This window comes from Marmota flaviventris, chromosome 4, assembly GCF_047511675.1.
Source record: "Marmota flaviventris isolate mMarFla1 chromosome 4, mMarFla1.hap1, whole genome shotgun sequence".
Lineage (NCBI taxonomy): Eukaryota > Metazoa > Chordata > Mammalia > Rodentia > Sciuridae > Marmota > Marmota flaviventris.
In genome coordinates, this window is record NC_092501.1 from 45,011,340 (window position 1) to 45,083,093 (window position 71,754).

At 47.6% G+C, this 71,754-nt stretch overlaps 2 protein-coding genes across 3 annotated transcripts in view; one reads left to right on the forward strand and one right to left on the reverse strand.

Annotated features, from left to right (window-relative positions):
* Plac9 (placenta associated 9) overlaps window positions 1-847 on the forward strand; it is a 12,527-nt gene extending 11,680 nt beyond the window's left edge. The window contains exon 4 of one of the 2 annotated variants that reach the window (XM_071611130.1): window positions 1-847. This exon is cut by the window's left edge and continues 398 nt beyond it. The gene's annotated coding sequence lies outside the window, so the exon portion shown is untranslated. The other variant, XM_027931445.2, reaches the window with a different exon arrangement.
* Window positions 848-6,067: 5,220 nt separating this feature from the next.
* On the reverse strand, window positions 6,068-50,700 carry Anxa11 (annexin A11). Its single transcript, XM_027931176.2, has 15 exons — window positions 50,570-50,700; window positions 23,342-23,404; window positions 21,747-21,859; window positions 19,891-20,277; window positions 18,277-18,364; window positions 17,926-18,020; window positions 17,100-17,213; window positions 15,155-15,245; window positions 14,708-14,787; window positions 14,532-14,588; window positions 12,789-12,882; window positions 9,554-9,649; window positions 8,263-8,321; window positions 7,936-8,058; window positions 6,068-6,869 (listed from the first exon to the last, which is right to left on the reverse strand). Exons 2-15 carry the CDS (start codon window positions 23,394-23,396, stop codon window positions 6,810-6,812), a joined length of 1,512 nt encoding a protein of 503 aa, XP_027786977.2. The 5' UTR covers window positions 23,397-23,404; window positions 50,570-50,700; the 3' UTR covers window positions 6,068-6,809.
* Window positions 50,701-71,754: the final 21,054 nt, after the last annotated feature.

Here is a 71,754-nt window from a genome sequence, read left to right on the forward strand (position 1 = left end):
AAAACAGCAACAGCACCACCCCAGAGCTCCTCAGAAATGCAGGATTTTAGCAGAGTTCAGTGGCACACACCTGCGCTCCCAGATGCGCAGGAAGCTGTTGCAAGAAGATCACAAGTTTGAGGCCGTCCTAAGCAACTTAGTGGGACCCTGACTCAATATAAAAATTTTTAAAAAGGGCTGGGGGTGGTACAGTGCTTGCCTAGTGTGTGGCCAGGCCGGGTTCCCATCTCCAGTACACACACACACACACACACACACACACACACACACACACGAAATGCAGGCTCTAGGACCCATCCAGATCTCCTGAATTAGAATCTGCATCTTAATGAGATTCCCCAGGGGATTTCTGTGTTCACTGAAGACACCCCACTCCCACCACGTTGGTGCTGGGGATGAAACTCACCACCACCACCAAGGCTCTACCACTGAGCCTTACCTCCAGCCCTTTTAAAATGTTTTTTCCTATTAAAATAAAATTTACATAAAATTCACCATTTTAACCAGTTTAAACTACAAATTCAGCGGCTTTCAGTATATACACAATGTTATACAATCAATTCCATCTAATTCCAGAACATTTTCATCATATCCTGCAATTACTAGGCAGTTACTTCCCATTCCCTCTCCCACCAGTCCCCTAAAGATCTCTAACCTTTCTCTCTATGGACTTGTCTCTCTGAATATTTTATATAAATGAATCATACAATAAGTGGCCCTTTGTATCTGGCTTCTTTCACTGAGCATGTTTTTAGGTTGTACACCTATCAGAACATTCCTTTTCATGGTTGAATGATGTTCCATTGAATGGATGTACCTCATTTTATTCATCCAAGCATTAATAAATGGACATTTGGGGTTGTTTGCACTTACGGGCAAATATGAATAATGCTATAATTTATTCACTTATTTATTTACGAGTTTTTGTGTAGATATGTTCTCATTTTCTTGAGTATGTGCCTAGAAATGAAACTGCTGAACCATGTGGTAACTGTTCAACTTTTTGAAGAACTGCCAGTTTTGCACAACAGCTGTGCTATTTTCCAATCCCACCAGCAACATTAGCTGTGGACATTTCGTGGACGCCTTCTATCAGATTGAGACATTTTCCTTCTGTTTCTTGAGTGCTTTTTTTTTTTTTTTTTTTAAATCACAAAGGGGGTGTTGTTTTTTTTTTCAAATGCTTTTTCTGCATCAAATGAGAGGATCAAGTGGGGTGTTCTCCTTTCATTTTATTAATAACACATTACATTGATTAATCTTTGTATACTGAGTGAGCCTTGCATTCCATTTTAAATCCCACTTTGGCAAGGTGTACAGTCCTTAAATATGCTAGTGGATTTTCTTGAAGACTTTTGTACCTGTAAGAGAGATTAGTCTGGTTTTCTTGTGATGTCTTTGTGTGGCTTTGGTACTAAGGTCATACTAGTCTCATAGGATGGATTAAGAAGGGTTTCCTTTTTTTTTTTTTTTTTGAAAAAGAGTTGATTTTTCTTTAAACCTTTGATGGAATTCACCAGTGAAGTCATCTGACCATGGGCTTTTTTTTTTTTTTTTTCCCCACTGTAATTCTTTGATCACTGATTTAATCCCTTTGGTATAGGTCTATCTACATTTTCTATTTCTTCTTGAATCGGTTTGATAATCTGTGTTTCTATGAATTTATCCATCTCCTCTAGAATGTTCAACTTGTGGTCATAGAGTTGGTCACAGTGTCTTCTTATCCTTTTATTTCTGTAAGGTTGAGTAGTGTTACTCTCATTCCTCATGAGCATTCCCTCCTTCTCTAAAGATTTATCAATTTTGCTCATATCTTCATAGAACTTTACAAAATTTAGATTGCTTTGTGGTCTCTTATCAGCTGAGTGGAGTATTTTACATAGCTCTAGTTGGTTTACAAGATTGTTCAAGTTTTGTTTCCTTGTTTACCTAATTGCTCTATCCAATAGAGAAAGTGGAATGTTGAAATCTCCATATGTTTATTTATTTTCTGCAGTGCTGGGGAACAACACCGGGGTGTTGCACATGCTAGGCAAGAGTTCTACCACTGGCTACATTCCAGCCCTTCCAACTATTAAACTGCCTATTTCTCCCATCAATTTCAGTCAATTTTTATTCAAACTTTCTAGGGCTTTACTGTTTGGTACATGAGTATTTATAATTGTCATAGGTTGACTCTTATCAGGATAAAATGTCCTGTGTCTCTTGTAATAGTATTAAAATCTGTACTACAATTCCCTCCTTTTAAATGCAGAATTTATTCCATTTACATTTAAAGTGATTAGTAATAATTCTTATTACTAAAGAAATGAGTCAATTCATCCATTATGCTATATTTTATGTTACAGATCAAAAACATATCATTTTTATTCCTTTTTCACTTTTACTGTTTTAGTTATTTTCTTAGTGGTTTCACTGGAATTACAATTAACATCTGCTTCATACCAATTTGGTTTGAATGAACATCATTTTTTAATAGTATACAAGAATTTGTTTCTACACAACTTCATCATCCATCCATATGTTGTTACTGTCACAAATTATCTTTATACATTTTGTGTCCATCAATATTAGTTATTGTTTGGTATGGTTGTCTTTGAAATCATGCAAGGAATAGGTAGGTATGGTGACACACACCTGTAATCCAAGTGACGTGGGAGAGTGAGGCAGGAGGATCACAAGTTTGAGGCCAGCCTCTGCTACTTGGCAAGGCTATAAGCAACTTAGCCAGACCCTATCTCAAAAGGGAGGGGGGAAGATGGGGATGTAGTGACTCAGTGGTTAAGTACCTCTGGCTTTAATGCCTGGTACCAAAAGCAATCAATCAATCATGTGAGGAAAATGAAAAAGCAGTTATACATCCAAAAAATACATTAATATTTTTATATTTACCTTTGCAATTACCGTTATTGGTGTTCTTTAATTCTTCATGTGAATTTTAGTTACTGTCCAGTAGTCTTTATTTTGGCTGGAAAGGCTTGGCAATCCATGTGTGATATCTACTAGCAACAATTTTGTTTTTGTTTATCCCAAATGTTTTACTCTCTTTTTGAGTTTATTTTGCCAGATATAGGATCTTTTTTTTTTTTTTTTTTTTTGGTACTAGGGATTAAACCCAGGGGCACATAACCACTGAGCCACATCCCCAACCTTTTTTTTACATCTTATTTAGAGACAGGGCCTTGCTAAGTTGCTGAGGCTGGCTTTGAACTCGTGATCCTCCTGTCTCAGCCTCCTGAGCCACTGGGATCACAGGCCTGCGCCACTGCGCCCAGCCAGATAAAGGATTCCTGGCTGACATTTCTTGGAGCATATTAAACATATCACCCCACTGGCTTCCGATCCCCATGACTTCTGATGAGCCACTGGCTGCTGGTCTTATTGATGATAACCTCGACATGACAAATTGCTTCTCTTGCTGTTTTCAGGATCCCTGTCTCTCTCTCTCTGGGTTTGGTCTCAATGCGTCTCTTTTATCCTGCTTAAAATGCACTGAGTTCCTTGGATGCACAATGCCTTCCACCAAATGTGTAAGTTCTCACTCTTTTTTCAAGTATTTTTGCCATTTCTCTCCTCTCCTGTGATTTCCCATGTGTACGCTGGTATACCTGCTAAGGTCCAGCAATTTTCTTAGGCTGTTAGTACTGCATTCTTTTTTTCTTTCTGCTCCTCAGACTGGATACCCCCAGGTGGCCTATCTTTAAGTTTGGTGACTCTTCTGGCTTCTCAAATCTTCTCTTGAACCCTTCTAGTGAATTTCTCATTTATTTTTATGCTTTTTAATTCTAGAATTTCAATTTCATTCTTTTTATCATTTCCCTTTATTGAAATTTTCTATTTGGTTCTATTGGATTCTTTCAGTTCTTTGTTCATGGTTTCCTTAGCTCTTTGAGCTTTGGGGGTTTTGTTTTGTTTTTCTCCAGTGGATTTAAAGTCTTTGGTAAGTACATCCGAGCTTTCTTGTTTCTATTAGTAAGTCTTTCATGTGTGAGCCATACATTTTTGTGTGCCTCATATTTTTGCTGAAAACTGAACATTTTGAACAGTATAATATGGTCACTTAGAAAATCAAATCTCCTTTTTACCAGCTTGTTATTACTATATGTTGTAGTTTATTCAGGAACTTTCTTGAGCTAATGCTTTAAAGTTGTACTCTTTGTCCAAGGGTGATCTCAGTCTTTGGCTAGCTTAGTAGCCCGTCAGTCACCAGATTTCCCTAAACATCTGGAACAAAAAAAGTCCCCCCAGTCTTTGTGGGTGTTTTCTATGCATGAGCCATACCTGTCACTCAGGCAGCTTCTAACTCTGCCTTAGCTTTCTCTTCCTGCTTGTGAGCCACAGGTGGGAGCTCAGGACTTTCTCAAGTCTTTCTCATGCACCCAGGACTGGACATGTGTGTGATCCTCTAAATTCCCAGGACATGTGCAAGCTCTTCAAACATGTCATTTCCTAAAGCACCTCACTCCCTAGCCTTTCCTCTCTAAAGTTTCTAATCTGTCTCCTGTTTGCCCAACTATTATCCCTCTCCCTAGGCATCAGTGGCTAAAAGATTGCCTTTGAAATGACCCTCCCGTCCCCAGTTGCCACCGTCACCCTGGGAAAGTTCCAAATTAGGCCAAACAAAAGTAAGTTATTTGAGTTAGTCTTTTAGGGCATAACCTGACATAATTATTCCTGAGGATATCTATTCTCTTCCCTCCAGTGTTACAAAGATTTACAGGGAATGAGGAATATTGCTTTTGATGCTACTGTCAAGCTGGGGAGTGGGGAATGGCACATTGGTAAGTTAATACACAACAGAATTCATACTGAATTCACCTTTTTCTTCCTTAAGCATTCACTTGGTCGCTGTGAACTCTGTTTCCAGATTTTCAATAAAGTTGACTCTGAGAGTTTCTGCCAGCTTATTTGTTTTGTGAATAGACTTTGGGATTTCCCTATCTCACCATTGTTGCTGACAATTAAATTTTAGAAAGCTCTACTTTAGTTTACTGCTCATTTACAAAGGCCCCAAGATGGATGTGACTTCTCCAGGGTCACAAGGCAAATCAGTGTCTGAGCCAACATCAGAATAGGGATGTTCGACTTGCAGCCCAGAGTGTTTTCTGATTCATGATATAGGCTCTAACTACAAAAGGAAACGGGCTCAGTGTGAATACCAGTGTTGGACCAAGGAGCAGCTTTCCAAGGAGCAGGAGCTGTGGATTATGGTCTCCATTAGAGCTGGGAGACTTGAATGACTGACTCCTTTACTGAGAAGAGGTTTGCATGGGGTCTGATGGGGGACGAAGTAATGATGTGCCTGTCTCTTATTGGGAACACAGGCACAGAGAGCTTTCAGGTTTGATAGGTAAAAATAAGAAAAGTGCCCCACTTGCCCTACAGATACTGAAAACTCACTAAGAGCTGAATTCACCTTGTGTTTCATCTTTCTGTTGTTGTTTGGTGATGCTGAGGGCTGAACCGAGGGCCAGGCACATTCAAGGCAAGCCCTGAGCTACATCCTCAACCCTTTTAGTTTTACTGTGAAACAGGGTCTTCCGAAGTTGCCCAGGTTGGCTCAAAATTTGCAATACTCCTGCCTCAGTCTCTCAAGTAGCTGGGATTACAGGCATGTGTCACCATGCCCAGCTTGTGCTTCATATTCTAGTTGCCCTTTCAGAAGTGAGATTACACGTTGGACTGGCCTTGACTACTGTCTCCAGAAAGCAGCCATAGCCCAGGGCACCCTGTCTTCAGAAAGATACCTGTAAGGCTGCATTTCTTCCCATCTCTTTTGTCCTGAGCATAACTGACAGTGTTGACCCACATCTCCCAGTAACTCTGCAAGGAAGTAAGTATCTTTGCCCCTGGAGAGATATCAATGAGATCACACAGTCCTTTAGCCCACAGGTACCTTGAGTTGGGTCCATTTCTTCCTCATCATAGTCTTACAACCCAGTCCCTATAAATTAGCTTATGCCCCCAAATTTCTACTTCAAGTTGTGCAAATTTTCACTGGCTAATAAGATGGGAACCCCTGAGCCACGAAGCAGGAAAAAAAAAAAAACAGGCTGGCCCCAGGAAGTCATTTCCAGAACATTCCAGAGCTTGCTGACTTTAATTTTAAAACAGTTTTTGGCTACAGACATTCAGGTTTAAGGCACATTCCAAACTACAAGGAGCCCTGTCACTGGCAGGGAACTAGCCTTGTTCTCGTGGTTGTACATGGATGATGGAACAAATGACTTTCTGGCCTTTTTATTTTTCTAAAAAGGAGTGAGTTTGGCAAAAACAAAGCCTATGACACATTCTCACCAGATGCAAACATTACTCTTGATAGGTCCTCCCTTTTGTCCTTGGTGAGGGCAGGGTGCTCTCTACCCACCCTATCGCTCTCACCAGAAATGTGTGTATAGTAAACAGACTCATATGCATCTGTCTGGCAATGACAGTTAAAAAAAAGAAAGAAAATATGCCTTCAAATAGACATACAAAATCACTTGACTAAAATGAAGCTAAGAGTCTTCGTCACAAGCAATGAGGAATGACTGCATGAATCAGGAAATACAATGTCTACCTTAAGAGCAAGAGGCGAAGGGACGGAGGCACCTTGAGAGAGCTCTAGCCCCACCCAGGCCCTTCAGCACGACATAATATGTGGAGTGGGAAGGGCAGGAAGGTCAGGGCCAAGGCTCTAGGGACAGACAGTGCACCTTTGGGCTATTCTGTGGATTTGTGAGAAAAGGGTGCTCCTTTGGCCTTTTCCGGGCATCACCATTGCCTGCAGGGGGCAGAAGTGAGCCACATCACTGCTCAGTGGTCACTCCTCAGTCGTTGCCACCGCAGATCTTTAGCAGAATCTTCCGGTAGTCCCCTGAAGTGTCTCCCTGGTCACAGAAACAAAGGCATCCGTTAAGGGAGGCAAGGCACTTCCAGCCTCCTGGTTCCAAGCCCCCTTGAGGAGAAGCAGGGCCCTCCTGGGAAACATCCCACCCTGCTGGTCCTACAACAGGCAGCGAGCGCAGTCCTTAGACAGTGCAGTTCAGTCTTCCCGGGTCCCCATTAAAAAAAAAAAAAAAAGAGCTACACTCACCCCAGTTATCAAAGTCAACTACAACAAAATTAAAATCAGCCTAAAACCAATATGCAGGGCTAACCAAGATTGTTCTTTTCCCAGTGCGCTGACCTAGTACCAAACTGAGGTTCTGCTATAATGTACCATGTCCTGCCCAGGGAGTGTGATGTCCATGACCACACAATGTCAGATGCTGCTACTACACAGGCCTCCCAGCTCCCAGGCTCTCTCCTCTGTCTGACTCCTCTGCACCACCTGCTCCAGGAGTGCTGGCCAGGCCCTGCTAATTTCTAATCATTTCCTGCCACTGGCTGTTCTTTGAGAGTAAGGCCCATGGCTTCTTCCAGATGCCAGTCTGCTGGCGCACAGGAGATGCTGTCAGGAATTGCTAGTTCCCTGCTTTCACAGCCTTATCTTTACAGCATGGAAATGGAGATGAGTTTCTCTCAAGGAACAACATCAAATGCTAGGGAGTCTAACTCAGGACCTGGTCCTGGCGATTTCAATTTTAAAGTTCACATGAGTTTGGAATTTCACTGTCAGGTCACCCAGACAAGAATAAATGTCGTCAGCCTGGCTCTGGGGCACAGTGACACAACAGTTGCCATTGGGTGATCACTTCCACGCACTGACTGACTGAGCAGGTGCACTGGAGCTGAGGATGCAGGGTCCAGACACGCCTGGACCTCAGAAGCTTACAAGTTGTTCAGGGGCAACTGGATGAACCAGTGGAAGTTGAAGTCTGAGGTCCAGCCACAAGATTACACGTGTGGTCTAGAGCCCAAGCACCTGGCTGTTCCAGAGAGGGCAAGGTGAAAACAGGGGCACAGGTGAGTGGGATGCCAAGAGCCAGCCCAGTCAGCCCCGGGGCCTCGTACCGTGATGTCGTGGTAGAGCGACTTGCCATACAGCCGCTTATATTCTGCTCTGATGTCCAGAAGGTCGATCTCGCTGCGAGACACCATGATGCGAATCAGGGTCCTGTCCTTCGTTCCTGCTCCCTAAAGAGAGTCCACCCAAAGCATGAGCAACGGGCATTCTACCCTCTCACTCCCCAACCCTCTGCCCCTCCCCCGCCCCAGGGTGCTCAGACCTCCGGGCTAAGGTCTCTCTCTCCATGACTTCTATGCTTAGCCCCTGGTCCCAGGCACAGGCAGGGCTAATGCAGGGATGATCTGGGCCTTTTGCACATGGGAGTTACATACCCTCATGGCCCTGTTGAGCCTTTCAGCAAAGAAAGCTGGAGTATTCTTGAGACATTTCACTAGAAGAAAAAACACAGCATAACCAGATCAGCAGAAAACTCAGCCTGAGAAAGGCACAGACTACCCAGGTGTCCTCCTTGGAGGCCCCAAAGATCAAACCCGTCACTGCCTCCATCTTCCTCTCCTCTAGGCCCAATTACACCTCATGATCCTGACTCCAGCTCTTTGGAATAGGAACACAGAGTCTGGCACCAACCCAGCCTCTCTCCTGGTAACTCCCCAGATAAAAGGGGTGAGAACATGAAGTACGGTGGTGCACGCGGGTAATCCCAGCCACTCAGGAGGCTGAGGCAGAAGGATCCCAAGTCCAAGGCCAGCCACAGCAATTTAGTGAGACTCTTGTCTCAACATAAAAAATAAAAAGGGCTGGGGATAGCTCAGTGGAGCCCCCTGGGTTCAACCCAAGTACTGTAAAAAAAGAAAAAGAAAAAAAGAGGAATGAGAACCAGTGGCCCCTGAGCAATGCAGGGAGCTGTGTAGGGAGGGGAGGGAGAGGCACATCAGAGCCCTATGAACCTCACAAAGAAAGACGACTGAGCAGAATTAGTATCCTTCTAGAAATTTCAAGCAAGAAACACACATGGGGACATGTAAGGAAATGAGGACTTGTTGTCTGTTCCACTCAGAAAGCTCCAAGGAAAGCACAGTGGGCTGGGGGGGGAGGGAGGGATGGGGAGGGCAAACTGCTTTTCCCAGTGAGTATAAAGAGCAGCTGTGAGAGCCGCAGGGGGAGGACCCAACTATGCATGATAGGCGGGGCCTGCTTCAGAGGCCACAAGCCCTGCAAGAAGCAGCCACCATCCTGGGAGCCCCGCCAGCTTCCTCTGGCATAGGCCTGTTTTGCTGTTGCAAGTAAAATCTTTCCACGTGTTTCCATCACAAACATCTGACAACTGCCTGCAGGGATGTATTTTTAGAGGAAACTTGGCAGGATATGAGTCACCTTCCTCCAGGACAGCAGCTGGATGCTCTCCCACTAATGCCCACACTGCAGCTCCCTGTCCAGAGTGGCTCTGGAAATATAAACAAGACACCCCTGACCGGGCTAGCGGGGCTCACTCTGCCATGATCCGGGAAGCGGGACTTCCCACCACTGGATCTGGATTTAGAAACCCTGGACACTGTGGTTCTTGCACTCCGCCACCCTTCAGCAGGAGGACGGCGAGCACCCTGACCACTGCTGTGCATGCCAGCCCCTGCCTGGGGAGAGGGGCAGGTCTGAGACACCTACCCACGGCCAGCATGCCCTGCTCCAGGTCCCCGGACATCTCCCGGCAGATGCTCTTCTCAATGTCTCGACCTGTCATCCTCTGGTACTCGTTGAAAACTAGCGGGAAGACAGAAAGGACATGTCATGGACTGAACTGTTTCCCCCCAAATTCAGATGGTGAAATCTTAACCCCAGCACCTCAGAACAGAACTGTATTTGAAGATAGGATCTTTAAAGAGGTACCTCTATTAAAACAAGGCTGTCCGGTGGCCCTAAGCCAACCTGACCAGTATGTCTATAAGAAGAGGAGTTCATGACAAAGGAAGATGAGAGAAGTGCATGTACAGAGAGTCCTCAACTTATGATGATTTAACTTACAATATTTTTGTGCTTACAAAGGTCCCCATACAATAGTACAGTATTCGCTGAATTACAAGAGACATTCGGGCTCTGTGTCAGATGACTTTGCCCCACTGTAGGCTAACATGAGCATCCTGAGCATACCTAAGACAGGCTAGGCTAAGTGTGACTTTCAGTAAGTTAAGTGGTAAATAATGCTTCTTTTTTTTTTTTTTTTGAGACATGGACTTTCAATATTGTCCAGGCTGGTCTCAAATTCCTGTGCTCAACTAATCCTCCTGTCTCAGCCTCCTGAGTCCCGGGGACTGCAGGTGCATGCCGCTGCACCAGGATTTAAATGCGTTTTGACTTACAATATTTTCAACTTACGATGAGCTTACTAGGACATAAGCCCATTGTAAGTAAGTCAAGGAGCACCTGAACAGAAGAGAGGCCACATGAGGCCACAGTGACAAGGAGGCTGTCTACAGCCAAGAAGAGAAGCCCTAGAAGGGGCCCTGCGGCAGCTTGTCTTTGAACTTCTAGCCTCTGGAACTACAAGAAAATAAATTCCTGTCATTTGAGTCACCCAGTCTATAGTCTTTGTCAGAGCAAACTAAGGACGCGCAAGAGGAGGCCTCTGGCCCTCAGGAGCTGCCTCTCCTGCTCTGCTCCAGGTGCCCTGGGCAGCCCCACTGACTGTGCCTGCCAGCTCTCAAGGCAGCCACACTGTCCCACGTCATGGGCACTGCCCAGTATTCCTTGCTCATGGAGTCCTCCTACCAGGACAGTCCTCGCCAATCTGCTTACCCAATCGCAACCAACCCACCCTGGCACACCCAGGGTCCCCTCCCACCAACTCTTCTGCACCCCCAGCCCACGCATTCCTCCTCAGTCAGTTCTGTCTGCTCAGCCTAACAGTGAGCTGAGGCCCGGCCAGCAAGGCCAGCATCGCCCCATGCTCTCCCCACAGCCCTGCTTCCCCAGGACCAGCAGAGCCGGGGCGGGATGGAGGCCTGGAGCCGGGCTCTGCACTGCATGCTGCTCTCTCTCGCTCTGCCTGCTCCCCAGTATCAGCTCCAAACTGGTGCCATCTACAGAGCAAAGCTGTGACTTCGGCTGCACTCGTGCCCAGCGCAATTCAGATTTTCTTCAAGGTGCTGCTATTTCCCCCCAAGCCACGTTTGTGGAATCCTGGGTTTGCTATAGCTACTCTGGTATGATATCTCGCTATTAAAATGATACCGAAGGGGAAAGTACCTTAACTCCCACTCCACGCAGCACAGTGAGGAAGCTTAGAAGTGTGTCCTGGGGCCAGAGGCCTGGGTTTAAATCCAAGCGTGGCCAGACTCACTTGCCCAACAGCCTGTTCCCTCCTCTTGAAGCCAGGAGGACACATGCTCCTGGCGCCTGTGTTCTAAACTCAGTGTGTGCTGGGCCTTCACCTCCAGCCAGCCCTGCATCTCTGGCCAGTGCCCTTCCATGCTGCCCATGCTTAGGGTTCCCAGTCCCTTCTCAGTCCTTCCAACACAACTGGCCCCCAAGACTGCCCTTTTCCATGAGTCCTCCCCCAGGGCCCTGACCTCAAACCACCATTCTCTCTCTGTCCCCTCCCAAGGGGACATCTTACAGTCCAGAGGCCAAAGCACTGTTGACCCTTTGCAGCTAGCTACCAAACTCCCACCTCTGGCCCACAGTTCTCCTGAGCACCAGGCTCATAAGCTGGCTTCCTGGCTTCTCTGTCCCAAGGCTCCTAGTGTCCTTCCCTCCTGATGAGGCCTGTTCTGTCCAGAGCTTCCCAATCTCTGGGGAGGGTCACGCCATTCTTCCACTTGCTTAGCCAAAACCAAACTCTATCATCCTCGGCTCCTCTCCTTCTCCGACTCTGCATGACCCCCAGTCATCAGCAAGGAGGGCCGGAACCTGACCTCCTTTCACCCCATCCCTCCTCCAGGCCACCCTCATTTGTCCCTGGGGCCACTGCAACAGCTTCCCAACAGGTTCGCTGCTCTGCCACAAACCCTGCACTCTCAACACAAGCTAGGTCTAGGTCCCCCAGGAAAGCTGGGCAAGTCTGGCCTGGCATGCCCCGAGGGTAAGGAGTACACTCAATCCTCCAATGAACTTGCAAGTTGCCTCCTCAGGACTCTTCAGGGCCTCCAGGCCACTCAGGATAAATACCTAACCCCAAGCACCATCAGCCAGGCCTCCTCTGACCTCATTCATTCCAACTGCTCTGGTCACACAGCCCGTTTCCCTGAGTCTTAGCCACTGCACGGGACCTTTCCCTCTATGTCTTCTTCAGGGTTTCAGTAAAATGGCACTCTGTCAGAGCAGACTGGCCCCACAGCCTCCCCCTGGGTTCTGCTCCATTACTCCCTAACCCCATGTCCGGCTTTATTATGTTCTCTACAGGATTTATCGCCTGACACAGGTTCTATTCAGTACTTACTTACAGTCTGTATCCTGAACAAGGCGAAGCCCATGAGAACAGAGACTCTGCTGGCCTCTGTTCCTTCCAGGCCCCGCATCTACTCCACCACCCAAGAGGAACACAGCCAGAGTTCCAACCGGATGTGTTGACCAAGTAAACAAAGTTGCCCAGAGTCATTGCTATAACTGTGTCTTATGCCACCCTGGAAAACCCCGATGAGGAGCCCCAGAGGGCACTCCCAACTCCAATCCATACTCCAGCACAGCCAACCAGAGCCCATTTCCTCATGTCTCCCTTTGCTTCCTGCAGAACCAGTGCTTTGACTCAGCAAACACTCAAGAGCATCTTTTAATTCACCACCAGGGGGCGCTTTTAAGAAAGCAAAGGCCCCAGGCAGAGATGAGCCGCCCAGTGGTCCTGCAAGCTTGGTTTCCCACAATGCCCTCATCTAACTGGTCCCAGGGAGGCCCAGCACTGCCTTACCTGCCACCAGGTGGGCCCGGCTCCGGGAACACAGTATTGCATTGAACTTGGACTCGTCTGTTCCCAGGCGGTTCTCCCCAGCCGCATACAGCTCCTGGAGAGGAAGGCACATGTTCAACACAGGGCTCACTCCAGACCCCTGGCTCAGGTCACCTAGAAAACAGGGCAGTGTCTGCCCTGTGACCCCAGAGGAGAAGAAAATGGGGCAGTTGAAGCAAAGGTTTGCTGATCCCCTGCTGTGCTCCACCCCTTGGGGTGGCACAGAGACTACTGGTGCTGGGAGACACTCAGATCAGGATAACCGAGGCCAACGTTGGGCAAAGAGCATCCTTAACTGGCCCAAGGGAGCAGCAATGCAGAGAAGAAATGGAAGGAATGGAAGAAGAGGGCTGGGCTCGAGGCAGGCCTCTCCAAGTCTGTTTCTCATCTCTAAAATGCCAAGGGTGAGTTTGATTTGAGGTTGCAAAGTCAAGAGCCCCAGAGGGCCAGCTGGGTGACAACTGACGAAAGTAGGTCAGCTTTAAAGCCCAGAGTGGGGCCCCATGGCTAGCCATCCTGAGGGACAGTGCTTCTCAGCAGCAGCTGAGTCCTGTGACAGAGAGACACGGTCTGAGGCTGCCAGATCCATTCCTCAGAAGCCTGAAATCCAGATTTCTACAGGTAATTTCCCAGCCTTGAAAAGCAATTTCCGTATCTATAAGAAGGAATGCGTGTGAGCTGGGGTTGTGGCTCCGGGGTAGAGCCCTTGCCTAACACATGTGAGGCCCTGGGGTCAATCCTCAGCACCACATAAAAATAAATAAAATAAAGGTATTAAAAAAAAAAAGAAGAAGGAACATGTGAGACAATCAATATTACAACAGCAGATAGATGGCAATCATGAGTAAGGGATTTCATAATTTGTTCTTCCTCTGTTTATTATGTATACCATTATGTTTGCAAAGAGGCAGAATTTGCATTCACCTGTTGAGCTTTTGAAGGTTTGAGTCCTAAATACTTGACAATTTGCAACCCTGCCCCAGATGGCCTCTAAGGTGCCTGCAAGTCCTAAGCAGCAGCTCTTAGACCTGTGGGCACTGATACCCAAGGGAATCAGCAGGTCAAGGTGAGGCTGAAGGAGGTCAGGCATGGAGGAGGGAGAGCATGATACCTCTGCCTTCAACAGAGGTCTGCTGGGAGGTATGGCCGCTCCCTCCCACCAGACGGGGCTCCCTGAAGCCAGCACACCAGGGTCTGAATGCAATAGTGGGACACACAGACTTTTCCAGAGAAGCATGGACACCTGAGCTTCCTTCCCCTTTTGCTTTGCAAATCACAAGAGGAACAAAGATGGAATTCTAAGGAAGCACAACTGGGGTGACAGCTGGTTTCTAGGCTCAAAGCCTCAAAAGCTTAACAGGCAAGCGCTAATTCTTTCCCTTTGCAAATATAATGGTGCACACACCTCAACACCGGAAAGGTCCCAATCCAAGTGAAATCCCACATCCATAACTCATCAATCAATCATTGCATCATTTATTTTCTTGCATGTTCCCCCCTTATAGGTGGGGAAACTAAGGCCCAGAAGACTAGGTGGTTTCTCAAGGTCACACAGTTGATAAAGGGCAGAGCACAGCTGAAACCTGAAGCATCTACAGCCCTCTCTGTATCCATTGCTCTTCTCTTCCCAGAGCATCTCTTTGTGAAGGAAGGAAGTGGGGGACACCCCTGGTTTAGGAAGCCTCACCTGGTCATCACGCTCACCTGCACATCTCTCTGGACGAGGGACATGTCCACATTGGTGCTTTCATCCCGGTTTCCCTGAAAGGAAGCAGGTGGTATGATGAAGCCCACCCCATCAAGGCACGGAGCTCCTCACTGCTCCCCTTCCCTCACTGCTCCAACCCCTCTGCTCTGATTGCCTGTCGTGGGGAAGGTACCTGAGAGAGAGAGATGAGGAGCCGCTGGAAGTGCCCCGACGTGTCACTTCGGATGGCCTCCTCCAGGGTCTTTTTGAATTCTGAAAGGGAGACACAAGGAAATCAACTCCCAGCTGCAGCTTCCCACTGCAGGGTGGGTCAACAGTGGACAATGGGTCAAGACAGAGGCCCAGATGGCCCTTCGAGACATGCAACCCTGTGACCCCCAGGCTGCCCTGGCCTCTGACAGGCGTGGCTCTACCACAAGCCCTCCCTTACCTTAGTCACCTGCTCTATGTATGAAGAACAGGCAGGGTTGGGCCTGGGTCAAAGCCCAGTATGCTAGGAGTGGCGGGAAATGGGGTGATAAGGAGGCCAGGAAGGAATAAGAGGCCCTGGGAGAGGGTGTGGCCCATACCTGGCATGCAGAGCCGCCTGCAGAGGGCAGAGGCCCTGGGCCAGGCTCACCTGTTTTGTAGGCTCTGCTCAGTTCCTGGATGTGCTCATTGCTGCGGGAAGCGAGGATCTCAATCAGGCAGGCTTCGTCAGTGCCAGCCCCCTGCAGTGGCACAGAATACAGCAGACCACAGAGTTACCCTCACCAGCACCCTCGAAAGACAGCAGGTGCTACAATGTTAACAGCAGCCCCAGAGGCACACCTGTGGCACTGCTCCTGGGCCTGGGAGCCAGTCCCCTCACCCCACTTCCCCAGGCCCAGGTAAGCACTAGATAACAATGTCAATAGAGATGAATACAGATCACATAAAGGGTCACCACCACTGACAAGAAATAATCAGAGAGGTACAGTGACTGTCCAGGGCCACACAGTACTTAGTAAGGGTGAGATGTGGACCAAGGTCTATTTTATTCCAAGGTCAGCCCATGAGTGAGATGACAAATAACTGAGAAAATGGGCTAAAAATAAAAGAGATCAGAGTGGGTGTGTGGGAGTCCCAAGAAGAATGTGGAGTGTCTGGGGACATCTTAGAATAGGCTGCAATGAGGATTAAAAAAAATGACTATATCAGGGACAGTAGGAAGGCAGAAGACAGGGTCAGCAGCCTTGCTTTTATGTCACTTTGAATCTTGGCCATGTGGTTCACCAGCTATGCAACCTTGATGAGTTACTCAGGTGGCTGGGTTAATGTAGGTAGAGTTAAAGACAGTGCTGCTCAGGCAGGATGGCCTCCTCCAGGGTCTTTGTGACCCTTAATTGTAAAAAAAAGTAACTTATGTGAGCCACTTTTACCATTACTGATACCCCCTTGCAATTATCAGATTACCTGGAGTTTATGATGGGCTTCTGTGTTAGGCACTTACCCAGTGCCCACTGCACATCCTGACAGCATCTACTGTCCCCACTTCCTTTATGCTCAAGGACACACAGCTGGGCAGCAACAGCTGCAGCCACGCCTGTGTTGCTCCCAGCACCCCATCACCACCACCTTATCAAGCTGCTGAAGGCGGGTGCGGGGCAGAAGCCTAGGGACCATTCCCCTCCCCAGTCACCTCCTGCGTCCTCCCTGGACCAACACAGGCAGTGTGTGTTCCAACAGAGTCCTCTCCCCCTTCCAGGCACCACACTGAATCTCTACTTCTCCTGGGGGAGACATTGGACCGCAGTAAGCAGTTCCTTCCAGGATGCATGCTCCACCCACAAGGAACCCCCTTCTGAGGGGTTGTCCCTTCTCAGCCCCAGGACACACACAGGTGCAGGACTGTATGGATGGATGGGACCTGCCCCTCAGCCGGAACCATCTAGACCTGCGGGGGACAGTGACCCCAAGCCAAGTCCATCAGAATCTGCCCCATTAGGAATTTGGACAAGGGACAGCTGGTCTCTTCTATAGCTGGATCTGATAGGTGGCGGAGATGGTGGTGGGGTACAGGGTGTCATCATTTGGAAGCAGATACCCCAGAAGTGGACCCAGAAATCACATCTGGGTCCTGCCCTTTACATGCCCTGGCCCTGGCCCTGGCCCTCCTTCTCTATGCCAAGCTGTCTTCATCCCCACGACCAGTTCTCTGCCTCTATTTTGGTTCAGCTCAAGCAGGTGGCTGCCATTTGCTAGTGGCAGAGACCCACAGGATGAGAGCTCCCCAACCACGGCCTCGACCCCCTCTCTCACTCCAATACCACCTTCCTCTATTCCCCCAGCTCCTGACACTTAAGATGGAAAGAGGCTTAGACACTCCCTCTGACAAATGGCATGTCATGTGTCTCTTGGGGAAATTACAGGAAGATGTGCTTTCTACAGCATGTTGACTCCAACCCAGGAGGGCCCAGGAGCTGCACTGAGCAACAGCTAGGAAGGGGACAGCCACATTTCACACCATCCAGCTCTTTTCTGGGCTGTGTGTTCACACCCACACTCCACTCCACACCTCTCCCCACAGCCCTACATGTACATACCTTGATGGCTTCTTTCATCTCATACACATCAAACAGGACTGGAGTCTTCATCAGAGCCAAGATAGTCTTCTCAAAGTTTCCTGACAGCTCAGACTTCAAGTCTTTGATCAAATCCTGATTGCATTTTCAAACAAACAAGACAAGGACATTTTGAGAATCCACAGAAGGTGACTCACAGGAATAGAATCCCAAATGGGACAGCCACATCATGGACATCATAGGGAAGAAAAGCCTGCTTTCAGGGACGGGCCTGAGCTGCAGAGCCTGTGCAATTACACAGGATGCCCGCCACTGGGGGCACACCAAGGGGAGCGCTGGGCCGGGCACTCACCCATCCAATATGTACATGATTATTTTTTTAAGATTCAAAGTTCTAGAAGTTGAAAATATACCCCTTTTGCATTTGTTCAGTTCACAAAGCCTTTTCTTCCAAAACTCCTTTGTCAGCTAAACCTCCCAGGGTGTCATGAAGAGGGAGGGGAAGGGACCCTGAGGCTGGGTAGGGCTGGGGGAGAAATGAACTATGCCTGGTGTCAGTGAGTGGTGGCAGAGCCAAGGCTGCAACCCAGATGTCCACATGCCTCTCACCAAGCCTCACTACACTATGGACTCTGGGGGTGCTTCCTCCAGGCATCCTTCACCTCTAAAAGATGTCACCATCTGGGGACGACCGGCTGGGGAAGATCAGGAAATGTCCTAATGCAGATCACTGTCCATTAGATGTCCACGTCCACTTGGCCCCAAGGAAAAGTGGGTCTGCAGGCCATGCTTGCTTCTATAGGGACCAGGCCCCACTGTCCTCGCCCACCCCCACCCCATAACTCACCTTGCCATAAGCTGTCTTGAAGGACAGGAGGATCTGTTGCCGCTGCTTGTTGGAGCGGCTCCCCAAGCAGTCGATGATGGCCTGCTCATCAGTCCCTGGGGATGAGGAGGTGGGAGTGGGTCACCGGATGCTTTGCAGGTGATAGGGACGCTCTGTGATTACTGACTCCTGGCCTGGGGCCGCTATTTCTCCTGGACATCCCTACACTCGCAAGCCCACCTTTCCTTCCAACACCACTGGGGTCAGGTTCGCCTCCCGCCAGCCACCTCAGCCCACGGAACCATCGTGAAACTGCTCAGGGATTTGGGGCACGGGGTGGGGTGTGGACTGGAGCCTCCCCAGGTCTCTCACCAAAGCCCTTCATGGCCTTCCGTAAGACCTCGGCATCTCGCAAGGGGTCAAAGCCAGAAGCATCTGTGATGGTGCCTCGGTTTCCAAACTACTTGGACAAAGAGTTGCAGGTAAGATGACTCACTCTGGCTGTCCAGGGTCAAGGCTGTCCCACCCCAGACTCTGGCACCACTTCTCTCTAAACCTGGGGGAGCTCAAGGAGCCCGAAATAAACAGTGCAGAGGGCTCCACATTGAGTCTCCCTCAAGTGGCTGTTACCTGTCCTTGTGTTCTGGATTTCTTCCCGGCTTCTGTGGCTAGGAGCCCTTACAGCTGGGTCCTGACGCTGAAAACCTGCCCTCCGCCCAGGTCCTCCAGGGCTGGGCCCAGGTCCTGAAAAAGGGCCCCTGGCCTCTCCTCCATGCCTAATCACATCACGCATGGAACACACATCAGGACAGTCCTGATGGGCAGCCACTCCATGTGACCCTGGAGATGCCGGCACCCAGCCCTCACAACGGTGGGTGGCCTCCTAACTGCTTCTTGGGACTAGCGTTCATTCCCTGTCCCTGTCCCTAGAGGCCATGCTGCCTGACTACTGCACTGCCTGCACAGCCAGAAGCTGTACAACCCCAGTGAAATTGAACTTCCCAGTTGCTATTTGACTTTTAAATGCCTCCCAGAGACTCTTTGCGTCAAAAGGACTTTGCAGAAAGCCTGCGGCACTAGTGGGAAGTGGCAGCACCGTGAGGAGCCGGGGCCTGGTGGGAGGAAGTTAGGTCAGTGAAGGTGTGCCCCGCCCCTTCCTCTCTGCTCCCAGGCTACTATGAGGTGACAGCTCCACTCCAAGCACTCTGCCTTGATACAGGCCCAAACAACAGGCCAAGTGACCATGGACTAAAACCGGGGGTCCAAATACATCTGGCCTCCTTTAAGCTGTTCGTCACAGGTATTTGCCAAAATGACAGAGAGCTACTGCACAGGCTCAACTGTCTCCTGGTGGGCTGTCCTCCCAGGCGGGCTAGACAGACGGCTATGACACAGTGAGGAGATGTGCTCAGAGAAGAGATGGGAAGGAGGCGGGGAGGCAGGCTGGAGGGTGGCATGGAGGCGGACAGAGAGCAGAGGGGACCCTCTGTCTAAAAATAGTCACCCAGCACATAACACCAGCCCTGTGCTTGGCTGCTTTGCCACGTAACCATGACAATGAATTCTAGGCTCTGCAAACATGAACCGTTCTCCAAAATGAGCCAAGATCAACCCTGGAGGAACTGCCAACAATTTTCCCAGCCCAAAGGGGATTTTAAGAATCCTCCAAAACCTGTCTGGGAGGGCCCATCGAGAAGACCATGGGGCATGAGCCTGGAGACCAGTGGCCTGGGTAGTTCTGAAAAATTCACACAGCCTAGGCAGTAAATCACAGGAGGAATGAACAGCACCCAACTTGCACTTGAAGCCAACTGGGAGAAGCTCCCACAGGCCGAAGGCATGGCCCCAGGGGAGCCTGTGACAAAGTGATACTCTGTCCAAATAAGCAGCAGCAAAGGCCCAAGCCCTCCAGCACCTCCTGGCCTTGCTGCCAGAGGCCACAGGGAGGTCTCCAGTTTTGGGGTTCAGGTCCCAATCAGCACTCACCTGAGCTGGGGGGACAGCAGGAGTGACAGTCCCAGAGCTTGAGTATCCTGGGTAGCTTGGTTGAGGCTGCTGCCCTGGCGGTGGCATTGGTGACTGCCCAGGGTAGGTCATTGGTGGCTGCCCAGGGTAAGTCCCTGGGGGCTGCTGCCCAGGGGGTGGCATGGGCTGGCCTGGCACAGGGGCCCCTGGGTACGGTGGATATGAGGGCATCCCAGAGGGTGGGTTTCCTCCAGGGGGCGGGTACATTCCATATGGAGGAACAGGCTGCTGGGCTGGAGGGGGCTGCCCGAAGCCCCCAGGAGGGACTGGAGGGTAACCACCCCCAGGGGCCCCAGGGTACATGTTTGGCACGTTGGCTCCTCCGAATGTCCCAGACATGTTGGCTGCCTGCAAGTGCACAAAGCAGAGCCTGAGACCCCCAGCCCACAAAGTCTGGTGGCGGTCCGATGGTCTACCCTTCCCTGGCCTGAGCCCTGCCGGCTCCCAGGAGCCTCATTCCAGGACCTGCCCACCAAGCCCTGCTACCTAAGCTCTTCTCATACCTGAGCCGACTTAATACAGCACCTCCGCCACAGCTACATGACGGATAATCACACCCACAAAGTGGGCTCAGAGACAGGCACATTTGTTCAAAGCTACAGAGTCAGCAAGTGGTGCAGCTGGGGCTCTGACCTGAAGGTCTACATCTAAACCAGAGACCTGCCACCCCCAGTGCAGAGGAGACGCCTTCCTTCTCCCACGGCTGCTGGTTCCAGCCAGACCCACTGGCTGAAGGTAAGGGCTCACAGCCCCAGAAAGCAAGAGGGCCCTTTCCTGCAGGCTGGCCACCGGCTCTGCAAATGAGGCCCAGGAGGATGTGTATTCACAGGATAAAAGCCCGGATCCCCGACAGGGTCCTGTGTCCTGAGACCTGGGCCCGCCTCCATCTCTAGCCCCACACTCACCTCTCCTCTCCAGCTCACTGTCCCTGAGCACATCAGGCCACAGCAGCTCAGAATTTACAGTCCCTAACATCCACACGGCACATCCCTCCTCTGCTTAATCTTTGCTCAACACCCGCTCCCACTCTGACCCACCTTAAAAGATGGAACCTCTACCTTATAAGCCATATCCCACGTCACCCTACCCACTCCCGACCCTTCTTCCTGGCTTTTCTTGCTTCCAAAACCCTTCAATACAATATCATCACGTGGTTACGTCATTGTCTGTGTCTTCCCAACAGATGCTGAGCGCATCAGGGCTGCAATTTTTGTTGTTTGATTTGCACACCCCTAGTACCTAGAGCTGGGCCTCAGCAGATATAGGTGTGCACTGGTTGCCGTTTCTACATCTGCTGTCAAATTTTTAAATATATTTTAGAAGCAAAACAACAAATAAAAGTAAGTGTCTGCCCACTCTCCTGCCATACACCCACCCAGGACCAACCAGACAGAGCTCCACGTGTACACACACGCATGCACACGCAGACACCTGTACACAACACTCTCATGTACACACACATGCACAAACGTGTGCACACACACACCCTTCCCTCTGGGCCCTGTGCTGAGCTCGTAAGAAGGTGCTCCACGAACTTCCATGAAGGCACAGCCCTTACCCAACCCCCAGGGCTGAAAGGACCCTGAGAGACCATCAGTCCAATTATGCTGCCCTTCTACTCATCTGACAGAGGGGGACACTGAGGCCCAGAGAGGCGGTGAGGAGGTGGCAGAACGCTGAAGAAAACCCGCGTGTTCTAACATACAGCTCAACACACTCCAGCTCAGGACCACCTCTGAAGCCACAAGGGGCCAGTGCCCTGACCCCTCTGGCCACGCAGCTACAGCCCCAGGAGCGGCCTCAGGTGCTGGACTCACCATTCCTGAGAGGTAGTCCGGGTTGAACTGCCCGGCATAGTTGGCCACGTTATCCAGCCCGATGGGGGGCATGCTGGGTGGGGGGTAGCCAGCTCCGCCCCAGGCACCACCACCTGAAAACAACACCAAAAGTCTACAGTGATGCGCAGGCTCGGGGGTGAGGGGTCCTGCGGGTTTGGCTTTTTGCTCTAAGTCTATAAATGGCAGAGACAAGAAGGACGACAAGATGGAGGAGATAGGGTTGCATCGTGGGACACTAACAGACACTAACCGGTATCCACAAGGGGACAGTAAAGCCAGCGGTGTGTCTTAGGGCAAGGTTCTCAACCACTCTGGGCCCATCTCCTCTGCCGAAAAATGGGCACAATGCCCAGTGTGTGTGTCCAGCTGCTGCAATGGGGAATAAGCTAATGCCTGGGCAGTGGCTACATGTGGCCACTGGACCCGGTGGAGGCTGCTGCCTGGCAGGTGCACTCCTGCCCACAGCGGCCTCGCGTCCGGCTCTTCAGTTCCAGGGCTGTGGGATACCCAGGGACCATCCTGCCCTAAGACACCCGCCTACTCGCCCTCCTGCTGCTCGGGCTGAGCAGCCATGCTGATAGAGGTGGGGATGTCAGGATTTCTGCGGAGGAGATCGGGGCCAGTGTGGTTAAGCTGGGGGTGAGCAGCTGCTTCAGCAGAAGTGGCCCGGCTCAACCCTGAGGTGAAAGTGACAAGTGACTGAGTCTCCTCCCCCTTGGGCTTGGTCTTCACCTGTTGAATGGGAGGGAGGAGGGAGGAAGGGCACAAATGGCCTACAGGTTCCACTGATGCTTAGACCTCAACTCCAAAAGTGTGTGATGCGGGCTGTGTCCCCTGGGGCAAGGGGCAGTACAGCTCGGACTCCCTCTGAGGGAATGTCCCTGAAATGGCCCTTGCCTCCCCTTCATTCCAGAAGCTCCCACATCTCCTTTTCTAGTGTGGGACCAAATTTCACTTCAGGAAAATGAGGGCCCAGGGCCAGGACAGAAGAGCCCTAAGCGTAAGCTTTGCTTCTGGGGCAGGGTTCAGATCACCCACTGGGTGGGACAGCCTCACCCTATAACACATGGCTTCAGGCAGCTGCAGGGAATGACACGTGATCCCCACCATCTGCCTCCAGGAGACAGCCTCTACTTCCTCCCTGGGGGAGGGCAAAACCATGCTCCCCCAGCCAGGGTGGATGCTCTGGAGGGCACCCAGCCAGAGCCTTTGCCTGCCAGGCTTATGAGCACCTGGGTATATCGTGAGTATGTCATTAGTAGCCCAGAGAAGGAGAGATCTTTGAAGTCACTTTGCAAAGGAGAAAATGGAGTCTCAGAAAAATTAAGGCATTTGTCTTTATCAGCTAATAAGGTTGGAGACAGTCCTGGTCTGGCCCAGGGTCTTCCAGAACCAGTTTCAAACCCAGGCTTCCCCAAGCCTCAGCATGGGTCCTCTCCAGGCCCTGCCTGCCCTGGGGAGGTCCCCTCTGTTGTCCTCGCCTCCTGCAGGTTGTGCTCAGGGGAGGACAGGGAGTGAGGAAACTCCCATTCCTCCTTCCCCACTCCAGGCCCACCCCGCCCCACCCCTCTTACCTGGTGCAACTGGGGGGTAGCCACCAGGAGGTGGGGGATAGCCTGGGTAGCTCATGGGTAGATCTGAAAGAGAAGAGAAAGCACACTCAGGTGTGTCCTGGGCGTCCTCACCAAGCAGGCTTGCTGGTCAGCTACGAGAGGACAACAGCCATGGCCACAGCTGCAGGAGTTGCATCAGGCTGGTGGCACAACCCAGCTTACTCGCTCCCTGTGGGGCCTCAGAGCTGGGCCTCAAGCTCGGACTGTGGGCCAGGCCCCGAGCCTAGGCCACAGGAAGACTCACCACCTGGAATCTTCTCAAATCCTGGACAGCCCTCTCACCCACATTTCCCTCCAGCTTCAGGGGACAAGGGTGCAGCGTGTGTCTGGACCTGCCCTCTGGCCTCTGACCTCAAGTGACAGAGAAGACACTACCTCCTTTTCAGGGCTCCAAGTTCACGTGTCTTCCTCTTCCTGTGCCTTTATCGCCATCCCTCCAGCAACAGGGGAAGTCAGAGGACCCTGTCTCCCTGTGGCCAGCCTACAAACCCCCAGCTGTCCACTGCCACTACCATCTTGGGTCTGACTTATACACCTTCCAGTTTCCAACCACTAGTTCATCAGGCAAGGGACCTGGCCAGTACAGAACAGTCCTTCCTAGAAACAGAAGGGCCCTACACAGGGATTTTACCTGTTGTGGGGCCCAAAATCAGGGCAGAGGACAACGCCCTTCTGTTCATGATGAAGAGGCCACTGCAGGTCACTTCGAGTAAGTGACTTACTTGCAGATCAGACAGTAAGGGGAGGAGAGAGTCTGGAACCCACGACAGCTGCAGGACACCTGTTCCCATAGTCCCTTCATACACAGACCCTTGGCAATGCCCATTGCCTAGGAGGGACACAGATCAGCCGCCACACCAGTCACTCAAAAGACTCAGTTCCCCTTCATCCACCCTGAAGAACCAGACATGTTGTTTTTAAGGAAGCTGAAGGGCTCTCAAGGTGCCACAGGTCCCCAGAAGGCGATCCGGGTTCTCAGCCATTGGGTGTGGTCACTTGATTTGCTCAGTGGGTCCAGAAGTGACCAGAGGCAAAGCAATGGGAAGTCAGATGATGCCTTAGAGGTCTTGGAGAGAGCTGGAACTGCTACCTGAACCTTCGACAGACCACCCTTCCCCTTGCAGTTTACCATCTGGCCCAGATGACCCTTCCCCATGCAGTTTACCATCTCTCTGAACTTCTGGCCCATGCACTGCCTGGGGCATGGTATGAGTCATCACCCAGCAGCCTGGTGACCTATCAGCAGGAAGCCCCACTTGTCCTGCCCTCAAGCTGCTCCTTCAACCCAGATTCTGCTGGGACCCTCAGGCCTCCCGGGGAGGAGGGAGCCTGGGTGGGGACAGGTGACCCAGGAACCTTCTGACTGTAAGGAGCTGCCTGCAGCAGGATGAGTTGCAATGGTCACTTGGCATCTGCCCTTCCAGAGACAGCACTGGACAGGACTTCAGGGCACCAAAGCACCACTGTATTCTTCTACTCCTCTTCCTTACACCAAATAAATGTTCACTAGGCTAGAGATTTAAACGTAAGCAGCAACCCCAAATCCCAAAGTCACAAAATAGTGCTTCTGCATTATCAGAAACAACCTAAAGACATAACAAATGATTAACGTATGGGGAAAGTTATACAGTTAAAAAAAGCCAGCTACTCAGGAGGCTGTGGTTTGAGTTCAAGGCCAGCATGGAAAACACAGGAGACCCCCATCTTAAAACAAAAAAGAAGAGACCAATAACCATTAGAAAAACTGAAATGATGTGGATGAAACGTGTTTGCCTTCAAAAGGTGCTAAGAGAAGCACCAGTTAAAAATGCAGAGATACCAAAATTAAAAATGGCATCTGCTTTAACCCAGCAACTCCACTAGACATTTATCTCCCAGAAGCACTTGGCCCTGTAGGAAATGATGTAGGGCCATGGATTTACTGTGGTATTACCTGTAACAACAGAAAACCCCTCACCACCCAACATCTGGTCAAACATAAAACACAACAGAGTCCTACAACACACCCTTCAGAATTAGCCAGCTCTCTCTATGGGGATCATTTCATGTCCCCACTATTCACCAAGGTACAGGGCTACATGTATACAAACTGGTAATAAAGAAACCAGAAACACACAAACTAAGTGGTGCCCGTAAGTACACGAGCCCAGACCACCTCTGGAGTGATGAACAAGACTCTGGGAACCCTGGTTGCCTCTGGAAGGGAAAGCGGGGACTGGAAGTGAGGCTTGCTGTTCCCACACGCGCCCTCTGCGTTTCTGCCACACATGTACTACCTACCAAAACACAGCTTTACAAAGGGCTTAATGCAGGCAGGCACTTCTGACACACATCAGGCCACTCCTTCCTGCCACACAGATTCATGGCTGTTCTTCCAAGATTAAAATAATTCACATACGGACACTCAGACCTGGCATCAGGACGCCAGGCCTGTCAGCCACACAAAGGGGACGGCATTCAACTTCTGGGAGGTCAGCTGTGGAGCCTCCTGGCAAAGTCAAACCTGCCCTCTAGGAAGGGCTCTGCCTTGCAGGCCCACAGGGTGGGCCTAAGGCACCTGCAGAGCCTTAGCCCTGCAGTCCCTCATCGGGGTCCTCTCCTCTCCCCAGGACACATCTCCCACCTTCCCCTCTCCTGAAAGAAGGATCTCCTTATTCCCAGTATTTTTTACCCAGAATAGTTTCAAGCCTGCTGCTCACTCACTTATCTGTCTCTGAGCTTTTCCCGGTGCAGTCTGCAGAGGCAGGGCAGGACATCCCGCTGCCTCCCCGTGGACAGAGCTGCCTGTAAGGATCCCGCGAAATGTCGGAGAAAGAGACCACCAAGTGACCACTCATGCAATTGGCAGAAGGGGGATTTATTGAACCAGCATGCTGGGGCTCCGTGCCCACTCAAGAAGGGAAAGCAGCCCAGAGCCCCGAGCAGGGGCTGAGCACTGCTTAAGTACACTTTTTGGGGAGGGCGGAGGGCTTTGTATACATCAGAACAAATCATCATGAGGCGCTGGAAAATTGAATAACAACTCCTAAACATGATTGGTTCATTCATTGGCGGGAACAGGTCAGGCTGGAGTGATAGGTCATTCCTAAGGAGGGGGTTACATTTAAACTGATTGGTCCAGGCCCTGAAATGCCTATGTGCGACCACACAGAGCCCTTATTACTGGGCAGTTCCAAGCATTGTCTTAACAGCTACAGAAATTTAACTCAGACCTTGCAGCTTAGAAACTTTACAACACCCGGTCTTTTACCCTTTAACTTTTACGCTTTAACTTCAATTTCTTTTACCCTTACACTGCCCACCTCTCTGGATGGCCGCGCGTGGGTTTTTCTGGGTGGTGGAGCCCGTACGTGGATTCCTGTTAAATTTCCCTTGTAGATCCTGCCGTGGCTCCAGCCCACTGAGAAACCCTGCATCCTGACCCACATCACACCTCAGCTCTTGCTCCCTTCACTTCCAGCTGCAGATCTGATGGGAGTGGCACCTGTGCTCTTCTTCCCAGGAACAGAGGCCAGCCACTACCTGACCCATCATGCTGACAACTCCCCACCATGGTTTCAGACACGGGGACCCAGTGCCCCCCTAAAAGTGTCACAACCCAGCCCACATCCCCACCATGTTCAGATGAGGGCTGTAGCAGCTTATCTCTCTGACAGCTGCAGGAGAAGCAGGGGAAACATAAAGTGGCCGGATGGCCTGGGGTGGCCTTTAGGCCTCACCTTGGACCTCACCTTCTCCTCCTCCTACCCATCTGGCCCCAGTCTCTGTTACAGAAGACAGCCACGGAAAACAGCACTGTGAGCTCCAAGCAGCAGACCTGCCTGCTCTTCCACATTCATAAGGATCACCCTGCCTCCTGGACCTAGGCCTCTCTCCTGTCCTTGAGCAAAGAAAAAAGGTGCCTGAGGACTGGGGTGTGGCTCAGTGGTAGTGTGCTTGCCTAGCATGAGTGAGCCCTGGAGTTCAATTCCCCAATGTAAGGAAAAGAAAGAGGAGGAGGAGGAAGAAGAGGAGGAGGGGTAGGGAAGAAAGGAAGGGGAGGAAGGTGCATGAACCTGGGGACATGCTTCACATTACTGAGTGAGTCTGCCAGCTAGGGCATGTCCCCCCTTCTATATGCCCACATATGATCACAGCACCCAGACATGGAGCCTCACTGGAGAGGTTCTCCCACATACTAGGCAGCTGGCCTCTTGAGGCTGACCTCCAGCTTCAGTTCTTTTTGTTTTTGGTCCTGAAAATTACTACTGAGCAACAGGCCCAGTCCTCTTTATTTATTTTGAGAGAGTCTAGCTAAATTGCTGAGGCTGGCCTTGAACTTGTACTTCTCCCGCCTCAACCTCCTGAGTTGCTGAGATTACAGGTGTGGGCCAACATGCCTGGCAGAACTGCTCCAATTCTTAGAACCTGCCTCTGGGGAATCTCCAGCCTCTGGTTCAGACTCTCTGGAGGACCTTGCAGCACAAACACTCCCTTCCTTCCTGTAACTGTGCACTGATTTTATTAAGCTGTGGCCACTGTAGGTAAGAGTTTGCCTCAATAAAACAGTCACCGGTGGGGCCTGTTACCCCCCGACTGCTGGGTCCCACTGCCATAATCCAGCATCGGCAAGTCTGGGGCAGGGCCCAAGAAGCTGCATGTGTGACATACTTCCATGTGATGCTGCTGGGCCATGGGCCACACTTAGAGTGACACTGCTTCCCCATGTGTAAGCATCACCAAGAGAACTCAGGAAACACTGATGCCTCAGCGCCAGGCATCCGGGGCCCTTGAACCTGAGGTGGGCCCAAGAATATGAAAGGTAAACATGCACACACCAACCGAAGGCCCCAGGATTCTGATGAATTGGTTCTGTGGACCACATGCTGGAAAATGCTCCTTCCTTCAAGGTACCTGGCCTTTCTGGCCTGTACCATCTGCTTTCCCTTCCAGCAGCAGACTGAGAAGACGCATCCCAGCAGAACCAAACTCCAGGGCACTCGTGAATGTCGAAGGAAAGAGCTGGGGGCTTCGCAGGGACTAGCAAAGGACCTGTTCCCTGCAGCTGTGAATAGGTGCTCAAGTACAACAGTAAATTTCAAGGGCCCCACACAGACACTCGCCAGTCCTCACTCACAGGAAGCCAGAAATTCATGTTGGTTGGGCGGGAGGCTGAACCACCCAGAGGGAGTTTGCTTCCCACTCCTGGCCGTCCCCCACCCAATGGGGAGATGGAGGCCAGGCCTCCAGCCAGCAGCAGGGCTGGCCTGTGCACATCATGTGGTGGCAGTACCTTGCCTGGCATGAGTATAGAGATGGCCTGCCTGGAGGAGCAGCAAAGGCTCACACAGGACAGAGCCTGCACTGGGTTAATGCTGAGAAGCCCGGACAGACGGGAACAGATGCCTTCCTGGGATGACCCTCCACTGACCTTCCTGGGCCTGTGGGAATATTCATTTATCCATTTGTTTTTTAAATATTAAATCTTTAACCTGCTTTTACACAAAACTGAAATATGGATAGTTCAAACCATAATGTTCTGATAATCCTCGATGCTCTGTTCTGTAAAAGAAAAGGAACAGCACACACCCCCTAATCCCAGCTACTCAGGAGGCTTAGGCAGGGGGATCTCTGGAACGCAGGGGTATGAGGCCAGCCTGGACAAACAGAGAGACCCTGTCTCAAAAAAGAAAAGAAAAAGAAGCCATAGAACAACAGAAAATATTTGCAAAAGACATCTCTGACAGATTGTTAGCCAAAATATACAAAGAACTATTAAAACTCAACAAGAAAAGCAACCACATAATTTTTTAAAAAGTGGGCAAAAGACCTGGACAGACACGTCACCAATGAAAGATCTACACATGACAAAGAAGGATATGAAAAGACAACATGCCATTAAGGAATTGCCAATTAAAACAATGCAATACCACCACAGGCCTGTTACATGGCCACGGTCCAAAACACTGACAGCACCACGTGTTGGAGAGGATGTGGAGTTAACAGGAACGCTTGTTCATTGCTGGGAGGAATACAATATGGTACATCCACTTTGGAAGAGATTTTGGAAGAGACAAAACCAAGCATAATTTTACAAACAATTCAGCTACCATGATGCTCTTGATATTTATCCAAATGAGCTGAAGACTTAGCCACACACAAAAACCTGCACACAGACGCTTTTGTTAGCTTTCCACACTGTGACAAAATACCTGAGATAAACAACTTATAAGAAGGAAAGGTTTGTTTTGGCTCATGATGTCAGAGGATCCAGTCCATGGTTGGTTGGCCCATTGCTTTCCGGTCCATGTGAGGCAGGACATGATGGTGGGGAGCACAGGATGGAGCCAAGCTGCTCACCCATGGTGACTGGGAGGCAGAAAGTGAGAGAGGAGGGTCCAGGTTCCAATGCCTCCTTCACAGGAACATCTCTGATGACCTAACTTCCTCAAAGCAGGCCTCATCTCTTAAAGCAGTGCCACAGGCTGGGGACAAAGGGGCCTTCGAGGATAATTTCAGACCCAACTTAGCAAAGTTTATGGTATTTTAGTCAAAACTGGTAGACTCAGAAGGAACCAAGATGTCCCTCAGTAGGTGAATGGATAAGCCCATACTGGTGCCACTAGGCAGTGCAGTGGTGCTCTACATTAAAAAGAAATGAGCTATCGAACCATAAAACACGTGGACAAAGGCACACCAAATGCATATTATTAAGTGAAAGAAGCCATTCTGGAAAAGCTACGTATCCTATGATTCAAAATATAAGAGATTCCGGAAAAGGCAAGACCAAGGTATAAAATGATGAGAGGCTGGCAGGCGTCAGTGGAGGGAGTAGCGCAGAGGTCTTGAGTGACCCTGCATGGCGAATACGCCGTTATACACCAGTCAGGACCCCCGAGCACACACCACCACAGCAAACCCTAATGTGCCTGAGGGCTGTTGTAGTGGCGTGCTCCTGTTAATCCTGGACTATAATCAATGTGCCACTGCGGGGTGAGAGTGGGAAAGCTGTGCATGCATGGGGGCAGATAGCACGTGAGAACTGTGCAGTTTCTGCTCACTTCTGCTGTGAAATCTGAAACTGCCCTAAAAAACACATTGTTTTTTTAAAAAGTTAAAAATAATAAATAAAAGGAATACATGCATACTGTATGGAAGTTCAGAATGCAGAGCACGTCTATCTCCTCTCCCAATCACACACACACAAATGCACAGTCCAAGACACACATACACACCAGGAGCAGTGGCGCACACCTGTAATCCCAGCAACTCTGGAGGCCGAGGCAGGAGGATTGCAAGTTTAAGGCCAGCCTCAGCAACTGAGCAAGGCCCTAAGACCTTGTCTCAAAATAAAAAATAAAAAGGGCTGGGGGGCTGTGGCTGTGGCTCAGTGGTGGAGCGCCTGCCTCGCACGTGTGAGGCACTGGATTCGATCCTCAGCACCACATAGAAATAGATGAATAAAGATATTGTGTCCATCTACAACTAAAAACATACTTAAAAAGCCGGGGGGGGGGGGGGGCTGGGGATGTGGCTCTGTGCTAAAGCTCCACTGGGTCAAAAGACATACACACATGTATATTTATATAAAAATGTACAAGCATAAATAATCCACGTGTGTTCCTATGTACGTATGATCTGGAAACAGGAAAGATGTGTTTGCACATCTGCAAACTCTCTTCACTCCAGAACAAAGTAAGGCTCTGGTCCATGTGATACTGTCACATACAACCAGACACACATTTCCAGCAGCTTGTGGCACTGAACCTGTGGGGTTGAAGTGGGCACCTCCTTTCTCCACAGAAAAGCCCTCTTCACCATGGCTGATTTTAGGACTGTCAGCAAGAGTCTCTGTGAAAGAGTCCAATGTAGATAAACTTCCTATTTTCGTGTCACCCTGTTTACTTGGCCACTGGCCGAGAAGATACCAGCACTCCAGGTGCTGGACACCCCCTTCCTAGTTTTTCACAAACATATCCAGTATAGTACTTTGAAGAAATGTACAAACAAGGCCCCTGGCCTTGAGCTGGGCTTCACAGAGATGTCTACATTTTTAAGATAAGTTACAACTGGGCTCCATGGTAACAACTGGCAGGGGAAGGAAAGAAAGGGGAGAAGAAGCTCTCCCCTTCTCAGGTGTTATCCTTGAAGAGTTAACTTGCCCAGAACAGTGAAAGAAAAAACTGCTTTTATGTGAACTTCTGCAGACTGTGAACTTCTGAGCCCCTCCCCTTACACGCTGGGTATAAAACTCTGAAACTCTCTGAACTCGGGGTTCAGGGGATTGATTGATTACAGCAAACGCTGTACCCTTTGAACCTGGCTGCAGCCAAATAAAACTGTTTCCTGCTGTCTTCAGTGCCTTGCCTCGTCTGTCCCTACAACAGGGTCTGCCGAACTCCAGTTTGGGTCAGAGCTGAGCTGAACTGTAGAACAGGTGGCTGGGGATGGAGAAAAGGTCACGTACTAAAAGCCCAGAACCTGGTCATGGAGAAGAGAGCGGTGCGAGCCCAGAGGGAAACAGTCTGCTTTAATTTCTCTTCAGGCCACATTTCCACCTGGTGGCCTTCTGGTGGGGTTTGAGGAGATGGAGATTTGGCCTTGAGCCGTCTGAGAAGTTCCTGGCCTCCATGTGCCACCTGGGAGTAGTCGGTGCTTACTGGCCCCCAGTGGGTGGGCAGGGGAGTGGAGGCAGCAACCCAGAGCCTGGGCAGGTGGGGCTGGAGCCTAAGAAGCAAGACAGAAACCCAAGGCTAGGAGAAATGTCTATTGAGCCCAGCCCAAGAATCCCAGCAGCAAGGACCTCACCCAGTGACCGGGAGCCAAGTCCCTCTCACTTGTCCTAGGGGTGGTGAGGGGGGGTCGCCTCTTGTGGCTCTTCCTTCTTCTTGGATCTTAGGACTTCTGAAGAGCTTCTACCCTGAAGCCTCACAAAATGATTTCCACCCTGGAGGCGATCTTGGAGACTATGTGGATCCCACCTCCCTGGGTGCAGCTTGCTAAAATCACAGGCGCTCTGCAGGCAGTCTGTGGCACAACGTGGCCTGCTGGCGGCAGAACCTGCCTCCTCCCTGCAGTGCTGCTCCTTCCTGCCGCATCCCAAGCTGGCCGGCCTGTTCAGTGGTTGCAGCTGCTCCTGCCATGAGCAGTCTGAAGACCCCTCCTCCACAGGCAAGAGACAGCATGGATGTGTTTAGAAAGGGCTCTGCAAGGCCATTCCTCCTGCTGGGGGTCCAGAAGCCCCAGGGCCTCAGCTCACCCCACCCCACACCATCAACACCTACACCCATGGCCCTGGCTCCAGGCAGGAGGGGGCCAGACTCCGCCCACACCTGCCACACACTCAAGTAACTGCACCTCACCCTCTGAGCAAGAGCACTCCCAGGAGTGAACTGGAGTAGGGAAAACAGAGATGAACAATGACTGGCATCCTTTACAGCTTTGTCTTGTGGAGAATATGCATACAGCAGAACAGTGAAGTAGACGCTCACCACTGGGCTTCCGTGAAGCACCATCCCGAGGCCAATCCTGACTCATCTGGACCCTGCCTGCTCCCCTGTATTATTTAGAAGAAAAGCCCAGACACTGTATATTACTTCACCTGTAATTTTTCACCTCTCTAAATGCCATGAACTTGAAGTAGACACACACATGCACGCATCAGCGGAACTCTCAGGTAATAACCAGGCTTCTGTGCCAGCAATGCTCAGGCACCAACTCATCCTAGAAGTGGAGCTTGGAATGCTTGAGGACACCTGTCAATATAAGGAACCCAAAAAAACAGCCTCCCCAGGCTTTCCCAGTCCCTGGACCAGAGAGCTCTTACCTGGTGGCAATGCTGCCAACCATAGGTTGGCACCGGTAGACACACAGCAGCAGTCTCGTTCACCCCCATCATCCTGCATCTGGCTTAACGTGTACCCCATAAGTGCAGCATGGGTGGAAGGCTGAATGAGGTCTGGGGCCCGGCATGTGCTCTGCTGATTGGTGGCTGAGTGAGCCTGGCCCAGCCACCAATACCCCACCACCTAGACTCTCCTTTATAACCTTTTCCCTCACTTGCTCCTAAGACCATGTGAGCATCAAATAAGAGGCATGTGGCCCGCACAGGCAGGGCAAGGAACAGCACAACAATTAATCCAAGGCTCTTGGCAAAAACGATAAACTGACTCCAATTCTGCGTCCCGGTGCTCTGTAGGGCTCTGTAGGATCACCGCTGACTGATGGCAGCCACACAGCTACAGGGACCTAGAGCCACCTGATCCTGATCTTCCCTCCAGGCATCGAGTCTGTCTGTTTTCACTGTAAACCTGCTCACTTCTGAGCGTCCACCGTCTTTCTCAGGTCCAACCCGGGCCACCATCCCCAGCCAGGGATCCCAAGGGCAGAAGCAGACAGCGTGACCTGCAGCTCAGCGCTGCCCCAACTGTGTTCTCACCAACACAGCATCCTGCGAACTGTGAAGTCAGCCAGATCGCAGCTTCAGGAGACAGATTCACTGTCCAAACACTTCAGGAAATGCTGCCTAACACACAGTTACGGGCTGCCACTAAGACCTCCCCCTCCAGGAAACCGCCAACTCCCAGGAGCACAGAGTAAAAGCTCTGAGAAGTCCCGTGACAAAGAAGCCTGCCTGTCTCCACCCTCCAACTTCCCAAACAGAGCAGGCCATAGTCACAGCCACCGGTTACCTACACTAACCACGAGCCAGGCATGGCAGCAAGAGCTTTATGTGGAATTTAACGTCACGACAACCCCAGACAGGAGCTCCCACCAGCTTCCTCCTTGCACAGAGGAGACGGAGGCCCCAGGAGCAAGTGGCTGTGGCAGAATTCACACCCAGGCAGGCCAGCACCAAAGCCCAGCACTCACCACCATGCCATCTCCCTCTCAAGACCCCAGGACAGTGTCTCACGGATTGAGCTTTGGAAATACGGGTGTGACTGAACAGCATGAGAACAGGAATCAGCACAAGCAAGCTGGTTTCTATGTCCAGCTGTCACAGGGTGACCCTGGACTTCCTCGAAGGCAGTGAAGGATGGTAGGAAGAACACGGCCTCTGAAATCAGACTGCACAGGTTCAAACCCCAGCTCCGCTCCCTGCTAGCTCTCTGATCTTGGGCAGGTTAACTTTTCTGGGCCTCAGTTTCCCAGATCTGAAGAATGGAAATAGTAAGGTCAAATTCATTCTCATTATTTCATCTAACCTTTCCTTGATGGAGGAGGATCTGAGGAAGTCCTGTGGATCTCTCGGGAACAGGATTAATCACCTATAATAGAAAGCCCAGAGAGACCACACAGGAGGAGAGGGAGACGGTGTGTCTGTGAACCTGAAAACAGACCCTCACCAGACACCAAATCCGCTGGCACCTTGACCTTCAGACTTCCAGCTCTCCAACCGGGAGCAGCAGATTTCTGTTGTCCAAACCACCTGGCCCATGGTGTTTTGCTACAGCAGGGCATGCTGGTAAGATGACCTAAGGACACACCCACCCACCCACAAAGGGAGATTGTGCCGCCCGTCCAGGGCAGAGAGGTCTGTTTCTGTGTCATCACCTCTGCACAAGCAGAGCCCAAACAGCTGGAGAAGCTCTATAAACGGGACCACCAAGCAGGGGTGACGGCTGACGGTGATGTGCACAGGTCCCCACATGTCGGACCCGGTGGCTACCACAGCTCTCCACGCTGCCAAGCCCACCCTGGCTTCTCCAGGTCGCCTGACCACAGGGATGCTCCACACTCCTAACCCTGCAGCAGCCACTCAGCCTGCACAAAGCACCCCTTCCAGAGACTCAGAGAGAAGGGACCGAGGGGAACCCCTCCTCTAGACCCTGCCCTCACCTGGGTGGGGACAGGGTGGCAGAGTCTCATTCCAGGCCACGCAGCCTGAGCGTCACCAAAATGGCTCCTGACACCCGACCACAGATGCTTGCCAGTCTTTCTACAACCCCCACTTACTCCTCCCACACCCTCAGCCAGTTCCCCCACTTCACACAGCCCATGATCCCCCATCAAGAGCCGCAAAAGTCACAGGACTGTCATGAGAGACTTCTCTATTCTGCTAAATGAAATTTCCCCACAGCCCACACAACTCTGTTATCATCTAACACTGCTACTGGGCCGTGACAGTGACATACAGGGTCTGGAGTCCAAACACAGTGACTCCAATTCTAGCTCAATCCCTCACTGGCTGTGTGATCTTGGGCACACTGCTGGACCTCTCTGAGCCTTTCTCCTCACCTGCAAAATAGGGGAAAACACATCCATCTTACTCTGGCTGTGGGGATTCAGGTACTAATTAATTTCATATATAAAGCTACTCCCCATGATAGCTGATTAGCATTTGGTAGGCACTATATGTTAATAATCTTAACTCATTCCTTAAAAAGCATTAGCTTGGGAACCAAGGTCTAGGTTCTAACTGTGCCCCTAGCTGTATGACCCTCCCTGGGCAACTTAACCTCTCTGAAACTCCATGCTTTCTGCCTAGAAATGACTTAGTCCACTTACCTTGGATTACTATGATGATTAAATGTAGTAATAAGAATGAACTTTGTAAAGTACTGGAATAGCTATCTTCCCTGTGACCAGCTTGCCAAGTGCCATTCTCTCCCAAGTGGCCAAAGAGGACAGGCTGTGACATTTGGAGAGGAAAAAAAGGATCAGAGATCCCAAGTGTCTGCCCTCCAGTTGACCAATCCATGCAGTGAGGGCCATACCGAACCAACTGCTAAGGTCACAGGGCCTCAGGACCACGTTGGTCAGGAAGGGTAGAGGGGAGGGCTTCCCAAAGCCTGAGATGAAGCCACCATCGGGTTCCACATTTGGAAAAAACACAGATGGTCCACACCCTGGTCCCCAGAACCCAAGAACATGTGACCCTACTACTGGCAAAAGGGACCAACCAGATGGGATGAAGGCCACCAGCCATGTGCGGGAAGGATCCTAGACTACCCCGGTGAACCAGCCAGTTCCAGGAGTCCTTCAGGTGGGGTGCATCAAACAGGCATGAGGAGGCTCCTGGGAGGAAGAGGCCCTGGCCAAGGGGGCGCCCCTGAGGAGGAAGGGGCCCTGACCAAGGGGGCACCCCTGAGGAGGAAGGGGCCCTGGCCAAGGCGGCGCCCCTGGGGAGGAAGGGGCCCCGGCAAAGGAATGCAGACACCACTGAGGCAGAGAAGGAGAGGACACAGAGCCCTGGAGCCTCAGCCCTGACCGACGGCAGCATTGTCACCAGACTATGGGAAGAACTGTAAGATGAGAAAGTCACAGGGTTAAATGGTCAGCTGGCGTGGGAAACCCTGGGGGCTCCTCAAGCAGCTGACTGCACCACTACAGATGCCCTGTAATCCCACTGTCATTCCCAAAGGCAACGGGAGCCTCAAATGGATACCTGAGTGCCCACAGTCATAGCAGCATTATTCACAGTAACCAAGGTGGTAGCAACGTGAATGTCCCTGGATGGAACAAAATGTTCCAGAGACCCACGATGTGGAATACTACTCAGCCCTCGAAAGAGAGGAAGTTCTGACACCTGCTAGCACCCAGATGAACCTTAAGCACATCATGCCAAGTGAAATAAGCAGTCACAGAGGCGAATTATCACAGGGTTCCCTTTATGCGAGGCATCTAGAGTGGTGGAAGTCATAGACAGGAAGGTGCATCTTGAGGCCAGAGGCCAGAGAGAGGAGTGAGCATAGTCAGTTTGGGAAGAAGAAAAAGTCCTGGAGGCGGATGACTGTGACAGCCGTATGACCCTGTGAATGTATTTAATGCCACTGAACCTCACACCTAAAAATGGTTTAGAGCGTCAATTTGAGGTTGTGTATAATTTTTCATAAAAAGTCACATGGCTGTAAGCCACAAGTTTATAATAATCGGTTACCGTAGGAAAAGAAAACTCATCTATTCAGTGACCATTCCTCCTCTCTGTCCCCCAGAGCCTTCCATGGGGTTCTTGAAGCGGCCTCTGCCCTGTGTGAGAGACGGCCATAAACCAGCCTGCCTCGCTCAGCGGCCTTCCGTGATGAGGAAGCATCAAACCACCAGACCACAAAACAGCACTCCCCAATGAAGAGGGACCAGGTGCTCGCTCTCCCATGCATCTGGGGAAAGGCTCAACAAAGGTGTGCTCACTTGTATTATAGGTCAAACCGGTCGCCATGGTTGCCATGGTCACCCTGGTCACCATGAGTCACCATGGAGAGATGGCCCTAGGATAGTTTCCGTGTGGCTAAGCAAGACACACCCGGGCAGCAATGTAAATGCTCTGAAGGAGGGCGAGGGTGAGAGCTCCACCGGGCACAGGCCGGGCAGTCATGCCCGATGGGCCAATCATGCCCAAGAGAGGTGGGCAAGTCCAGTCCCACCCACCCACCTCCTCCTGATTCAGCGGGGAAACTGGCGGCCAGGGAGGGGGACTGGCAGGCCAAGGTGATACAGCAAGATCCTAGGGGGGCTGCCCCAGAGCCTCCTGCCTCCCATGTCAAGAGCTCAGCATCCCAAAGGCAGGGCACGGCACAGCAAAGGGTGTCCAGGGGACGGAAGCCCCCTGCTCCAGGATGCTTCTTTTGGATCCTTCTGCAGAGGGGCTCTGCAGCCAGGGAGCTCTGGCCTGGCCCGCTGTCTGAGGCAATGTTGGGACAGAAGTTCAGGGCTGAGCAGATGAGTTCTGCAGTACCAGGAATGACAGCCTTCAGGAGAAACCAGAGGACAGGGAGGTGTCGTAAAATCCCGCCTCCTCCTGCCACCCCAACTATGGACCCTGAGCCTCTCACCAGCCTCCCCCCTCCCTCTCCGTATTAACATACCAAGGATGCCAGAACATCCGGGGAAGGTCTCCAGCAAGAAAGGACTAGGTGAACACACAGGAAAAGGACCAGGGAACAGAAACGGTGACAGGCAGGAGAGGAAAACTACAATCAATATCCTCAGAGGCCTGAGGAAACACCGCCTCTACAAAACAAAAAGACGCTCAAACGTGGAACAATTAGCCAGCAGTAAAGTGCCTTCAGAAACTGAAGACAGAGGACTGAAATAAAATAGGCAACCGAAAGATTAAAGACCAAGTCAGGGAAAATTCAGAAAAACACCAGAAATACAAACAAAAAATCATACAGATCAAAAAAAGAATTAGAAAATGGCCAGGTATGGTGGTACATGCCCGTAATTCCAGCTACTCAGGTGACTGAGGCAGGAGGATTGCAAAGATAGAGGCCAACCTGGGCAACTAACTGAGACCCTGCCTGAAAATAAACCTTTAAAAAAGGGCCGTGATGCAGCTCAGTGGCACAGGGCTTGCTAGCACGCGTGAGGCCCTGCATTCAATCACCCAGCACTGGAAAAAAAAAAAAAATGATCAAAAATGAAAGGATGGAGTGAAAACAGAGGCGGGAAAATTATCAGTTAAAATACCAGTATGTTGATAAACACTGAAATAAACTTCCATATTGATTATTATATTTATTGCTACATTATAAAACATTTTATAATTAAATACTGTGAAACCTAGTGGCAGTCCAATGGGTGGAGAAAGACCATCAGCAAAGCTTATCACTGTGAAATTTGAGTGAGGCAAAGAAAAGGCACTGAAATTTCTCAGGGAAAAAAAAAAAAGGAACAAAGGTCTTTTGGGGGGAAGCAGAATGACACTAAACCTCTTAACAGCCACATTGGAAAGTAGAAGACAATGGAACAATGCCTTCACCATCCTGAATGAAGAGCTACTTTCAGCTTCTAATTCTATACCTAGCTAAATTATAGGCTGACGGAGAAAATGGAATAGACTTTTCCACAAGACTCAAAAACAAACCAAAATCCCCGACCTTTCATGCACTCTTTAGGAACTTCTAAAGCACTCCAGCAAAAGGAAAAGTTTTTTAAAAAGGAGAAAGAAATGAAATATATGGACCCCAGAAACATGGGGAATCTAGCATAGAAAACCAGCAGAAATTGTAAAAGGAAGTTCTCGAATGAGAGCTCATCAATAGACCTGGATCAACTTGTCTAATATGGAGCAATAGATACGCAGAACACTGAGTCAAAAAAAAAAAAACGAGGAAAACTATTCACTTCAGGAATAAGAAAAAACGAGGGTTTGAACTCCTGAATGTCTAACCACAGTGGATTAGTTGGCACAACACTGACCAATATAATTTATGGTCAATAATATGTATTGATTCTTATGAATCCAAACAGGAAGTCAACACACAATGTCTAAGAAATTAAGAAACAGTAATAGGAACCTATTATTTAAAGATAAAGAGCTTCTTAAAGACGGGAAAACTGTGGAGAGTTAGAAAAAGGGAAGGACAACTGGTTTTATTATAGCCTTTCAGATCATTATATTTCATTTTTCTCATTTTTTTAATATTTAGTTTTTAGTTGAAGACAATACCTTTACTTCACTTATTTATTTTTATGTGGTGCTGAGGATCGAACCCAGGGTCTCACCCGTGCAAGGCGAGCGCTCTACCACTGAGCCACATCCCCAGCCCATCATTTTTCTCATTTTTTAATTACAAAATATTTTATAGTATTTTGTGATTTTATAATATTTATGATATTTTACATACAACATGTGTATGAGTTAAAAGGCACAATAATAAAATCAGCACCTTTTATCATCTAGCCAATGAACAAATTACACCAGGCACATGGCGCACACCTGTAATCTCAGGACAGGAAGATAGTGAGTTCAAAGCCAGCCTCTGCAATGGCAAGGCACCAAGCAACTCAGTGAGACTCTGTCTCTAAATAAAATACAAAATAGGGCTGGGGATGTGGCTCAGTGGTTGAGTGCCCCTAAATTCAATCCCTGATACCAAAAACAAACAAACAAAAAATAGATTATTGTTATTATTGGTCATAGTAAAATCAACTACTTTGTGGAAAAAAAAAAATTAACTTCGAGGTTTTTTCTAAAAGTTGAAATACCTTTTGCTTCCAGTGTTGCTTTCTTCCAACAAGTCTCTGGGTGTTTTTGTTTTTAATCATCATCCACAGGGGTAGCTCTAAGGTTTATGGGTCATGAGATTTTGTATTCATTTAGTTCATTCATTGAGAAAAGAAAATGAATGCAAAACACTTTGCTTTCTGCAAACTTTATAAAGCCAGATGACTTATGGACTCACTGACAGGGCCCTTCCCATAGCCTGGTTGGGGCCTGAGCATTCACAGTGCTGTGCCTAGTCACAGAGGCCCTGCGGGGGGGGGGGGGATAGACTCCCCAGGACAGAGGAGAACACAGTAGGGCCTCAGCCTGCAGCAGGTTTTCCCTCGGTTGGGAGGTAAGGCCTGTGCACTTCCAGAAAACACACAACAATACTCCAGAGCGGTTCCCAGGAGATGCAGAACTAAGAAGTGAGAAAGGTGGTCTTGGGAGCAGAGCCAGGGGCGATGGGGAAACTGGCTTCTCTCTAAGCCTCTCCCAGGTTTCTCCGCCTCACCTATCTTGGTACCTGGGGTCCCACGAAGGTTTTGTGGTCACAACAGGAGGATTCTGTAACTCACACACAGTAATTTCCTTGGAGGGGGCTGGAGGACAGGGGTTACGAAAGACTGTGATGTGACTAAGATCTTTTGAAAAATGGAACAGCAGGGACAGGGGCATTCCAGGTAAGAGGTGGCGAGCCACCTCACCTTCACAGGAAAGTATCACAGAAGTCTCAAAGCAGCTAAGGGCAGAGGGGTGATGGTGAGAATAGAGTCTGCAGGCAGCAGGGAGGCCCTGAACTGCAGCTGCCCAGTCCTCAGGCCTGCTGGACCCAAGGGCCACAGGGCCAATGCCTTCCTGCCCTGCCTAGAAGCCTGGGAACCTCTCTTTCAAATGCCCCTGATCCAGGGCCCCTCTTCCAACTGTGGAAGAGCCCCCAGCCACTCATGCATGCTGGAAGCCGAAAGGAAACCCCTGGAGAACCCACAGGCCACAATGGAAAGAAAGATTCTCTCTTAGGGCCCGGGCATGGGCTGGTGCCCTTCAGTTGGCATCCTGGGCTACGGCAAAGCAACCTGTACCAAGAGTTACACTGGGGCACTGAGGGATGGCAAGACAGGAGGCCCCCCAAGGAATGTGTATGACAGAAAGAAGAGCAAGAAATACATGCCCTTCACTCAGCCAAGCCCAGCAACTTCCATCTTTAAAGTTCTGTCTGGAAGACCCTGTGGCTTTCCCTCCTCTGGTCTCCTGGCCTTGCCTAAGGCTAGACAGAGTCCCACCTCCTCTAGTAAACCCACCTTGGTCTCCCCACCCACAATGAAGGCCCTTCCAGGAATCCCCCCAACACTTGGCCTAAAATGTCCTCCATTGTTCCAATCATGCTCCCCCTTTTCTCATTCCCAGGATGGGCATGACACATCCTGCATCACCTCATTAACCTACACAGCGATTCTGCTGGAGATGCATCATCACTTCATTTTATAAGCAAGAGACCTAGGGCTCAGCAAGGAACCTAGCTAGCGCTCAAAGGTCACACCCCAGTGAGGTTGGAGCCAGGACTCCTTTTTCCAAGCCTTCCAGTGAGACAGGCAATGCTGTAGGCCGCGGGACAGGCCTCTCCTCTCCGTTTCCCCACCACCAGGCACGAGGCTGGCACCATGAGGTCCTCCATACACAGAATCCCAACAGGAACACCTGTACCCTGACCACTGTATCCTGACTCATCTCTTCCACGCCCAGGTGGCACCTGTTCGGGCTGCCTGTGTCTGGTGTGTAGGCTTCAGGAATTCTGGGGGCAGGGAAGACACATTAGGACATTTCCCTGTCCCTCCTACCCGCAAGCAGGATGTGAGGTGAGAGGGCGTATGAGTGTCCCTAACTGTAGGGCAGGGGCTACAGAGCCCCAGGCCTTGCTCTGGTGGGTCACAGGTAATATTAAGTCACCAAGGCAAGCCAGAGAGCCCCAGGGCAGCATTTCACCAACAAGGACCCTATTTTCCCAGGCACTACAAAAAAAGCCTACAGAAGGTGCTGTCAAGCATTCAGCTCCCACCTACACATCAGGAATTAAAAACAATAGTGTCTCTGTCAATCATTAGCCAGGCTGTGCTTCAGACTCTGCCCTCCCAAGGCTGGCACCTGGGGCAGCCCAGCCTGGAGAAATTCAAGGCAAAGCAGGCCAGGAATGGCCTCGGGTAGTCACCATGGTGACCAACAGCCCAAACCTGAGCCAGCAGGTTCTGAAAGACACTTTTTAGAAATAAAAACTCAATGCCCAGTGCTCGGGCATTTGGAGTATAGCGGAATCCTTAGGGACAGAGCTGCCTCGCACACACTGCCTGCCAGCTTGCCACTGCCACCAAACATGGGTCCCACTTCCTAACCTGAGGAATACGGGCTCTGCCAATGGCAAGGTTGATAAACACAGGAACAGCTTCAAATGAAGGAGAGCAGTGGGTGATGTTCTGGAAACTTCTGATTGCCTCCCCTCAACCATCTGCCCCTGCTTGCTTTAGTAACAGAATACTTGCTGTAGCCTGGCACACAGAAGCCCGAGTAAGGACCACGTCCCCAGCCTCCCTACCAGCTCGGCAGGGCCCTATCTGCAGCTGTCTTGGGCCACAAGGGGGGCACCTAGATAGTGCTACCCTAAGCGTGACCCCCACACTGGCAGCATCGGCACATCCCGGGCCTACTAGAAGCTAATTCTCAGGCCCCATCAGAGATTCCCAGATCAGAACCCTTAGGTCTTGGGAAACTGGGGTTTTTGTTTGTTTCTTGGGTTATTTTTGTTTGTTTGTTTTGTAGAACTGGAGATGGAACCAAGGCTTTGAGCATGCGATGCTCGTCAAGCAAGCCACCTCTGAGCTACACTCAGCACTTTTTATTTTGAGCCTGGGTCTCACTAAAAGGAAACTGCTAAGTTTCTCACTAAAAGGAAACATGTTGCTCAAGTCTGAGAAGCACAGACTGGAGGATGCCAGGAGCAACATGACACAAGGGGCCTGGTGCCTGGAAACCTCAGGGAACAGATTCTTGGAGCCTGGCTCTGGTTTCTAAAGGCGGGGGAGGGGCTCCCTCACATCACAGCCAAACCCAAATCCTAATCCAGCTGGGCTAGGGAGGAGGGATGCAAAGAAACTCAGCCACCAAGCAAAGATCAGAGGAGAGAACAGCCTCCCAGGGTACTAAGTAACGAAGACACAAGGAATAAAGTCAAGCATAACCCCCATGTGAGCAGTCCAAGTCCTCCGTCAAAGATGGAAAGCACCAAGTCAGGTTTGCTGCTGCCATCGGCCATCCTCTCTCCTGCCATGTGCTGATTATAAGAAAAACAAATTTTTAAGTGAGAAGGATTCAAAATCAAAGGCTGATCAAAGGAAAATGGAAAGAAAAAATTGAGGTGGAAGTATTAATATTAAAAGTAAGTTGAGGCCAGGTGCAAGTGATGCTCACCTGTAATCCCAGCAGCTCAGGAGGCTGAGGCAGGAGGATTGCGAATTCAAAGCCAGCCTCTGAAACTCAGGGAGGTGCTAAGCAACTCAGCAAGACCTTGCCTCTAAATAAAACACCAAAAAAAGTGGGATGTGGCTTATGGTTGAGTATCCCTGGGTTCAATCCTTGATACCAAAAAACTAAAAAATAAATAAGTTGAGGACTTTTTGATAACCCTAACTCAGCAGGCCAAGGACTTCTTTTCAGTCGTTTGCCTTTATTTGGAAACAGAGGACTTGGAAAACCACTAAGCTCTGAAGGTCCAACAAAGCTGAGACGACTCCGGTCGGTTGAGACTGTTTAAGAAACCTGAAGCACACTACAGTCTGAATGTTTATATGGGACGTCTGTCCCTCACAAATTCTTGCATATTCACTGCTTCAAAACAGCTGGACACAGGAGCACACACCTGTAATCCCAGAGGCTCAGGAGGCTGAGGCAGGAGGATCACCAAAAGCAAGGCACCAAGCAACTCAGTGAGACCCTGTCTCTAAATAAAAATACAAAATAGGGCTGAGATTTGGCTCAGTGGCCAAGTGCCCCTGTGTGCAATCTCCAGTACTCCCCTGGCCCAAGTAAAAGAACAAAGACAACCCATCTCGCTGCCTCAAAGGAGGACGGAAATATCAAGTACAAGTGAGAGCTGCCCAAATCCTTGAACCTAAGGAAGGGGCCTGAGCAGCAAAGGGAGAGAAGAGGTTCTGCCATGGTTTGAAGATGGTTCGTCCCTAACAGGTTCACATGTGGTGCTAAGGTTAACAGTATTGAGAGGTGATGGGACCTTTTAAGAAGTGGGGCCTAGAGGGAAGTGACTAGATCAGGTGACTGGATTAGTTACTGCGAGAATTGGTTGTTATAAAACAGATCAGCCTCTTTTATCCACTCTCTCCCCCATGCATACCTCCTCTTTGCACATGCTTGCTTTTTCTCTGCCATATTGTGACACAGCCGGAGGCCCTCAGCAGAAGCCAAGCAGATGCCATGCCATGCTCTTGGAACTATAAAATTGTGAGCTAAATAAACTTCTTTACAAAATTCTAGCCTCAGGTATTTTGTTATAGTAACAGAACAGACTAGGACACATCAATAGAGGTTGCAGGCAATTCTCATCTTAATTCCTCCTAAAAGCCTGGCAGACCACTGGGACAGCCATGAAGGGGAGCCCATGACTATAAGCAAGACCTTATCACCAACTACTCCACATGAAGAGCAGACAGGGTTTGAATGCCTTCCCACTGATATCTGCCTCTCAATTTCTGGCCCTTAATGTCTTATAAAGTGTACTTACTTATTAATTTTAGGACTGTAAAGAAAAGGGATTCTCCCAGATCCTTGCCTGAACATTCTCCCCAAACAGATGATGAAATTTAAGGTCAAAAGACCAAAATCATTAAATAAGCAAAAAACTGAAACAAGGTATGATCCACAAGGTAAGCATGATAAACCTGTAAGCACCAAACATGAAAGCCAAGTTCACAGAGCTGGGATTCCCACCAACACAAATAGAGCTTGGCTTAGAAAAAATTATAGTGAGAATTTTTTATACATTGCTCAGAATTTGACAGATGGACAAGCACAGCCATAAAGAGCAAGATCAAGTTAAAAGACATTTCTAAAGTCTGTGTCCCTCAGAGAATACAGATCTTCTTCTTTTAAGTTCACCACACACTTTAATATGGATGGTATAGTTCGCCACAAAGGAAATTTAATAAAGTCCCATAAGAAGAGAATTTTTGCAGATCACATTCACTAACCCAATAAAACTAGCACTCAACAATCAGACAGCATGATACTCTCCATAACACGATCCACTTGGAAATTCAGGATCCTACCTGCTAAATAATTCTCAGACCAAAAGTGATTTAGAAAGGGACCAGAAACTATTGGAAAAATGAGCACTTTCTTCTAAAGCCCACCAGCTACAACTATACTCAAGGAAGATGTTGAACATTATATGCTTTTTAGATTAAAAGACCAAAAATAAATGAAATCATTTAGATAGTAAAAGTAGAGCAACAAAACAATACAAGTAAGAAGAAATGGACAAAGGCCGAAGTTAATAGTCAATGAATAGGGGGGGAAAAAAGCAGAAAGAATAAAAAATTAACGTAATGATACATTTAAATTCCAGCACATCCTGTTAGAATCCCATTCATAACATATAATAAGAACACACCACAAGGCTTGCAGTCTGGCCTCGATTTGGGAAATAGCGTTAAAAACACCAACTCTTCCTAAGTAAACACACTGGGAACATTCCAAGCAGGGAGGATCCTTCTGGGTTGTTTACTCCAATACTGATTCAAGTCAATAAAAACAGTAAATGAGGGGCTGGGGATGTGGCTCAAGTGGTAGCGCGCTCACCTGGCATGCGCAGGGCGCTGGGTTCGACCCTCAACACCACATAAAAATAAAAATAAAGATGTTGTGTCTGCCGAGAACTAAAAAATAAATATTGAAAAATTCTCTCTCTCTCTCTCTCTCTCTTTAAAAAAAAAAACAGTAAATGATCTCAGTACCCTCAGTGAGGGCAAGGTTGAATAAATTATGGTAATTCCGTACTATAGAACATTCCACAGCTGCTGACCTGGCGTCCCAGGAACCCAGAGCTACTGTCAGCAATAAACAAGTCACACACATAAGATAGAGAATAAGTTGCACAGCACAAATTCAGTTTGTGAACGGAGCAAAACTTTGTGGGTGCCCATGACGCAGGGGCAGGAAGAGAGAAGGGAGCGATCGAGGCTGCTGACAGCCACATGCCAACTCCTCGGTGACTTGAGGAGGCAGAATCAACTCTCTGTGCTAGCCCACCTTTCACAATCTACCTACACCCACACCCCAGGATGCTCACCTCCTCTTTCCCTCACCCATTCATTCCAATCTGGCCTTTATTCCCATAGTCCCACCAAAACAGCAGCTGCTAAGACTACCGCCACTGACAATGGCAGCAATGCCACCACTGTCCACTTGCTCCTACTGAAGCAGGCTCACCTGTCTCCTGTGTTACAGGTCTACCTGGCTCTCAGGTCCCCATTCAGGCTGCTCTCTCTTGCCATCTCCAGTACAGGCTCATCTTCCTTTAGTTGGCTGTTAGAGTTCAATATCACTGTGTCCTTGACTTCAAATATAAATATAACCTAGACAAAAACATCTCTCTGGCCCAGGCACCTCCTGAGCCCCAGACCCACCAGCCTACTTGGTGTCTCAGAGGCACCCTGAACACAGCACGGCCCAAACTGATTCAAACCTCCCCTGCTGCAAGCTGGGTTCTCACCCAGCACCCAGCTTTGGGGACATCCAGAAGGATGAGTACATAGGTGGGAGGCAGGGGCCTCTCCTTCTGTGGATATAGCACAAGCCCAGGCAAGTGGGGATTCACTAATGACTAGTTCAACAGAAACGTGCCTATCACCTAGTCGTAAAAATAGCCATGACCTTTGTGGTGGACACAACAAGCTCACATGTGCTATCACCAGCTGGCCCCAAGCTCCCCCCACCCCAGAGTACCACGCCCCTGGCCTCCCAGTAAGCAGCCTCCAGCTTCTCTGGCCTCACCCAGACTGCTCTCTCCCCACTGTCCTCCAAGCCAGCTGCCCCCTGCCCCAGGGGTGAGGGGGAGGGGACTCTGATTCCCTCCTTAATCACCTGTTTCTTTTCTGCTTAGCAGTGGAATCCTCAGGAGCATAAGCCCCCAGAAAACTAGACACCAAGCGTCAGGCTTCATCAGCACATACTGGTGCCCTAGCTTCTGGCTGTAACACACCCACTATATCAACAAGGTCACTGCCACTCCCTGACTGATCTCAAACCTCTTCTGCAAACCTCTTGTTATCTGATTCTCCACTTGAGGCAGCAGTTTGTCATCCAGAACACTGGGGCCATGTGGCTAAATGGCTTGTCCCAGGTTATCCAGCCCAGAAGAGAACTCTGTCCCCTAATTCCTTGGTTCCATTACTTTCTCACATCAGCAGGGGCAGGGCCAGCTGGGGCTCTGGTCACTACCCAGGCTGTAGGATCATCCCTATAACAAACAACATGTATTGCAGGGGTTAGGGCCAGTAAGTCTACTGTGGAATGGTGTCAGTGGTTATGAGACAGTTCCATAAGGAATTCAACAACTCCTTTTACAAACATGAACTCCCACCTATTGCTTCATTTACCCTAAGAACTTTCCTATCTAGATATGGTTCAAATTCCTGATGCTCTAGGAACAATGGAATCAGGGGGTGTTGTAAAGAAAAGCCCAGAGAGACCAGAGTCTGCTCCCCTGACTGCAAAGCACACTCACACCAAACTCCCCCAGGACTCCCTGTGCGACCAACTGCCAGGAACTGTACCAGGTTTAAGAGGGAAGAAGGCAGTTAGGAAGAGAGGAAGCCAAACTTCTGGGTCCCTGAAGACTCAGAACTCAGCGTGGATTCCTGCAAGCACTGGTTCCTCTTCTCTGTTCTGCACAAAGTTCCTACTATCATCCCAACCTCCAGATTATTTTCCTGAGTCATATGACCAAAGCATCACTGTTCAATCATGTCCTTTTGGATAGAGTAACCAGGATGGACCCTTTCTGTTAACCTTGTCCTGGCTAAATAAAGGAGTCAAATGGTCAAAGTTGGCCTCTCAGCTTCTCTCCCACCTTTCAGTCTGGATTCCCTGCCAGCTCACCCTCCCTGCTTTTCTCTACCTATTCTGTATATCCAGTACTTTAACCACAGAGAAACTACTTCCTTCCTGCTTCTCATTCAACTAATATTTCCTGAGCACCTAATAAGGCAAGGCCTATCCTGGGTGCTACCAGAGACCAAAAGATCAATCAGAAACACAGTCCCCACCCTCCAAAGACAGAACAGGGCAAGGGTAAGACACATGGTCATACAAATATTATCTACCACCAGGGCCAATGGCACATGCCTGTAATCCCAGCAACTCAAGAGGCTGAGGCAGGAGGTTGCAAGTTGAAGGCCAGTCTCAGCAACTTAGTGAAGTCCTGTTTCAAAAATTTTTGTAAAAAGGGGGGGGGTGGTAGGAATGTGACTCAGTGTTAAATGCCTCTGGGTTCAATATTCAGGACCAAAGAAATACTATGTACCAGACCAAATGAGAAGAGAACTCAGCGTGGATTCACTCAGTGTCAGAGGAGTAGAGGAGGAAAAGTGCAAGCCAGTCCTCTCCTGTCTGCTGGGGAGCAGGCATCTAATGACTAGTGAATAATGGGCAAAATCAGGGAAGGAGGGCATTCAAGAGAGCAGAGATGCATGAGCCAAGACAGGGAGGCAGATCAGAAAGGCAGTTCAACTTAGCTGAACTGTCCACTGCATGATGGCAATAATAGCTATTATTATATTATTCAACAGCACCTAGAACTGATTATTTCAGCTAGGCCCTACTTTGCACACTTTATGCCTGAGTGACACCTACCTGGAACACACAGGTCCAGTGCACCAGTTTCCACCTGTTCTGACCGGTCAGGACCTGAGCACTCTACAGTTGTTAAAAATATTAATTCACTGAATCCCCACAATAAGCCTGTGAGGTAGGAATTAGAATGATCTCCATTTTACAGATGAGAAAACCAAAGCACAGAGTCTAGAGAGATTTGGTAGGGGAGCAGGAGCCCAAGGTGGGCTAGTCATCAGATGCCTGCTCCTTTAAACTAACACAAGGCAAGGGCAATACCTCTTCTGGTCTCTCTTGTCAAGGAACACCTTGCAGCAGACAGTGCCCTGAGGGAAGGGGACCTGTTAATCCTGGAATCCCCAACAACTGAGTGCAGCAAGGAAGGAATGAAGGAACACAGTGAGTGCCAGGTGAGCAAGATAATCCGCCCTGCCCTGAAAGCCCTGCCCCGAAAGCCTGTAGTGTCTATTATGTGGGCAGAGCTGCAGGGACTGCACATGAAGGCCACTGGAAGGAGCAGAGGGGCAGGCTACCAGGATAGTCAGGGTCTGCCCACAGATGCTCATCTCCCCAGAGAGGTCACAGATTTGGAGGGCGAGGACACAAATGTCCTGGGGAGAACTTTCTCAGCTTCAGTTAGCTCTGGCTACCCTAGCTTTGCCCTTCGGTCTCCAAATGGGGAACTTCACTCTCTCCTTTAAACTAACAGAACCGCTTCTACCATTTAAAGCCTTCAGAGGGCTGGCTTGAGCCCCAGGGGAGAGGCAAGTCCAAGAATCCCTCCCGAAGTTGGGACAAGGACTGCGGGTTGTGGGGACAGCACCTAGGCTGGATCCCGCATTCTCTCACTTACTTGGGAGAGTGCCTTATAAATAAACTGCAACGGTGGCAGCTCCCAGGAATTGCGTCCTCCCAGTTCCGGAGGAATGTTGCCTTCCTAATGAGTTGGGGGTACACCAGCCACCCCCCACCCCCGCCAACCAGGTCGGCGCACGTGATTATGCGGCGTAGTCGGGTCAGGAGCTGTGCCTCGGCTTTGTAGGGCTTAGGGTCGTGAACCTGCGACCAGAAGACTACTGGCTGGTGTGAGGGATGGCCGGTGGCCCAGTCCCTGCGATTCCAACTGAGTTCTCCAGAGTGTGGGTGCCCTTCCGGACAGGGCTTGTGCGGTGGAGAGCCAGTAGAGAAGGCTGCCTTCAGGAACTTTCCTCCCCTGCCGCGGCTGAGGGGACCCGGACCCACTCTGCCCCAGGCGGTGCAACCAGGAAGAGTGGGACCGACCCGGGACGCACGCGGGGCAGTTCTGGGCCTCCAGCAGGGGACGCAGCGCACTGCCGCCCCCCACCCCCCGCGCCCCAGACACCCGGCCAGCCCCGGACTCTCACCTGGCAGGGGGACACGGGCTGCAGCGGCTCTCTCTGCGAGCACCTGGGCTGTCCCTGGAGCTCCGTCCCACTCCTGCTCTCCGGCACTCCCGGGGATCCGCGGGCGCCGAGCCGTCTGGGCGGGGCAGGAGGAGGAGCCCACTAGGCGGAAAACTCCGCGGGCGCGGCAGTCCCCACGCGGCCGGGGGAGGAGACTCTCGGACAGTGGCCCCGCCCCCAGGTGAGGCCCAGGACGCGCAGCGGACGGAGAAAATGGCCTCTGCTAGCTGGAGGAGGAAGCCTGGGCCCTCTCGAGGCCAGGACAGGTCCTGGAGCCCGGCAGCTGCGCTCCTGACCCGATCCAGCCCCGCCCCGCACTGGTGTCCAAGAAGGAAAGCATTTCCCAAAGCCCTCTTTAGCCCAGTATATGGAAGAAAACTTTCTACATCAAAAAGGTCACACTCAAGGGCTGGCGTTGTGGCTCAATGGTAGAATGCTCTCCTAGCATGCATGAGGCACTGGGTTCGATCCTCAGCACCACATAAAAATTAACTAAAGATATTGTGTCCTCCTAAAACTAAAATAAGTAAATATTTGAAAAATATTCATACTGGTTATTCATACTGGTTACACCCAGTATGGACCGGCGAAGAGGAAGGTTTATAGTGAATAAAACTGACAACCTCAGCCAAGGATCAAGGTTATCATTAACAGTGATAAATCATATTATAGTATACACAACATGCAAAAATATCATAGGAACCCTAACTGAGGAGCGGTCCCCAGAATGCATGGGAGCACCGCTCAAAACTCTCAAGGTCATCTGAAAAACAAGGAAAGTCTGAGAAGCAATTACAGCCACAAAAACTTGAGGAAATATGAAAACTAAATGTTTTCTGGATGGGATCTGGAAAAAGAACATTAGGAAAAAGCTAAAGACATCTAAATAAGTGTGGCTTTTAAGTAATAATAATGCATCAATATTGGCTCATCCATTTAGCAAAAGCATCATGCTAATAGACAAAATGTTAATAATGGGAGAAATCCTGGTTTATGAGAACGCTCTATATTCTCAATTTTTCTATAAATCTAAAATTGTTCTAAAAATAAAGTTATTTGTTAAAAAAGGTCACTCACGTGATATATGAATATATGGTAATTATAAAATATTCAAAACTAAAAAATATTTGCTCTTCACTTCCTCCCCATTTTTTCGTGCGTCCTTCCAAATCTCTCTCCCTAACACACTCTGAGTGCACGCATGCATACTTACATAACTATATTGTTTATAAAACGGTGTTGGAATAGTTGCAACAATAGTAGTCTGTTTTCACTCACTATATCTTGGAGGGTCTTTCCAGGCAGGCATACCTGAATCGACCTGGTTCTTTCTAAGGATTGAATAGTGTGCGCCATCACACAGTCATCATTCTTTATTATCTAGCTCCTTACTGAAGGATATTTATGTTTTGCATATTTTTGACAGATGCAAACAAGCAGCTGATCCTATTTGCATTTCGAGAGCTCACAGACTACAAGAACTAGAAGGACCACAGCGAGCGAGCGGGAGGCGGGGACAGGGCTGGAGGCAGGCTCTGGCCTCTGCCTTGCGCTGGCCTTTCGCTGGCAGCGGTGCTGATGCAAGCACGCCGTGCGGGAACGCACCTTCCAGAGCCTGGCCGCTGAGCCACATCGGACCCTGGGGGCCCATTCATTCTCTGCGGTCTGTCAGTACTCACACACACGCGCACACACGTGCACACACGCGCACCCCTCCAGGCGGAGGAGGGCTCTTCTTAGGGGCTGGACCTGAATAGGAGGGTGAGAGGTGAAACTCAGGCTAAAGGCTCCGGAGCAGCTCTGAGAAAACGCCTCCAGGAACAGAGAAGGTCAAAGGGAACAGAAAAGACTCCCCCAGGGTTAAGGTTATTATCCTTGCAGAGGCGCGGACATACTGCAGGAGATTGCATCAGAGCGAAACCCGCAAAGAAACCAGCGCGCCTTTTCAGCTCTCCTGAACCCCTGTCACCTGGTGCTCTCAGTGGGTCAGGGAGATTTGTATGGGAAGGGAGCCAGGTGACCTCTGCTTGGATGCCCGTGGTCGGCAGCAGAGGCGATCTTCTTTTCTCCCTGGAGAAATACTTTCATCCACTACTGAGCAAATGTTTCTTTGTTTAAAAATAAACAATCCTTAGAGTGGATTCCTTCTTTCCCTGGTACACACTTTTCTGTCTCAGAACTCTTCAAGGCCAGAATGGTGAATAGCCACCACTGTGCTCCCCTTTTCATAATTTTCAACCATATAGTCTCAACAAACATGTGTTAAGCCCTGACGGCGCCAGCAAGATGCTAGGGGCTGAGGGAGGTACTGCAGAGGGGCCTGGCCTAGGACCTGGTTCTCCAGGTGGGTGGACAGGCTCACTGCTAGGGCTTCCATACAGGGAACACCTTGTGAGAGCTGCAAAACTTGGTTTTCCAACGCCTGGATTCTAGTTCTGATTCTGACATTACAAGTGATTCATCCTCCAAGCCTCAGGCTTTCTCACCTATAAAATCTTCAAGATTAGAAAATTAACCCTGACTTCCTTGCTGTTCAGGATTCATACAAACATCAAATGAGGAAAGGGAAAGTAAATCCCTTGTAAAAGGAAAAAAAAAAGTGCCTAACGGGTGGCACATGCCTGTAATCCCAGGGACTTGGCCAACTGAGGCAGGAGGATCATAAATTCAAGGTCAATCTCAGCAACTTAGCTAGACCCTATCTCAAAATAAGAAACAAAAAGAACTGGGGGTGTATCTCAGTGGTAAAGCTCCTTGGGGTTCAATCCCCAGTACCGAAATAAATAAACAAATAAGAAAAATGTCACATGCTGTTGGATTCTGAGTGATACAGTATTATTATAATCATTCTTATATTGACTCATTCAACCAACAACATTTGAGTACAGCCTACGTAACTGGCCCTGTGCTTGGTACCATGGATACAAGAATAAAAGAAAATTCCTATATTCTTAACACAGTTCCTAATCTAATAGGGAAACAAATAAATCATAAATGCCACGCATAATAAAGCTTGCTAGCAGGATTCCTTCGGGTTGTTGAGAGGATGGGATCTCAAAGGCTTCTGATCTCTCTCACAAGGCTTAGCAAAGAAATAGCTTTTAATTTTTTAAATCATTTTCACTCTTTTTAAAGTTATCTATTGCTTTAATTCTACTTTTATCTTTGTAATAGTTTTCCTTCTTTGGGTTTACCTGTAATGTTTTGGCTTCTAGAGTTGAATGTTAGGATCATGCATTTCCAAAGTCTTATTTTCTAGTAACTTTCTATCACTATAAATCTCCCTGTAAATCCTGCATCACACAAGTTTTATTATGCCATGCTTTCATGACCCCTCAGTTATAAATACCTTGGGTTTTTGTTGGGACTTTAGCCTTAATTCATGGATTATTTAGAAGTATGTTTTCAACTTTCTATTTTCAAACTTAGAGCTTTGTTAGTCTGGAGTTGTAGCTCAGTGGTAGAATGCTTGCCTCGTATGTGTGAGGCACTGGTGTTCAATTCTCAGCACCACATATAAATAAGCAAATAAAATAAAGATCCAAAAACTATTAATACAAGTTTTCTTAAAACCCTACACCTTTGTTTAAAAAAGAAATCATTTTGTCATTGACTTCTCACTTTAATGGTCAGAGATGAGAAAACGTGCTTCTTTTTTTTTTAATTGTTGAAATTTCCTTTGTGGCCTAATATGCAGACCTTTTCTGGGGGAGGGGGCGTAAGGGTCCCACAAAGCGTCGGAGAAAGAGACCACCAAGTGACCACTCATGCAATTGGCAGAAGGGGATTTATTGATCTAGCATGCTAGGGCTCCGTGCCCACTCAAGAAGGGAGAACAGTCCAGAGCCCAGAGCAGGGGTTGTGCAATGCTTAAGTACACTTTTTGGGGAGGGCGGGACTTTACATACATCACAGTCTCCTTTAACAAATCATCATACACCACAGGAAAGTCAAACAACAATTCTTAGACTTGATTAGTACATACATTGGCGGGAACAGTTCAGGCTGGAGTGATAGGTCATTCCTAAGGAGGGGGTTACATTCAAACTGATTGGTTTGGGCCTTGAATGCCTACGTGACAAGCTGCACAGGATCTTGGGCTATAAGTCAACTAAATGGCCAGTAGGGCATTGTCTTAACTGCCTCAGGAATTTCAGGTTTTGCATGTAGCATAGGAACTTAACAATACCTAGTCCTTTACATTTTAACTCAGGCCTTGCAGCTTAGAAACTTTACAATGCCCGGTCTTTTACACTTTAACTTCAATTTCTTTTACCCTTACAGGGGGCAAACCCAGTTTTTGTGAATGTGGCTTAGTCCTTTTTATGTGCAATGTTCTCAGCACCACATATATTTCTCCATCCAGCTTACTAATCAGGTTATTTAGATCTCTGCCCCCCCCAACACGTCCTTCCCCGACTTCAAACACTGATTATTGATTTCTGAAAGAGTAGTTTAATATTTCCTGTTTACTGTAGGTTGTCAATTTCTCCTTATAATTTATTTGGTCTGAGTTTGCCTTTAATTTTGAAAGCAAATTATTAGGCATGTGCAAGTACATAATTGTATTCTTTCGTGACTTACTCCATTTTATTATTTTTTCTATTAATATTGACATGCTAAGGTAGTATTTGTCTAGTGTATATCTATCTCCCCTTTCTCTTTTGCCGTAGTCTGGCTGGGCACAAATAACTGAGCCGCCATGAAGCACTTGTAGGTTCAAACAGCAACTCTTTATTCCCGAACTCCATCCTGAACTCCACCAGCACACACTCCACATGCTCCCCACTCCCCGGGAACACTCTCTTATCCACCGGGCTCCGCACGCACTCTCTCAGAACCCCGCCCCCCCCAGAACTCCACGCAACTCCAAAGTAGCAGGTGCCCGAGGCAGCAAGAGCCACCCTATTGCCGGACAGTAAAGATCATATATATAATTGAATACACAGCTTAACATAACCATCATCATCTCAATGGCTTGCTGGTGTCACCTCTCAACCACTCCCTTCTGGCAAAATGCCACGCGTCATCCCAACTGGCCTGTGGCCCTCAACACTCTTTCTTTTGTTTCTTACTTCTTCTGTTTTTACTCCTTTTAGGTTTGTTTGTTGGAAATGACATTTCTTATATAAGATTTTTAAAGAATCATTTGAATATCTGCTTTTAACCAGTGCATTTAAACCATTTATATTGATAATAATTACAAAGATATTTGGATTTCTTTCTGTCCTCCTTGTGATATATAGATATAGATATAGGTAGCTCCATATCCCCCAGGGCTGATATTCATCTAGAACACATTGGTATAACTCTATAAATTGTTACAAATTGAAGTTCTGTTTCGTGCATACCTGTAATGGTTAATTTGAATTGTCACCTTGATTGGATTAAGAGATGCCAAAGAGCAAGGAGTTTATGGGTGTGTCAATGAGGGTGTGTCTAGGAATGATTGGCATGATAGCCAACTGAAATAGAGACCCTCCCTAAGTATGGGCAGCACCATCCAATAGGATGGTGGGTTGAATGGAATAAAAGTTGTAAGAACAAGGAGCAGCAGCAGATGCAAACTCCATTCTTCTGGAACCGGTTCTTATTTGCTGCTGTGATCATCTAAGTGTGATCATCTAAGTCTCGCTTCTTCACTCTTCCAAAGCGGACTCTGCCAGTAATTCTCTAGAAACCTTCCGTCTTGGACTAGGGTAGCACTGTTGATCCCTCTTGTACTGGGGCTTCAGTCTCTTGGGCTGTGCAGCTACTGGTTCTCCCAGCTCTCCAGTCTGCAGACGGCCATTGTGGACTATATAGCTTCTGGTTCCGCAAGCCAACCTAATACGTCCCCTTTTTATAATTATATTTCCTGTTGATTCTGTTCCTCTAGAGAACCCTGACTAATAGCTCTCATCTCCACAATGCCCCCACCCATGACCTTCCCCTGATCTGTCAATAAAAAGGCCAATGACTAATCAAAGGAAGGCCTTTCTAGGACATTTTCCAAGGCCCTAATAGGTCAGCAAATAGGCCATACTGATAGTTTAGTATTTTGAATAACATGTGAAATGTACTTTCCCATTCTCATTCTTTTTTCCTCTTTACCTATATTCCTTTGTTCTGTTTGAATTTTTTGTTGTTGTTGTTTTAACAGGAAGGTGATTCTAGAGTTACAAACATAGGCATCTACTAGGTCCATTACTCAAAACACTCAAATTTATCATGTCAGAAAAATGAACTAACCCTCTTCACCCCCAAACCCACTTTTCCTCCTGAGTTCTGTATCTTGGTGGGGTAACACTTCTGCCAAATCATTCATGCCATGGGTCTGATAGCAACTGAATTCCCCTCTGCCAGAATCACTTTTCAAGACCTGTTAATAGAGAAAGATTCATCAGGAAGCTGCAAAGCCCCCTTGCACAGACTCCTAACAAGGTGGCTCAATAATGTATTATGTCATGTGTTTTTGTAGAATTTCCCAAGTAAGTGTGTGTGTGTGTGTGTGTGTGTGTACACATAGGTACATACATATTATATATATATATATATATATATATATATATATATATATATATATATATATATATATATATCATATACAGTATACACTATAGATAATATATATGTATTCTTGTATTTATATTCTACAATATGTACTACAAAGTGGGAACAGCAACAGGACACTCCACGTTCAGAGGGGAGCTATATATGCAAAGAGTCAAAATGGCTGGGTCTTTCCACTCTGACTCCTCTTCATCTCATTTCTCCTTATGCCCGTGGTGTGGAGTAGCCACAGATATTTGGGGGATCCGGCTAGGGATGGGACATGTTGATGTAGTTTGCAGTCACTTCAATGTACAGTCACTTTCCTGGTGGTGTTTCTGGTGTAGGAATGGCTTCCAGGATTCCTGTTCTAATTCAGTCAGCAGCTCCAGAGTCAGCATCTCAATAATGACCTGTTCTAAACCACCCGTCTTCAGAAATAAGTCAACAGTGGAGGAAATACAAGAAGTGACATGTATGGCGCAGATGTATGGAGCAGAAATCAGTCTATGGAAAACTCATCCAACCACTCTATGTGTGTTGTGTGTGTATATATAGTTTTAAGCATGTAACTCTATTCTCATCTATGCCCATTTAAAATAGAAGTTCTCTCCTATAGGAAATATATTCAATAAAGCAACATGCAGTTTTAACACAATATATTGCATCTTTTTTGAGCAATTTCAGGAAACATTTTTTTAATAACTTTTTTTTTAATGTGGTGCTGAGGATCGAACCCAGGGCCTTGCACATGCGAGGCGAGGGCTCTACCGCTGAGCCATAACCCCAGCCCCACCGGGAAACATGTTATTATAACTCTTACATAGCAAGTCACAAAATATGCACATGCTACAAATAGAAGTATGCTTGCATGAAAATTGAATGTTCTGTGCATTTTGACATATCTGGTTGTGACTGACTTTATCTGACATCTTTTATTCTGATGAAGTCTGCAAATGCTAGATATAAACACTAAGATTAAATTTTATGATAACTTGACATGAAATACGTCTACAAGGATAATATAAATTTAATCCACCATTACAATAAGAACATCCATGACAAATTGGATAATACTTGTGTCTATTCAAGAAAGATTAAGATGAGACACTGCACAGGAAAACTTAAGATGCCCTCTAATCTTATGGCTTATATTTGACACTTGATAGGAATATTTCTGGTTCTGACAGTAGTCACAAAAATTCACATTATTACTAATGGTATTAACCATTTGCAGTTAACAGATAACCTTTGTAAATTTTACAAAAACATATGACTGTCCTAGAAGAAGACTGAAGAATCTTTCTATTCAATCTATAGAAAACAACATTAGAACATCCTCCTTGTCTACAGGTTTTACTTCCCACACACTTGTCTAATCTAACCCCTCTTCTCCATCCCTAACATATTACTGTCCTCCTTCTCTGGCCCTTGTGGAATCTAACTGGGACCTCTGCAGAAACTTTCTAATTAGTCTTCCAGGCTCCAGTCTCACTCCCCTCAAGTTTATCACCCAGGGGAGACAAGATGTGGACTCTCCAGGATAAAGCTCACCCCTGAGCATGACACATGATTATTCACGCCCTACCTCTGTCTCTGCAGCCCTACACCTTTGCCTCTCACCAAACGTCAAATTTCTTGTATTCCCTCTCATCTAGACCATGTTCTATCTCCAAACCTTGCTCTTGTATCTCCTCATCTGCAAAGTTTTGTGGGGTTTTTTTCCCCTCTTCTTTTCACTTTGGCTGCTCTGACTCATGATCCAAGATTCTGCCAAATTCTCATCTTTTTTAGAAACTCTCTAAATTCCCTTCCCATAATAATGGACTGAGTGTATGCTACCATCTCTCTTACCTGTCTCGAACTCCAAAAATGATGGGGAAGGAAACAAATAGTGTTTTCAAATAGATTACAGGGTATGTTCAGAGAATCAGAAGCCCTGAGGAAGTTATAAAAGGCTGAAACAGGAACAGCACTGGCCAAGAAGACTGTGTGTGTGTGTGTGTGTGTACACATAGGCACATATATATATATATATATATATATATATATATATATATATATATAGTATATACTATAGATATTATATATGTATTCTTGTATCTATATTCTACAATATGTACTACAAAAGTGGGAACAGCAACAGGACACTCCATGTTCAGAGGGGAGCTATACATGTGCTTTCCTACTGGCCTGCTCAACCATGAGGCATAGTGCAGCCCATCTGTAACATCAGTTCTAAGGGTTGGTGTCTGTCTCATCAAGAGTCCTAGAAATGGTATAGCCCTGACACCCTGCCACACAGAACAGAAGGTTAAGCCTCCCCATGGATGAAAATTACCTGGTTTTGATATTGTGGGCCAGGAGTGGTCCTAATGGACAACACTGCTATCTAATTGCCTCCAGAAATAGAGGCTACCAATTCTAGATCTAAAATAATCTTTTTTTTTTTTTCCTTTTTGGTGCTGGAGTTTAAACCCAGGGCCTCACACATACTAAGCATGCACTCTATCACTGAGCTACACCCAACTTTAGGGGAATTTATAGAAAATAATTATAAACTGTAAATACACCACTTTGTGAGTTACTTTGCATGTACATTTCACAACTAGTCTAACGAGCAGAGCTTGTTGCTCAAAATTAGATATGTAGCAGATTTCTCGGGTAGGGGGCAGGATGTAAAAAAGCTATATGGTTCCACTCCTGCTCTTCAGTTTTTCCAGGCTGATTTCTATTGCCATCGCACTTTTGGATGTGGAACTGTGGGTCCTTGATTACTAATTCATTGTATTGTTAGAGAACGCTCAAAGTTCCTCCTGAAAAGAATCTGGGCTCTGCTTGCAGGATCGCTCTTGATACACCTCAAAGGGCATGTGACTCAGCCTTCTCTTCAGGAAAATGTTCTTGCTGGTGCTTGAGTTTTTGTAAAAGGATTGAATAGAAGCCTCATCTCAGTTTATTATTAAGGCAGATGACTCATATCTTTTCATTGGCAATGGAAACCATTAGCATTTTAAGTACACTCTCAGCCTCATAGCCATGCTGTACTTTTTAAAAGCTCAGTTAGAGAAATGCTATTTACGGATAAGTACCCACACACTGTGTATTCTATGCAATCCTTAGACATGTATTCTTCTGCCAGAGCCAGACCCACACTGTTTGAATTTCCACTCCCAAACTCTATGCTAAATAAACATCTTTTCTTTATAAAGCATTCAGCCCCAGCATTTCATTATAGTAAAAGAAAAATGGAATAACACAGAAGCATAGGGTAATGACATGGCCCATCTTGTCTTATACCCTTCTCCTTCACCAGCTTTCTATTCTTTATTAACACACATGGATAGCATCAGTGGGAACAGCAGGGACTATTGGTAAGTCAAACATCATATGCTTTCCATTGTTTCCCTTTCGGTCCCCAGGTGTAAGCACTTCTCTCTAGAGTTCTCTTATATTATGTGAATCAGGGAAGCAGGACACTGGAGACATTAAAAGTGTGGGCTCTGGAGTCAGAGGGCCACTTTTCAAATCCTGGCTTCACCACTCATTAGCTGAGTGGCCTTGGGTAAAGCATTCAGTCTTTTTATCTGTAAAATAGGAACAAAAACACTGCTTGCCAAACATGGTTGTTATGGGAAACACATTACATAACTACTGTGAGTCATTTAACACAGAGCTTGACACAGCAAGAGATGTTTGTTATGAACAAATGTGATTCAGAGTTTGGTCTTTGAGGACTGGGAATGTACGCACTGGTGAAGCACCTGCCAAGCATGTATGAGCCCGGGTTCCATCCCTAGTATCTCCAAAGAGAGAAAGACTCAGAGAAGCTCTGCTCCTTGGAATTGGAAATACTTGGTTTCTAACCCTTCTGAGGGTCAGCTGTAAAAGCTTGGGCAAATTTCTAACTTTCTTAGTCTTCAACTTTTTTATATGCAAAATGGGTTAATAGAATACATAATACTCATGCCACACTGCTCGGTCTGAAGTGTGTGCTCCATAAATGATAATTCTACTTGTTATTTTGCAGCTACAGCAAGAGAGAAGAGAGCTTAAGCTATAACAGCAAGGGGAATGCCTGCAGGCACATCTCCAAGGCTACCAACCCTTTGTGGTAACAGAAACTGGTCTCCATTTCCGACTTGTGGTAGTAACATAGCTAGAGAGTCCTCATTTTCTGTGCATGAGGCAATGAACTGAGTGAGAGGTTTTTTTTTTTTTTTTTTTGGCCTGATATTTGTTTTGGTACTAGAGATGCAAAAACCTTAATATTTGAGGGCAATGAGTGCTTTATCAGTTCAAGTCCAAACAAGAGACAGAAACCATATGGTAGTTATACAATGGAAGTTTAATAAAGAGAATTATTACACAGTGATTAAAAAGTAAACATGTGCCAGGCACAGTGGCGCACGTCTGTAATCCCAGCAGTTTGGGAGGTGGAGGCAGGAGGATTGCAAGTTCAGAGCTAGCCTCAGCAAAAAGTAAGGCGCTAAGCAACCCAGTGAGACCCTGTCTCTAAATAAAATACAAAATAGGGCTGGGGATGTGGCTCAGTGGTCGAGTGCCCCTGAGTTCAATCCATAGTACTCTCCCACAAAAAAAAAAAAAAAAAAGTAAACGTGATTTAAAGAGAACCCTGTGGAGCTACTGCCCCTATAGCTGAGGAGGAGTACCCCAGGAAGAACAACCTTGCAAGGGCTCCTTCCCTAGGGGATCAGATATTTTTGGAGGCTTCTTGGTGGCAGAGAAATTTGTTGGGTAGCCTAGGCTACAGCTGGTCTGAAATAACTGGGAAAGCAGGAAACAAACTTCCAGGGCACAGGTGAGCCACCAGTAGAGGGTGGGTATATGAGTATGTGCAAGGAGCTGGATCTCCAGCAAGGACAGGAAGCATGAAACGTGCAGTGGCTGTGTTGGGAGGATCCTAAGGAGGTGATGACCAGGCCAGGCTGGGATCTCCTGGGACCTTTGGAGACGTGGATGGGGTAGAATCACTGAATATCCTCACTCCTACCAAAACAGCAAGAGAAGCCCCTTCATTCCAACTTATTCTCTCAGTACCTTCCATTTGAGAAAGTCCCATATTGTGTTCACTTGCAAGGAGAGAAGCATATGGGAATTCTACTCATGATCACAGAGAAGGTATTGATGGGTGCTATAGGGTCAGCTGTAAAAGCTTGGGCAAATTTCTATCACATACCCTCCAAAGGCCAATGTGTTAAAGGCTTGGTTCCCAGGGTAGGGTTACTGGGTGGTGGTAGCACCTCAAGGAGGCAGGGCCTTTTAGGAGGTGTTTAAGTCATTGAGGGCATGCCCTTGAAGGGGATTGTGAGACCCCAGTCTCTTCTTCCCTCCTTGAGTCCTGGATCATGAGGCAAGCATTTGTTCCATCACACCCTCCTGCCATGATATGCTGCCTCACCAGAGCCCCCAAAGAAAGCAGTGGGGCCCCTAGAACTTGGACTAAAACTTCCAAAACTGTTGGCTAAATAAACCTTCTCTTTTATAAGTTAATTGCCTCAGATATTTCTCTATAATGGCAGAAAGCTAATATGGTGAATGAATTTGGAGCTGAGAAGGAAGAATTTAATTACTAGCATAGATACCTAGGGGGCACTTGAAGAAAGCTGTGTGGATCTGTATAATCAGGCATGTGCACGTACCTGTAATTATCCACCCTACTCTGGTAGATCCTATTCCTAAGGCCTTCACAGACTCTAGGTGAAGAGTGCCTAGAGGGACAGTTATCTAAGGAAGTCCTGCTCTGGTTCTAGGGCAGCCACTAAAAGGCTCCCAGAAAGCTCTGGAACTCTCTGGGGGATGCATGTTGTAATACAAAATAACTATGAGAGTATGAGAGTTCTGCACTCTGTCCCAGTTATGGAGGGTGACATTTCTTCCTCCTCTTCCATTCCTTTCCAGATTATTTGCACCCCAGGGGAGACCCCAAGATTCTCCAGCAGGGTTAGACCTTTTTTTTTTTGGACTTTTATTCCTGCCAAAATAGACACTACTCTATGAACGAGGTTCCTGGGTCATTACACAGACCCATGGGCCATCATTTTGCCCTCCCAACTGAACAATGTGCTCCTTGTTAATGGAGGCAAATAGCAGCCCCCACATTTCCACCTTTTTTGGCACAATAAGAACCCACTCCTGACCCTGCAGGAAGTCATGTCTCAGATGCTGAAAAACCCCTCCCCCTCCTCTGTCCTTTCCATGGGGCTTGATGCTGGCAGTGGGCAGAAAGGCTTGCAAAACGCTGTTGATTCCATGAGGTGCTCGAGAAATGCATGACGCACGAGTGGAACTCTGCCTCCACCCATATCTGCCAGGGTGGAAAGGGGCCCAGGAGATGGGTGCATTTTTTACTAATCCTGCTCCTTCCCTGGCACATCATCTTTGGAAGAATGAGGAAGTCCTCTGGAGCTCCACATATTCCTGACAAGGAGTCTGCTCTCCTCCCTGCCACTCACACTCACCATCCCTGTCTGTCTTGAGGACATCAGGACCCATATTATCAGGGCCTTCACTCCGTTTGCATCAGTTACTCCAGGAAGCTCAGGGCCCTTGGTCATCCCTTATCTCCCAGGCTTGAGTCCCCACATAGCTCTGTGTGACTCCCTCTACTCCTCCCCCAATCTCCATTTCCCCCCTTACCCCATAACATCATTCCACACATAATACAGTTGTCCTGTGTATTTGTTAATCTCACAGGTTCAGGGGTGGGGAGTCTTGTCTCTTGTTAACTACTACACTCCCAGCATCTACGAGGTGTCTGACATTTACTAAAGAAACAAAAGCAATTTTAATGTCTTCTGTTCTTTGGGCTTGGTCTGCACTGCAACGTGGTTAGTCTCATTATACCTTCAGGTCTAAATCCCGGTGTGATGGCACACACCTGAGGCAGGAGGATCTCAAGTTTAAGGTCAGTATCAGTAACTTAGCAAGACCCTATCACAAAATAAAAAAATAAAAAGGGTTGGAGATATAACTCAATGGTAAGTGTCCCCAGGGTCAATCCCTAGTACTAAAGGATATGAGAAAAAATAGACCTCCAAAAACTACCTTCAGGCTAAACAAGGCCTATACCCCAGGACTTCTTCTGTGCTGAGCTGATCCCAACCATCCAGGAGATTCTAAGCCTGGGCTTTGAAGACATGGGCTTGAGTTCAAATCCTGGCTGTGCCACTGTGAAGTTTTAACATCTCCGAGCCTCAAGGTATTTTTTTATTTGTAAAGTTAGAAGTGTGCCTAACTCCTGAGAATTTGTCGTCTGGTAGGTTCAAGGGAAGTTGTGTGTAAGGGGCTCCATAGAGCTTCCTGCACAGAGTGTGCAGTTATGTTTACTACAGATGCAATGGAGTTGGGGGAGAGAACAGATAGGCTTCCTTCATAGACCACTTCCTATTGGTTGGTAAGGGAATATCATGATGCAATGGCTTCTGGGCAGGCTGTGAGCTCAAGGGGAAAGAATTCTACAATTGATTAATGATGTCTGTCATGGACAGGGGCTGAAGGAAGGGGGAGATAAAAGAAAATGGAAGAACCAGACCATGTATTGCACATCCTGATCTGGAATTTCCACCACTGCACTTTTTCTTTTTCATATCTTGACTGTGTTTAAGGATGAGGGCTCTTCTGTTTATAGGAACTCTTCTCTGACTTCACAGTTCCTTCCACACCTACTCCCTAAAAATGGTACCATCTCTTCCTCAGAGCCTCAACATTCTGTTCAAGGCTATCCTTTATCATTCTCAAGACAGCATTTTGTATTTAAAAAAATATATATCTCAACAGCAACTTTCAGGTCTCCTTGCTGCACATATAGGCTAAGAATGCCTTCTGGCTAGATTTTATCTTTGAGAACTAACATAATGCAGAAACGTAATGCAGAAAGTTCCCTGGATTAAAGTCAGAAAATTTGACCTTGCTCTGTGAACTTGAGCACCTCTCCCTCTCCCTGAGCCTGAGTCATCCCTGCTGAAAGGGAGGCAGTCCCTATCCACTGTGTCACATGGCTTTGTGAGAACTGACATTTCATAAGGTTCCTTAGAGGTAAAAAGGGTCACTTTCTTATTGCATATCCACGTGCCTCCTCCCCACCATGTCTAAAACTGGAGCTCCTACAGAAGTTCAGTTAAGATGTTTTTCAGCAAAGAAGAAAGAGGATGAGGCTCCCAATGGGAGCAGGGGGCATCAGGAGGCTCAGACTGCAAACAGAAAATCAATCCCAACTTTGCTCCCTCTCAAGCTTGTGATGGTTAAGAGTTGGGAGCTGGGAAAGCTAAATGCTGTCCTCTGCTGGTCACCTGCTGTGTCGCAGCATTAATGGAAAGTTCTTGTTTCAAACCTGGGTTATGGAACTAGAGGGAGGAAGTGGCCTTGACTGAACATCTGCTGTTTACAAGGGACTGTCTTCAAAGGTGCTGTGAATACGGAGAGAATTAGCCCTGGAAGCGGCTGATAAAGAAAGCGCAGATTCCAAGAGCCAGGTCTGCCTCTTAATAACTGCATGCCTTAAGCACACTCTTTGATCTCTCTGAATGTCAGTTTCTCACTTCTCTGAACACCAGTTTCCTAAATCAGGAAGGACCTAGAAGATGAAGAGGATGCTGGTAAGAGGGCACTGAGAAGGAAGGAAGGAAGGAAGAGGGCATCCTAGGCAAAGAGGTGGGCTTCAGTGGAAGCCCCTGGAAGCCCTGAGTGAGATCTCCTTCCCTTGCCCCTTTGTGAATGAAGCTGAGGGTTGGGGTCCAGACCTGTAAGCCCCTGTCCTCCTCTGATTGCTGCTCAGGGCAAGGAATGGAGGAATTGGGAAGACTTCTTAAAGGAAGAATGAAATAAACAACTGTGTGGTTTCTACCAACTTTAAGAAATACCACCATACCATTACCTTGAAGTATTCCATGACTATGATTTATCCACACATGCTACTGTTGATAGACATTTGGATTTTCCCCAGTGTTTCCAGTTTTTCTTTCCCTGCCTTGAACCTTCCTGTGCATGCATTTCTGTCTAGTATAGCCCCAGGGGTGGAATCGTTGTTTGTAGAACGTGTGCATTTTCAACCTTAGAGACCATCACAATTGGGCTGGGGATGTGGCTCAGTGGTAGAGCTTTTGCTTGGCAGGCATGAGGCCCTGGGCTCCACCCCCAGCACTGCAAAAACCAAATGAAACAAAATAAAATAGAATGAAATGAAATATCATCGTGATTTGTTGTTCAGCAAAGTTGCACTAATTTAAGTTCACATTAAAAATGTGTACATTCCTATTATTCACTATAAATACTTGATAATGTCAGATTCAAAAAGTTTTGGTAACTTAGTGAGGTGAAATGGTGTCTTACTGAGTTTACATTTACTTTTCCCCAGTTAACAACGAACAGCTCTTCGTGAGTCACAATGTGGGAACAATGTTCACAACTTGTTGATATTCTGAGTTTCTGCTGTGAAAATGTTTTTTTCTTTTGTCTGTTTTTCCATTGATTCTATTTCTTACTAACATGTAAGAAGTTAATAAAACATTCAAGATCCAATTCTTTCATCATTTATGCATATTGTAATTTTTTTTTACTACATCTGTAGCTTGACTTTTCACTTTCTTACACAGATGCTCCGCAACACACATTGGGGTTCCATCAGACAGGCTAATTGGAATGTGACCCCAACTTAGGTACAAAACACTGAGATTCAAAAAACATTTAAATCATTTAACCTCCTGAATATCACAGCTTAACCTAGCCTACCATAAATGTGTTCAGAGTGCTTAAATTAGACTCTAGTTGGGCGAAGTCACCTAACACAAAACATATTTTATAATGTGTTGAATAGCTCATGTAATTTTTTGAATACCTGTGTCCAAAAATTACCAGCAACACATGGTACTATAAAGTGTCGTCATTTCTCCCTGTGATCATGTGACTGGGAACTGTGCTTCACTGACTGTGCCCAGCATTATGCCGCCAGCCCAGGAGAAGATCAAGATTCAAAATTGAAGCTTGGCTTCTACTGAGTGTGCATTGCTTTCACATCATCAAAAAGCCTAAGTGTAAGGCTGGGGTTGTGGCTCAGTGGTAAAGTGCTTGCCTAGCACGTGTGAGGTACTGGGTTCACTCCTCAGCACCACATATAAATAAATAAACAACAAAAAAGGCATTGTGTCCATCTACAACTATAATTTAAAAAAAAAAAGCCTAAGAATCATAAGTAGGGGATCATTTGTAGTGTCATTCAAAGAGAAGAATTTTTTTCAGTACAGGGGATTGAATTCAGGGTCCTCTACCACAGAGCTTCTTCTCCGGCCCTTTTTATTTTTAATTTGAAACAGGATCTTGCTAAGTTGCTCATGCTTGGCTCAAACTTACAATCCTCCTGTCTCAGCCTCTCAAATTGCTGAGATTATAGGCAGGTATGTGGCACCTGGCAGTAACACAAACTATTAATTGTAATGGAGTGGTGGAAGCCAGAATTCTAAGATGACTCTCATGACCCTTGCCTCTCTCTGTACAATGCCTCTCTCACTCCATGAGTATAGATACGAACTTCAAATACAACGGGATCTCACTTTTGGGATTATATGGCAGTAGGACCTTTGCAGGTGTAATTAGGATTACTAACAGTTGTATACAAGTTAATCAAGAGGGAAATTATCTAGATGGATCTGACCTCATGACTCTATCCCTTCAGTTCGGGGTCTTCAGATCAGAGAAAGAGAATGTCAGAGTTTCAAAGCATGAGAAATTTTTGGTATGCACTGCTGGCTTTGAAGACGGAGGGGACTATATGACATCACAGACGGCCTCTAGGCAGTTGACAGGTGCTGACTGACAGCCAACAGAGACCAGGGACCTCTACCTCATCACCAAGGAGCTTAGCGTCTCACTTTTGCTGAGGTTGGCTTTGAACTTGTGATCCTCCTGCCTCAGCCTCCTGAGCCGCTGAGATTACAGGAGTGTGCCACAGCATCTGGCAGAAAATTCTTAATTTGTTAGTTTTCTCAATTCTATAATTTTTATTTAATTCTTTTTAAAATTGTCCCAGTTTTTGGTAAATTTCTCCATATTTTCATCTATTTGACAATTAGTTATTTAATTTAAAATTTGTGTCTGATAACTTTAAAACCTAGATAATCTGTAGGTCTGTTGCTATTTTTTCTCTCTTGGTTTTTTCTCATTTGGCCCTGTATCTTGGCACACCTAGTTATTTTTAATGGAACAGCAGACTTAGTGTATACAAATTATAGAGGCAATGGATGGTGTTATGATCTCCAAGAAAGAATAAAATTTTTTTCCTGTCGTGCCAAGGGAGTGTGGACATATCACCTTGCTCTAATCAGTGAAAAGACTCAAGACTGGGTTCAGGCTTTTGCAAGGTAGTCTATATTTGTTTGTTTATTTTATTTAAAAAAATTTTTTTTTCAACAAGAGACAGAGAGAGAGAATTTTTAATATTTGTTTATTTTTTTTAGTTTTCGATGGACACAACATCTTTGTACGTGATGCTGAGGATCGAACCCGGGCCGCAAGCATGCCAGGCGAGCGCACTACCGCTTGAGCCACACCCCCAGCCCTGTTTATTTTTTCACAGTGCAATCCTTTTAGAGTCTCAGATGAAAGTCTGGAATATTTTTCAGAACGTCTCCTTTTATGTAGATTGTGAACCTCAATTTTTGTTTCTCCATTGTGAGATCGTCAAAATGCCTGCCTACATGGCCTCTTAGCAGACACTCTCTATGTAGTTTTCCATCTTTCATCTCATGTGAACAGAGCTTATGCTTCTTAAAGGCTGGCAAATGCTTTGGGGGAAAAGTTAATGGAAAATACCAGACTCTTTTTTTTTTTTGTAAAATACTTTTAGTTGTAAATGGACACAATACCTTTATTTTGTTTATTTGTTTTTATGTGGTGCTGAGGATTGAACTCAGTGCCTCACACATGTGATGCAAGTGCTCTACCACTGAACCCCAGCCCCAGCCCCAAGACTCTGTTCTTGATGGTCCTCTTTTCTCCAGTGCTTACTACCTTGGTAATAATGAACTCCAGTTTTAATTTCTTTGGCTCAGTGAGACTTCTTTAAAGCTGAATCCAATATTCTCTGCTTGGCCTCTATGCCCAGGGCTGAAATTTGGCAAATATTCCAAGGAAAAAATGTCGGAGCAAATTCCGGTGTCACTTCAAGGTTTTGCTCTGCATGATCTCCAATTCCCTAGTCTTTCACTTGGGAAGGTCGCTGTGCTCTGCTTGAGATCACCCTCCTGGCACTGTGGTACAGAATGTGCCTCCCAGTGGAAAACCAAGGTTGATAGTAAAGCCGTCTCATGTGGATGTATTCTTTCAGGCAACATGGTTCTGTGTCACTTCTGGCCCAGTGTCTGCCATATATTTTTCCAGTTTTCTAACTGTTTATGTCATGAAGGTCAATATGACCCCTATTACTCTATCACAGTGAAAGCAAGATTCACCCAATTCATTAATTTGAGTTTAGTTTTCATTTTGGCTTTTTCAAATTGAAGTTTAATGTAATGTTTGTATTCTTTTAAAAAGTCAATTCGATCTACAACATTTATGAAAAACATTTCTCTGTGTTCCCCTCACCAGAGGTAACCCTTAAGATATTTCTTCCTGTAATTCCTTCAACATCTTTAAATAACTTGTTTTTACTACGATTGAACTCAGGAGGATTTGGGGACTCTCTCTATCCCAACCTTTCATAGACACACCTCCCTTTGTTCTCCCAATTTATTGACATCATAATTGGTTCCTCCAGGTCTCCATTCCAGGATGACTCTGTAAATGCTGCTCACAGCTGAGTTCTGAAGTACATAAAATAATTGCTTTATTCATTGTTAACATTTGAAAAACTACCTTGGAGTAATTAATTTTCTATATCCATTCACAACATTTTGAGTGCTTTTTATTTAACTCTGCTAAGAGCTTTTATCTCCACATAAAGGATTCACATATTAACAACCTTGGAGAAACATCTGGCCGGCTCCGCTCTGAACTGGTTGCTGAAGGCTTGCTGCATAGCTCCTATGCTGGAATTTTCGTTTGCCATCCTTCTGAGCATTCTCCTTGCCAATGATTTCCCTTGGATCTCATATCCTCTCCTTTCTTGGTTTACTCCCTTTTCTTTTCTTTTTTTTCCTGAAGTACATCCTCCAATAGTTTCTTGAGAAAGAATGCTTGGGAGGTAAATTTTTAAGTCTTCCTGTGGATAAATATCTCTGCTCTCATACGTGAGTGATATTTTGACTGGGTCTTTGAGTTTTGAAGGCATCCATCCCTACACGGTATGCTAGGTTCCAGTGACTTTAGTAAAAGTCCCATGCTATTTTGATTCTTGATTGTTTTGTATGTTTCTTATTTTAATATTTTTTTTCCTGGAAGTTTCATTTTATTCTTGGAACTTTGGAACATTACAATGATGTGTTATTTTTTGTCCATTTTTTGTCGATTTCACAAGATACTTCATGAATCCTTTTGATCTAGAAGCCCATGCCTGTCAGTTCTGGGATGGTTGTTTATGAAATTACTGACTTTAATTTTTTCTTTGGCCTGTTTTTTTCCCCTGTTATTTCTTTCTGGAATTCCTATTAATCAAATATTGGACCTACCGACTGACCTTCTAATTTCCTCATCTTTTCTCTCCAATGTTCTTTCGTTTCCTCCTCATACTAGTTTCTAAAAGACTTCTACAGCTTTCTATTGTTTCTATGGAATTTTCAATGGCTCTTTTCTGTCCTATGACTCTTTCTTTTAGTTTTTTAAAACAATCTGTTTATTTTATGTGTACAATCTTCTTTTACTTTCTTAAATGCAAAGGTGACATAGTTTTAAGGATTTTCCCTGCTTATATTGTGCTTGTCTTTTCCAAGATGCTTTTGAGGATATTTTTTATTTGCTTATCTATTCTTTGCCTCCATCGTTCATATTAGAAGCTTTCTGGCAACTTTGAGAAATCCTTGGCTATCTGTTTCTATGTAGTGACACACTAAAACACGTATTGGAAGCTCTGTAGGCATGAATAAGCCTGTCAACTGGTGGGTTCACTGTAGGGTGCTTGGTGGGTATCACTTTTGAATTCCTATACATCTTTTAGAGTGCGAGGGCTAACATTTCCCTAAACTGGAATCCACTTGTTCTGTGCTTTGGATGTGAGAATGGAACAGTAAGTATGAGGCCAGCATCCTAGAGCAGAAGATGAGTGGGGTTCTGTGGGCTGAGGGGGCAGGAGCCTCTATGGTCTACATTTAATATCTCACGTTCATTCCAGCACTTAATGCCCACCAATGCTGTGCCTGGGGTCCCCAAGGACAGAGGGTTCAACATTTTCTCTGTGAAAATTCCAGTGTTTTGCTAATGTAGAAGAGGAATGCTCATGAAGATCGGGGAAATCTAGGAGTGTTGCTTTTTTTTTTTTTCAAATCTCAGTTAGCATTCCTGTCTTTGCCACACTCTCTACCCCAGTTGCGTAGGTTAGAACAACAACTAAGCCAGTATAATAAATAAAAACCACCACCACCAACAACAACATACACCAAACATAGATCAGCTTAGAGAAAATAGAAACTTCTTTCATGTTCTTAAATAAGACACCCCATGGTGAGCTG

Excerpts from the sequence above, each read along its gene's own strand:
- Anxa11 (XM_027931176.2), bottom strand. The coding sequence starts at position 23,396 with ATGAGCTACCCAGGCTATCCCCCACCTCCTGGTGGCTACCCCCCAGTT. Across the intron at positions 15,246-17,099 it reads AGATGAAAGAAGCCATCAAG|GGGGCTGGCACTGACGAAGC; the intron begins GTATGTACATGT and ends GTGCCACTGCAG. Across the intron at positions 12,883-14,531 it reads TCGTCCAGAGAGATGTGCAG|GAGCTGTATGCGGCTGGGGA; the intron begins GTGAGCGTGATG and ends CTTCCTCTCCAG.